General features: G+C 56.4%; 2 protein-coding genes across 2 annotated transcripts; one reads left to right on the top strand and one right to left on the bottom strand.

Moving 5' to 3' along the window:
* Positions 1–18,975: 18,975 nt before the first annotated feature.
* On the top strand, positions 18,976–31,068 carry Bcan (brevican). Its single transcript, XM_027920946.2, has 13 exons — positions 18,976–19,066; positions 19,609–19,983; positions 20,221–20,395; positions 20,625–20,752; positions 21,138–21,431; positions 23,080–23,313; positions 24,094–24,711; positions 27,818–27,925; positions 28,369–28,527; positions 29,226–29,308; positions 29,654–29,798; positions 30,446–30,636; positions 30,946–31,068. Exons 1-13 carry the CDS (start codon positions 18,976–18,978, stop codon positions 31,066–31,068), a joined length of 2,724 nt encoding a protein of 907 aa, XP_027776747.2.
* Positions 31,069–41,823: 10,755 nt separating this feature from the next.
* Positions 41,824–50,769, bottom strand: Nes (nestin). The gene is made up of 4 exons (XM_071618333.1): positions 49,875–50,769; positions 48,828–48,952; positions 46,614–46,687; positions 41,824–46,394 (listed from the first exon to the last, which is right to left on the bottom strand). The coding sequence occupies exons 1-4, from the start codon at positions 50,655–50,657 to the stop codon at positions 42,241–42,243; spliced, it is 5,136 nt and encodes a 1,711-aa protein (XP_071474434.1). The 5' UTR covers positions 50,658–50,769; the 3' UTR covers positions 41,824–42,240.
* Between the last annotated feature and the right edge of the window lie 4,936 nt (positions 50,770–55,705).

Below are 55,705 nucleotides of genomic sequence, written 5' to 3'. Positions count from 1 at the left end.
CCAGAGAACGCAGACACACAGGGCGGAGGGCCGCCCCGAGGAATTAACTGGCCTCTGCGTACAGTAATAAAATAACGTGGGGACCTTCCGTGTCTGATGAGGCTGGGAAGCGTGGGGGTGTGGGTGTGCGGGAGGAAGGACCCAGCGTGCAGACTGAGCGCCTGGGTAGGAGGAGGGGATCCACTGCCTCCAAAGGATGGGTTATCAGAAGACAGCATTGCGACAAAAGGGCTATCACAGGCTGGTAGCGCTGAGCGCAACTACTGGACGGGACCTTGCGGGCCGATGGTGCCATGAGCCACAATTTGGACGCGGCGCGGAGCTTCCTGGAGCAGCTGGAGGAACAGGGCGGCCTGAAGGGGGAGGTTCTGGCCGCGAGTTCAGTGTCCCCGGGGAGCAAAGTCCACGGCCCGCTTGGAGGGTTCATACACACTCGGGACCCAGTGTCCTGGTCGCACTTGGGGAACAATGCCCCTGTTGGGCAGGGCAGGCCACGCAGGTGCAGTAGAAGAGGGCGATGACACACCTGCGCTGGAAGTCCCACACCCAGGCTACACCTGACGACCTGGGTCACCCTGTGATTCCAAGGAACGGGAGGAAGAGGAACAGGGAGGCTCTAAGGCGGAGTGGATGAAGGACAGGACGTGGATGAAGGACGCCGATAGCCAGGGCTTTTCTGACCCCTCTGGTCTCAGCCTCCTTGTTGAAGTGGGGACCAAACTGAGAATTAAAAAGTGTAGGTAAAAGTGCCTAGCATATCTTGGGGGCCCACTTCCTAGGTGCCTTTATCACGACTTAAAAGATTCTAAATATTTCAATAAGGGTAATACAATCAAAGCTTAAGGCTGGAGTAAGAAGCACCCTAGGCATACTACAGGCAATAAAATATTTAAAATGTAACTTACGTGCCAAACATAGAAACATACTGTACAAATACTCAAACCTGATATATGATGGTATGTATCCAATTTAGAAATACGTGATATATAAATGTATAAAAATAAATGTGATTTTTAAAAGGTGGAAAAAAAGGGGGAGGGGGGCTATCACAGACCAAGGGAGAGAGCAGGAAAGTCTCCTGGCCCAGGACCCCAGCGGGAGAACCCAGACTGTTATTGCAACAGGTGCCACGCGGGGGCGCCGCGCACTCACCCAGGGTTCCTTTAGTTCTCCTGTTAGGAGCGGTGCACACCCCGAGGCCTGCGCTCTGGGCCCCAGAGAGCAGATATACTGTGGACCTAAACATATTTCAAAATGTGTTTATATCTTGACAGTCTCCCAGAGCGCTTTCAGGGACAGTCTCCCAGAGAGCTTTCAGGGACTGCTATAAAAGAAGGGAGCCGGGCGCAGTGGCGCACTCTTGTAATCCAAGCGGCTCAGGAGGCTGAGACAGGAGGTTCAAAGCCAGCCTCAGCAAAGGCGAGGTACTAAGCAACTCAGTGAGACCCTGTCTCTAAATAAAATACAAAATAAGGCTGGGGATGTGGCTCAGTGGTCGAGTGCCCCGAGTTCAATCCTTGGTACGTACAAATAAATAAATAAAAATTCAAAAGGAAAGACAGTTGTTAAAATCAATGGGAAATTAATCCTTCCGGAGGAGACAAACACCAAACTCGAGGCCACAGGCAAACCCGGAACTAGAACAATGACCCTCTAAATATATGGCTAAAATTACTAATCAATAGACAAACTCTAATGTCACCAATTTATTTTTCATGTATTTCATGCACGTGTGCGCATACACACAAACACACACACATACACACACACAGTTATGTATAGCTTAACAACAAGGAAATGTTTTAAGAACTCACTTGATTTTCTCCTCGTTCCAACATCACAGGGTGTACTTACATAAACCTGGATGGTAGAGCCTACTGTATACCTAGGCTATAGGGTGGAGTCTTGCTTTTAGGGCACAGCACTGATCAGCATGTTACTGCACATAATATTGTAGACAATTGTAACACAATGGTGTTTGGGGGTTTAAAAATAGAAAAGTTACAGTAAAATTATGATATGAAAGACAACAAGATGGTGAGCTTGTCCAGGGCCCTCACGGTGAGTGGAGTTTGCAGGACTGGAAGCTCCTCTGGGTGAGTCAGTGACTGTGCAGTGAGTGGACCTGATGCCCTACTGTACACTACTGTACACTTTATAAACACTCTACTCTAGGCCACAGCAACTTTATAAAGACATTTCATTGACAAATTAACTCTACTCTAGGCCACAGCAACTTTATAAAGACATTTCATTGACAAATTAACCTTAGCTTACTGTAACTCCCCCCCCCCTTTTTTTTTTTTTTTTTTTTTTGTTGGATTGTTCTATTTTTGGTGATACTGGGGATTGAACCCTGGGCCCCACATCCGCTAGAGGAATTCCCTACCACTGAGCTACACCCCCCTGCACTGTAACTTTTTTACTTCATAAATTTTGAGATCTTTAAAAACTTTTCCACTCTGTTTGCAATAGCACTTAGCTGAAAACAAACATTATAGCAGCCATACAAAAAGATTTCTTACCTTATATCTTTACTCTCTGAGCTTTCATCTATTAATCATTCTTTAATTTTTTTAAGTTGTCAATGGATCTTTTTTATTTACTTATATGTGGTGCTGAGGATCAAACCCAGGGCCTCACACAGGCCAGGGGAGTGCTCTACCACTGAGCCACGCCTCCAGCCCCTACTAATCATTTTTAAAAAACTTTTTTGTTAAAAACTAAGACACACACACACACACACACACACACATTAGCCTACACAAGGCCAGGATAATAATTGCCACAGTCTGCTACCTTCACATGTTGTCCCCCTGGAAGGTATTTAGGGACAGCAGCACACTGGGAGCTGTGGAGCTGCGGTCTCCTCTGACAGAGACGCCTTCTCCGGAATCACCCCTGAAGGACTTCTGAGGCTCTTGAAGAGGTGGCACTCTGCAGAACTGTGTGCATGGTGGTTTGCTTCTTTCTTCATCGTGATTTGCTTACACGTGGATAATACTCTTCTCTATAAATGAGAACCTTTCAGTGTTGGGTCTGTGCTTTCAAACTTTTTTATTTATTTTAGTTGTTGATGGACCTTTATTTTATTTATTTATATGTGGTGCTGAGTCGAACCCAGTGCCCTCACACATGCCAGGCAAGTGCGCTACCACTGAGCCCCAGCCCCATCCACGATTTCACACTTTTGAAGGAGCTTGCTGGGGTTTACAAAGCTTCTGCCAAGCCCTTCACTGTGAATTTTCTTGGGACATCCTTTTCTTCTGAAGTTTCCTTTTCTCTTGCCTCTCTTTAGCTTTGATCTCACTAGGCAATAGGAACGTTTCAGCTCCATTATCATCTTTTGAACATTATTTATTTTTAAATTTGTTCTTTAGGCCTTGGGATACAGCTCAGCTGAGAGAGTGCTGGCCTTGCATGTACAAGGCCCTGGGTTCTAATCCCAGCACCAAAAAAAAAAAAAAAATGGGTGTGTTAACCCAATAACTATATATAACTATAAACTTCTAATTAAAAAATTAAGTTTGTTCTTTGTAGTTATACATGACAATAGAGTATAATTCGACATATTTATACAAACATGGAATACATCTTATACTAATTCTAACCTCAGTCTCGTGATTGTACATGACGTGGAGACTCACTGTGATGGATTTATATAGGTACATAGGAAAGTTAAGTCAGATTCATTTCACTGTCTTTCCTGTTTCCTGTTCACCCACCCTTCCCTTCAGTCCCAGCTGTCTAGTGGTCAATAAGAGGGCTCATCTAGTCCAGTATTCTTCTATTCTTCCCTCCTACCTCCTTATCATCTTATGGGGCCACCATTGGATATGGGGTCCTCAGCTGACTGAAATGGTGTGCAGTACGTGGCTGTATTTACTGGTCAAGCAATCTTACTACACTGCAAAGTCCTGGGTAGAGATAAGTAATGAGTGGGCAAAAGGTATAAATATTCTAAAGGTGCTTGATACATGTTTTAAAGTTATCTTCCAAGGGACAATAACAACTGTTCAATCATTGTTAAAAAGCATTGATTGCACGGGACATCAGCTAAGGATCAGGGAGTGAACAGCATCTTCAATGACCACAATACAGCAAGTAAAACATTTGTGCCAACCCCTAAGCTTCTGTTTTCTCATCTTGATCATAGGATAATAATAACTGTTCCTGGATTTGTTGTAGACATTAATGGAAACATTGCATACACTGGGTTGCATAGCCTGGTCCACACAAGAGGCACTTAAAAGTGGCACCTGTAATGACCATGGTAACGATAACAGAGCAACAGTAATAATTATTGTTCAGGATGTTACCAGGTAGCCTGTAGGATTGGTTGTTGTATGTAAATGTATTATTCAAGGTTAGCTAGACCAAATCTTATGGGCTTAAAACAGCAAAAGTTTGTTTCTCATTCAGTCTAGTGGTCAATAAGAGGGTTCATCTAGCCAGGTGCAGTGATGCACACCTGTAATCCCAACATTTTAGGAGGCTGAGGCAGGAGGATCGTAAGTTCAAAGCCAGCCTCAGCAATTCAGCTTAGGCCCTAAGTAACTCAGCAAGACCCTGTCTCTAAATAAAATATAAAAACTCCTAGGTTTAATCCCTGGTTACCCCCCCACACCCCTCAAAAAGAGGCGTCATCTTATTTTAGACATTCAAGGACCCAGGCTGATAGAGCAGCCACCATCTCAAATGCCTTCAATCATCACTCCAGGAGGAAAAAAAGAAAGAGCCCTAGCAATTAAGGCTCCACGCAGAAGGGACACCTGTCCCTTAAATTCACACCTCATTGGCCAGAACCAATTGCATAGCCCCGCACAACCACAAGGGGGCAGGAGAGAACAATCCTACTTGGGACTAGAAGCACAACTGGGACTATCTGCTGAGGAGACCCAGGACCAGATTCTGGGACTTATTGCGAATCTCCTGTCCACCCACGGGCTCCAGAGTTTTCCATGTTCTAGCCTATGTTGAAATCACAGCCCCAGAAACCAAGACCCTGGGCTCCCGCAGTTCAGACAGCAGGAAAATGGCTTCTCTGCAGTACAGTGCCTTCAGCCTTGGTCCAGAGACCACAGGAGCAATGGCCAGGGGGCTCGGGGTGTAGCCCTGGTAGGCCCAGGGCCAAGTTCAAGGCCTTGGGATACAGCGCGAAAAACAAACAACCGAAATTACCTAAAGCAGCAAAAAAGGCCATGGGAAGAGCCTTTCATCTGCTGCAATGCTCCATTTCTGACACCCATAGAGACGATGCCATTGATTCATACTCTGAATGTCGCTAATAGCGTCAGATCTTTTTTTATTATTTTTTACTGAGAATTTCAAAAATACTCAAATGGAGAGAAGATAGTATGATAAAGAACTCCATTGTCCAATCTGATCATTATCAAAATCGTACTTTAGGGGGCACACGTGGTGACTCATACCTGTAAGACCAGTGGTTCTGGAGGCCGGGGTAGGAAGATCCCCAAGTTTGAGGTCAGTCCCTGCAACTTAGCAAGACCCTTTCTCAAAAAAAAAGGGGGGGGATGTAGCTCAGTGGTAGAGCACACCTGGGTTCAATCCCTAGTACCAATATATACATATATGCATATATACGTACACATTTTATTTGTCACCTCCACTGTTGGTTGAGTCCCCTCTGGGAGCTGGCTCTCAAGCATTTCTGGCTTGTCCTGAGCCCAAAAGTGTTCTCACAACAAGAAAAAAAAAAATCCCTCAGGCAGAGTCACAGATGTCACAAAGATCCCTTCTCCTTGTAGAGGTGAATGCTGGAAAAATTGGGTCACCGCTGCAATCCACTCTGCCTGCTCAGATCCTTTGTGCCTGTGTGAGATTTACTGATTCCCTTTGTCCTGTCATGCTGATGCTTCAAGGTGAAGACTGATTGCTAGTTCTTTTCTTTCATTGCTTTTTCACTGAGCGCCATCCCCAGGCCTATTTTGTATTTATTTAGAGACGGGATCTCCCTGAGTTGTTTAGGGCCTTGCCCAATTGCTGAGGCTGGCTCTGAACTCATGATCCTCCTGCCTCAGCTTCTCATTGCTATTTCTGGTTCCGCTCTGGGAAGTGAACCCAGGGCTTCCAGCATGCTAGGCAAGTGCCCTGCCACTGAACTACATCCCTAGCTCACGATTTCTGTTGCTTTGAAAGAAAGTCTTACAACAGAAGGGTCAGTGGGAACAACTACAGTCACTATAGCTCCGTGAGTCCCAAGCCTGCATCACCCGTAACACTTCCCTCCTCTAGGATTCGTTCTCTGGAGCTCTCCCAGTGGAAAACCCAGACTCTCATCCCTGAAGGTCTCAGTCTTTCAATATCAAACCCCTCACCGACCACCGTGGCTACAACTTCCTGTTTATGGGATAATCAAGATCAAGTATCCTCCGTGCATGGTGGCACAGCTGGTAACCCCAGAGGCTGAGGCAGGAGGATTGCAAGTTCAAGGCCAGCCTGAGCAACTCAGTGAGACCCTGTCTCAAAACATTAAAAGGGCTGGGGCTCTAGCTCAGTGGTAGAGAACCCCTGGGGTCCATTCACAGTATAAAACAAATCAAATGTCTATGCCAATATAATTTCTTTCTTTACCTACTGACCAATTGGCATGAGGTGCCCAAAATGGCCCCGTAGTTGCTGTGGCCTTAGGTTTAGTGGTACCTTTACTGTGACCTCTGGTAATGCGTCCTCTGCCCCAGGAACCAGGGCTTCTGATCTTGCAGAGCCTAACTGTATAGGAAGTGGAAGCACCAGTTCCCCAAATGGGCCACTAGGACTGATGATGAGGGAGGTGGTCGTTTTCAGGCCTTAGTTCCTGTATCCATGATTCCTAGCTACCTAGGATTCAGCACTGCATAAGGACCATTGGCTCCAAAGAATATACTACATTTTGAGAAGCAGCAGCCCAATCCCAGAGGACCTTCTCCCCAAACTGGTTTTAGATATGCTGTAAAGAGACCATGCTGAACCAGGTGCTGCGGCGCACGCCTGCCTGTAATCTCAGTGCCTCGGGAGGCTGAGGCAGGAAGGTTTCGAGTTCGAAGCCAGCTTCAGCAACTTAGTGAGACCCTGCCTCAAAATAAAATATTTTTAAAAAGCTTGGGGGGCTGGGCTGTGGCTCAGTGGTAGAGCACTCACCTAGCATGTGTGAGGGCCTGGATTCGATCCTCAGCACCACATAAAAATAAAATTAAGATATTGTGTCCACCTATAACTAAAACATAAATATTTTTTAAAAATTAAAAAAAAAAAAAAAAGAAAAGAGCTTGGGATGTGGCTCAGTTGCTAAGTGCCCCTGGGTTTAATCCCCAGTATTAAGAGAAAAAAAAAAGCCATGCTGGTCAACTATCGAGTTGGGCACTTACAGTGATGTGGTATATTGTAGGGCCAACGGATCAGGGGTCACGAACCCATTGACACATTTCCTTCACTATAAAGTGGACCTTGTTTTGTTTCACACCACTGGGGAGTGGACCTAGGACATTCTACACTGAGCCACATCCCCAGTCCTTTTTATTTTTTATTTTGAGACAGGGTCTCTCTGAGCTGCTGAGGGCCTTGCTAAGTTGCCCAGACTGGCCTCAAACTTGCAATCCTCCTGCCTCAGCCTCCTGAGCTACTGATATTACAGGCGTGGGCCACTGCGCCCAGCTAAAGTGGATCCTCTCACTTAGATTTGATACCATAAAGGGACTCATTTCCATTGTGCCTTTGGATATCGGTGCTGGCCAAACGCACTTAGTCAGGTAAGGCAAATCCATGTCCAGAATATGCACTAATCCCAGTGAGGACAGATGGCCACTCCTTCCAGATTGAAAAGATACATTGTAACCAACATGCTCAGAGACACTGCCTGGTGTGGGGGCTTACTCCTGGGTGGTGGCTCCTGGGGGATGAGCGCCGGGCTCTGCTGCTGGCAAGTCCTGGCCCAGTCTCCATACCCATTGCAAAGCTCCCTCATTCAGGTCCCCTCATGCAAGCCCGCACATGGAGGACAGAGGCTGCCTGTCATCCCCTGGAGTCCTGTGTCCCCTTGCTGTTCAATGCCTCTTCTGCAGGGGAGGCTCTGTAACGGCATTGACCTAAGACACAGAGCTCTGTGTACCCTGTGCTCCCTGCTGTGAGTCCATCCACAGATCTCTGTTCCTGACTTCTTTGTTTCCCACCCTCCCATCTTGCTCTTTCTGGTTCCTGACCAGCCAGCCAAGCCGTTCCGCTGCTCAGAAGTCCATCTCTACATACTGCCCCCAACTCGCCTCTCCTGCGGCAGAGGAGCCACGCTGGACACCTCCTCCTGGAAGGATTCCCCTCTCGCTCTGGTCTTTCCTGCCCTCCCCAGGTGGCTGGAGTTTGCTGACAGCGCATGTTTGTTCATTTATTTACTTGGGACGAGGTACTGAGCACCGGGGGAGGAGGGGCTTAACCGCGGAGCCACAGTCTCCTGAGCTGCTTAGGGTCTCGCTTTTGCTGAGGCTGGTTTTGAACTCGCAATCCTCCTGCCTCAGCCTCCGGAGCTGCTAGGATTACAGGTGTGCACCACCACACCTGGTTAATTTGTTTGTTTATTTATAATATTTTTAGTTGTAGATGGACACGAGACCTTTACTTTATTTGCTGACTTTTATGTGGTGCCCAGGATTGGACCTAGTGCCTCGAACATGCAAGACAAGCACCCCACCACTGAGCTATAACCCCAGCCCTGGCTTATTTATTTTTAACGTTTTTTAATTTATTGTAGCACTGGGGTTGAATCCAGGAGCACTTAACCACTGAGCTACATCCCAGACCTTTTTGAGACAGGCTCTTGCCAGTTGCAGAGGGTCTCACTAAGTTGCTGAGACCGGTCTCAAACCTGTGACCCTCTTGCTGCTAGGATTATGGGTGTGCCCCCATACTGAGCTCATACCACTGTGCCAGATGGATGGATGGGTCCATAAACCAGGCCTGGAGGTCTCCTCCTCTGAAGTCTGGTCTTAAAGAAAACTGCACAAGGTACAAGGTGAGGCAAGGTAAGAGACGAGGGATAGCAGAGGTAAGTGACATGGGACCTGGCCACCTGCTCATTGGACCCTCTGAACCTGCTAACACCCAACCACAAACACACCATGGGAGTTGCTGCTGTGCCTAGGTGTCCTCATGATGGGGTGACACTGAAAGTTCTCAGATAGTGACAGGCATGTGAACAGGGACGGGGTCCGGGAGAGGTGCACAACTGAACAGCTCATGGCCGTGCTGGGAGACCCTGGGAGACAGACTTCCTTCAGAGTCTTCCCACCCGGGCCGTGAAGGCTGAGGTGTTGATTTTCCAGTATCCCATTTGCCACTGCTGGATCGCCACCAACAGAACCAACCCTCTGGTTTCCTGATTTGCTGTGTCCTCAGGTCAAGCAAAACCCTGCAGACAGAAAAACATCCTCAGGAGCAAGTGGCCCTTGGCTTGGAGGGGTGACCGCTAAGGGGGTGCGGGTGGGAGACTCACTGGATCCACTACACCCTGTGAATTGGCCAAATCGAGAGTTGAGCTGGGTGTGGTGGCACACACCTGTCATTACAGTGGCTTGGGAGGCTGAGGCAGGAGGATGGAGAGTTCAAAGGCAGCCTCAGCAACTTAGAGAGGCTCTAAGCAACTTGGCTGAGACCCTGTCTCAAAATGGAAAACAAAGAGGCCTGGGGAGGTGGCTCAGTGGGACACCACCCCTGGGTCAAATCTGCAATACCAAATAAATAAAATAAAATCCAGTCGGGTGTTCTCTCCATCTTATGCGTGAAGAGACTGAAGCTAAGGGATTAGGGTCCCAACAAAGTGGAGAAGCGAGGGGCCTCCCCGTGGGCAGGGGGGGGGAGAGGGGCTGTAGGGAACCTCCTGGGGGGACAGACTTTGCTCCAGAGTAGATGGGCACAGACTTGGGGTGAGCCCTGCGTTTGGTTTCATGGCTGCAGACCCTGGAGCAGGCTGGGAGTGACCTCTGGACACACGCACTTGTACCCCCTGGTGAGAGTCGGGGACAGGCGGCCAGGCAGATGCAGCAGGGTCTCCCACGCTGTCCTCAAGCGGCAGATCTCTGACACCGGCCCCTGCGGCTGCAGAGCCCTCAGAGAGCTGCCCCAGGCGCCCTCCCCTCCGCCCGCCTGCGCTGGGGTCTTTCAGACGCTGTCAAAGCCCCCATTCTCTGAACACAGCTGGGCCAGCGCCGAGCCGCGCATCCCACGTCCCCAAGGCCGGGGACCCAGGTGTCCCTGTGGTGGGCAAGACCTCAGAGGAACTCAGCTGCCTGGCTCCCGCCTCCTGGTGTGGGAGCGCCTAGAAAACTCTGGAAGGATGGGCTCTCCCAGCGTCCCCTGTGGATGGGAGCCCAGCAAGGACGGCCAGGGCTGACGGCGTGGAGGAGGGATGGGGAGGCTCTCCCCACTTGGGTCCTGGCCTCGGTGGGGTGGGGGTGGGGTGGACGCAGGAGGTGGATTGTTCTTAACCAGAGAGGCTGGAAACCTCCCCGGGCCTGGAGGCTGGGAGGCGGCCAGCTGGGCTGCACGTGGAAGAGGCAGGGAGAGCTGCCACTCTCTCCCCTGCCCACCCTCTCTCCCTCTGGCTCTCTCTCCGGCTCCTTTTCTTTCCCCTGAGAAGACCGTGTTGGCAGGACCTCTGGCCCAGGAGGCAGGAGAGTTGGGCTTTTGCTCTCAGTAAATTCCACACTGTGTGACCCTGAACCTTACTTCACCTTTGGGGGGTCTCAGTGTCCTCGTCCCGAAGATAACTGAGATTTCTACTTGAAGTCTGACTTTCATCCTTCCTGCTTCTGTTGGTCCTGCTTGATCTCCACAAATGCCTGCAGATTTGGAGGGGCCTTTTCTCAGAAAGCAGATAGAAATGGGGGACAGTCCTATGGCTGTGCGTCGAGATGAAGGGCTCTGTAATGGCAAGGACAGTCCCCACTCAGCAGTTACCATCTCAGAGCGCAGGTTAGACGACATGTAGGTTTTCCCAGCTGGCAATGTTGAAAGGATCTTAAAGAGATGCTCATTGCCTCCTTGAGAAAGCTTCAGGAAGACTCCATTCCCAAATGGCGAGCCCCCGTCTCCATTCACACAGAGGGTTGTGAGCTCCTGGCCAGGAGGCCTGGCGCAGATTAGGGCTGCACACGCCGAACACTGTCTGGCAAAGGAAAAGACCCAGGTCTTCAATTCACTATAGGTAAGCTCTGGTCCCTTCTTGTTTTGGGTGCTGGGAATTGAACCCAGGGCCTTGTGCATGCGAGGCGGGCACTTACCAACTGAGCTATATCCCCAGCCTGCCAGGTGCCCTTCAATGGATGAATGGATAAAGAAAATGTTGTATATATACACAATGGAATATGACTCAGCCATAAAGAAGAATGGCGTTGTGGCATTTGCTGGTAAATGGATGGAACTGGACACTATCATGCTAAGTGAAATAAGCCAATCCCCCAAAACCAAAGGCCTAATATAGTCTCTGATATGCGGATGCTAACCCACAACAAGAGGGGGGAAGAATAGAAATTCACTGGATTAGACTAAGGAGAATGAAGGGAAGGGAGGGGGGATGGGGGTAGGAAAGACAGAGGGATGAATCGGACATCACTTTCCCATGTTCACATGGGAACACACGACCAGTGTGACTCACATCACGTTCAACCACAGAACGGGCAGTTACACTCCATGCATGTACAGTGAGCCACAGTACATTCTACCCTCACGTGTAGCCAAAAAGAACAAATAAACAATTTTTTAAAAAATAATGTGGGGCTGGGGCTGGGGCTCAGCGGTAAAGCACTTGCCTAGCACCTGTGAGGCACTGGGTTCCATCCTCAGCACCACATACAAATAAATAAATAACATAAAAGTTAAAAAAAATAATGCTTTATGCCGGGGCTGGTGGCGCACACCTGTAATCCCAGCAGCTGGGGAGGCTGAGGCAGGAGGATCACGAGTTCAAAGCCAGCCTCAGCAACAGTGAGGCGCTAAGCAACTCAGCGAGACCCTGTCTCTAAATAAAATACAAAACAGGGCTGGGGATGTGGCTTGGTGGTTGAGTGCCCCTGAGTTCAATCCCCGGTGCTACTACTACTGTTACTACTAATAATAATACTTTAAAACAAAAGTTTAAAAAAGCACCAATATAAATATGAAAAAAGAAAAAAAATCCAGATCTTCTCAGAGCCCGAGCCGTGGACTGGGTCGCCCCCCTCCCCCAGTGCAGGTGAATGGTGTCCATCAGAGAGTTGTACAGGTGACAAAATGGTGTCAGAGGAGTGACACCCTTTGAGATTTGCCACTGCGGGTGGCAGGTGGAGACTCTGGCTGCAGTGCTGAGACCCCCTCCTGCCCTGGAGGTCGGCAGCGTCCCTCCCTGTCCCTCCCTGTGCCTGCTCCCTCACCAGGAGTCCGCCTCCTGAACACACTGCCCCAGGTGCTGGCCCTGGGTCAAGGTCGGACTCCCCCAGGGCAGCAGCGGTGCACCTGGACTTCTGGTCAGGAGGCGGGTGGCCGGGAAGGTCACTTTCCTGGGCCTTCTGTGGTCCCAGGCAGGTCTCCCCGGGGCAGGAACTGTGGTTACATCCAGCAGCCACTGGGATTGAATGTCAGCCACTTGGTGGCCTGGCTCAGGCTGGCTGGCCTGAAGCCCTGTCTGTGGAGCCCTGGTGGGGGTGAGCCCGAGGCTGTGGGGGCAGGGGGCAGGCCACCATGTCAATACCCCCCTGAGGGCGGGGACTCTCTTCCAGCCCTGAGTCGGGAGGTCAAGGTGAGCAAACAGGCCCTGGAGCCACTAGGCACTGCTCAGACCTGTCCCCTGAGGCCTCTCGGTACCACCTCTCCATCTCTTCAGCTTCTCCAGGACAGGAGGGCGGGGCGCTGTGTTCCTGGAGCCTAAAACAGTGCCTGGCCCACGTTGGTTCCTAGCTGGCATTTAGTTAATGAGAAGAACAAAAGCGAGGCCTCCTCCTTCCCCGGCCTCCGGAGGCACCTGGCCCTGTGCCCTTTAGTCTTGCATCTGTGCGAGCCACCTGCTGAGGGATCTGATCACTGCCATCCCAGATCTTCCTGTCCCTACAGTAGAGGGACCTCTGAGGAGTGGCTGGAATCTTCTTTGACCCTCAGGCCTTTGGGAGGAGCTCTTTGGGAACTCAGCCCGTAGCCCGGGGGTGCAAGCCCAGGCCGTGGGGTTGGGGGTGGGCTTCTGGTAGGGAGCTGTCCAGAACCCCCAGGGGGGACTTGGGGTGCAGTCCGGCGGGAGCCTGTGTCTGCGGTGGGCACCCCACTGTGCTTGCAATATTTTGAGGATGCGGCTGCATTTTATGGGGGTCACAAAGCTACCCTCGTGTCCAGGAGAGGATCCAGGCACCGTCGCCCGCGGTCCGTGCCAGGGGTGTCCCTGAGTCCCAGGAGGGGGAGGGAGAGAGGAGCCGAGGAGAGGGCCTGGGAAAGCGGAGGGAAGCGGGGGCGGCGCCATTGGTATTCTGGCCGCCGCGGAGCCCCTGACAACTGCTGGCGCCTCAGGCCCACCCCTTGGCAGCCGCCTGCACATTGAGCAGCCCCGGCCCTGGCCAGCGGGCTCTGGGCGCCCGGCAACGCGGCGACTGTGCACATTGGTTCGCACGACCAGCGGCACCGCTCAGAGTGCCCCGGGCACCCCCTCGGCTAGAGGTTTCTTGACTCGCTTTGCTTCACCCGTGATTCTGCTGTCTAACCTCCATCCCCCCAGCTGCAAAGTCAGCTCCTCCTCTGGGAGCACCGCGGGAGACAGAGCCCAATCAGAACATCCCCAGGGAGGCGGCCGCGGTCATCTGCACCTCATCCTTGCCTCCAAAAGACAGCTTCCCATTTTTGGGGTGGGAGGCGGGGTATCGCTCTTTCCAGGATCCTTCATCCTTTTCCCTACTAAGTTTGAGTCCCTCCTCTTCCCTCTTTGACCAATGGGAAGTCCCTCCAGTTGTCTAACTTCCATCCCTCCAGCTACAACATCATCTTCTGGCGCTCCCTCCCCGCCCCTTCTGCCCTCCCTTCCTACTCCAAGTCCTCATCCTATCCCCGGAACGATGTCCTACTTCGCTTGTCCTTGCCCTCTCCGCTGCCGCCGGGAACCGACGCAGAGAAGGCAGCGGGTCCCGTGACCACCCCGAGCCCCTCTCGTTCCGGGATAGGGGGCGGGGGTGGCCCCAGGGAAGGGCGGGGCGGGTGGGGGGTGAAGAAAGGGGGTTTTGTGCGGCGCCCGGCGGGCCGGCGCCCTCTTCCGCGCGTCCTGCAGGCCCGGCCTCCCCTCGCGCCCGCGCAGTGCCCGCCGCAGTCGCACCGGCTGCAGGACCGGCCGTGGGTCCCGGAGACCCAGGAGGACGCGGCGAGCTGGACAGTGCCGCCTGCACCCGGCCCCGGGAAGGTGAGTGCCGCCGCAGCCTGGCCGCCCGGCGTGGGAGGGGAGACGAGGGGCGTCCCCCGGCCTCCGGCCTCGCACCCGGAGCCCCCCGCCTCGGAGGCCGCGGCTCACAGACCCGGGCGCCCGGCGGGGTCGGGGGAGCGGTCCTGGCGCCGGCTGCTGCTGCCAACGCAGCCCTGAGCGGTGCCTGGGCGCGCGCACTGCACACCGCGCACACGCGCGCACCTGCATACCCGCGCACACCCGCGCACACGGCTGCTCGCGGTCCGGCTGCAGCCCGGGGTCCAGTCAACGGGAGCGCCCCCCTGTCCTGCCCGCTGCGCGCCCCTCCAGGCGGAGAGGACTTCCACCTGGCCCTGGGCGACGCAGGAGCGGTGGGTCCCCGGGAGGAACCGCGGGCAGCAGCGGCCGCCTTCTGGGAACCTCCCCAGGGTGCGCCGCACAGGGTGGTGGCGGCGCCCACTCTGGAGCGGGACTCCCAGCTCCACCACTTACTTTGCTGTGTGACCTTGGGCAAGTTGGGCGACCTCCTTGAACCTTGGGCTCCTCCTTACTTGAAGGAAGCACAAAGAGGTCATCCACGGAGGCCCTTGGAGGAGGCTGGTTCCTGTGGACCCCGGGAACAGTTGGCTGGGACTGGGATTCCACGTCCTCCCTTCTTAACCCGCCCGGGCTGGAGGCTTCCTGCCCCAGGTATTCCCACACCCTCCTCCAATCCCATTAACGTCAGGATTCTAGCAGGACCAGCAAGGGATGGACGTTGATTTTGTTGGCACCGTGATCTGCATCACACAGATGGCAGATAACACCAGTCGGGTCAAGAAACGGTGTTCCCTAATCCCAGAGGCTCGCGAGGCTGAGGCAGGAGGATGGAGAGTTCAAAGCCAGCCTCAGCAACTCAGAGAGGCTGTAAGCAACTCAGCCAGATCCTGTCTCAAAATAAAACTTAAAAAGGGCTGGGGAGGTGGCTCAGTGGTCATGCATTCCTGGGTTCAATCCCTGTTGAACCGTGTTCCCAATAGGCACACCCACAGGGTCCCAGCGCCTGTGTGGTTACAGCTGACTTTGCCTCTAAGGAGGTGTCCCCCACGTCTCAGACTTCACAGGGTCTGCAACAGCTCCGCTGGGGATGTGGCTCACACTATTATTAGTTGTTCTTGCGATAAATAGGGCCATTTACAGGATCGTGCCCCCGGGGCCTCACTGGTATTGTGTATGTACAAGTTGTTCCTCAGACAGTCGCTAAGGCGTGACCGAGAGCTTCCCTCCTGCTGAGGTGGAGGTCTGGCCTCCGTGCCTCCCTGCTGACCCTGCTGGCTGGGTGCTGGCTGGGGCTCAGGTCCTCTGGAGCAGACCTTGGACTGCCACCCAGTGGGCACTCAGCATGCAGGTGGTGGGTGTCCCGCGTGCCCGCACGCGCAAGTTGGCATGTGTGCAGCGGCTCCTGATTCCCTGTGGACCGGGTCTGGGCGGGAGGTGGACGTCCATGGTCAACAGCAATGACCTGTAACAGGAGGAAAGTTCCTGAACAGCTTGGGACATAAGACAAGGGCAGAGACTCAGGCTGGAGCAGAGAGGGTGGTGTGGGCGGGGGAGGGACCCAGCCCCTGGACACCAGGATCCAAATCTAGGGCTCCCGTGTGACCCTGGGGGGAGGAGAGGTGGCGCTCTCCAAGAACAGGACCCTCTGGTTTGGGACTCCCACTCTTAGAGATGGGGTGGGTTGGCCTCCAGGTCCCCATGTTCCAGCCGGGTCCTCCCTGACCCCAGAGCCTCTTCCCTCATCCTCCGGTCGGGGCAGAGGTGGGAGGGTGGCCCGGGGCCTGGCCCCAGACAGGCTTCGACTGTATGGGTTTCCGGGCGCCTGTCAGAGAGCCCAGGTCTGTGAACAGCTCCGCTCCCACCAGAGAGAGGGGCCCAGCCAGCTCAGATGCATGGCACACGGTCTCCTGGCACCGGTGAGCCCTGCCGCTCACGCCAAAACGTCCCCCTTCCAGCCCAGGGTCCCCAGTCCGGAGCTGGCCTCAGCACCCCCTCCTCTGGCCCCGTCAGCAACCTCCTCCCGTCAGAGGCCCTGAGCCTCCTGCCTCTCCTCCCTGAGTATGACCAGCTCAGAGGTTGAAGTGGAGGAGAGGCAGAGAGCCTAGGAGAGGATCCAGGAGGAGAGGACAATTTCCCATCAGTTCAGGCTCAGGAGGGAGAGGACATGTATGAAGGCAGACCCTGAACGGGCAGGGAAGATGGAGGTTAAACATTCAGTGTACCAGGAGCGGCCGTGAGTAGCCAGTTAAGAATAAGCCTGATCTCTAGGAGTCCTGCCTGCAGTCTAACCTTCATCCCTCCTGCTGCATCATCAGCTTCTTCCACTGCCAATGCGGGTCCCCATATTCTTCTAAGTCTAGCTTGACCCTTAAAGCTGATGTTGGACACTAGCAGCCTTCCCTCCTGAGGGCACGTTGGCCTGTGCCCGACTTGTCTTTGCTGGGGACCTAGGGGCAGCTCTGTCCCTTTCTGGGCATCAGTCTCCATTTCCCAGTGTCCCACTCCACCTCTCTGAAGATTTGAGATATTTAGAAGAGGATTCTGAGTTCCGGAGCGTCTGACCGCCAGGGGTAGGAAGGGGTGCTCGCTCCCTTTTATTCTCACTCCCCCTTAGCCTACCCCCAGCCTGGGGCCTTCACAAAAGGTGGGGTGGGGGAGGAGAGGCTGGATGGGGTCCAGACTGGCAGAGACGGGGGCTTTGTCCCAGCTGGTTTGTGGGCCGGGAGATCCGGTGGGAAAGCCCGCGCCAGGCAGAAAGGAATGGCTGGGAGGAAGAGGGAGGGCCGAGGGGAAGGGGGGTCCGAGGGTGACGGGCCTGCAGAGCAGAGGGAGGGGACAGGGGGCTGGCTGGACACGGTGGCCCACGCCTGGAATCCCAGGAGCCCAGGAGGCTGAGGCAGGAGGATCGAAACTTTGAGGCCAGCCTGGACAACTTAGCAAGACCCTCAACCACTTAGCGAGACCCTTATGCACAGGTCACTAGATAGACCTGAGGATGTAGCTCCATGGTGGGGTGCCCTGGATTCAATCCCCTGCACAAAAACCTAAAGGAAAACCCCCACACAGAGGAAGAGGAGGGGCTGGGCTGGGGAGAATTTGTGCATTGCCCAGGTTCAGTCTAGGAGGCCTTCCTGGAGGAGGCCAGGTGGGTATGGTACAAGGGAGGAAGGATTGGGCAGGAGAAGTTGGAGGGGGTCCTATGGGAAGAGGAGGCTCTGGTTCAAGGAAGGCACGTGGCACTGGGAGGGCAGGTGGAGTGCTAAGTACTATTGCCAGAATGGGGGGGGGCATTGGTCTGGGAGCCCCTGCCCCCCCATGAATACCAAACTCTGCAGAGGCTCAGGTCCCTTATATAAAGTGGCCTACTATGTGCATATGACCTGTGTACAACCTCTTGTGGTTCTAAGTCATCTCCGGACTTCTTACACTTCCCAGTTCAACAGAAACCGTGGTCACACTGCGCTGCTCAGGAGATAATGACAAGAAGATCTGTACGTGTTCAGTGCAGGCAGGTTTTCCTGAATATTTTGATCTGCAGTTGGTTGAATGCACAGATACGGAACCCATGGATAGGGAAGGCCAACTGTATACTAGCATTCACCATTCATGTTATAAGCATTTACTAAGCTCCTACTATGTGCCTCATGCTGTGCATTGATACAGGGGTTCTTTTACGTTCTTGGAACTGGGGATTGAACCCAGGGGCACTTAACCACTGAGCCACATCCTCAGCCCTTTTTATATTTTTTATTTAGAGACAATGTCTCACTGAGTTGCTTAGGGCCTCCCTCAGTTGCTGAGGCTGGCTTTGAAGTCCTGATCCTCCTGCCTCAGCCTCCTGCGTGGCTGGGATTACAAGCATGTGCCACCTGTTTTTGTTGGGGGTGGGGCAGATACCAGGAATTGAACCCAGGGGTGCTTAACCACTGAGCCACATTCCCAGCCCCCTTTTTTTAAATATATTTTTTGTTGTTGATGGACCTTTATTTTATTCGTATATTTATATGTGGTGCTGAGAATGGAACCCTGTGCCTCACACATGCCAGGCAAGCGCTCCACCACTGAGCCACGACCCCGCCCCCCCGGCCCCCCAGCCCTTTTTATTTATTATTTTGAGACAAGGCCTCTCTAAATTGCTGAAGCTGGCTTTGAACTTGTGGTCTTCCAGCCCCGGCTTCCCAAGTGGCTGGGATTCTAGGCCTGCACCACCGTGACCGACACAGCTGGTTGTTTAATATGAAGCTCTCACAAAGCCCAAGGCTCAGTGCAGCTAATGAAGTGGGAGTTAATAATGCTGTTTTCACAGTAAGAAAAAAAGCCCAGAGAGAGCAAGGAACTTGGCTCAGGTCACACAGTGTTGACTAGGAGGAAGACCTTGGCTCTGAGGAGGAATCCCTTGGCAAGGGGACAGGGACCAGACACAGAGTTGATGGTGCTGCAGACGCGGTCTACCTCCAGAGCTGGGTGTGGCAGTCAGACAGGGGAAGTCCATCCTGAAGTCTAACTCCATCTTTCCTCCTCTAGTATCTTCACCAGCCTGCAGCATGGCCTCACTCCTGGCAGGCCTGCTGACGGCCCTGGCCCTGACCCAGGTCCCTGCAGCCCTCGCTGATGTCCTGGAAGGGGACAGCTCAGGTGAGCATCCCTGCTTGGGGTTGCTTTCCCTCTGTCCCCTGCGGTAGAGGCTGGTTTCTTTTCAACCCTAACAATTGCCTCCAGCCTTGGGGGGCGTGGGGAGGAGGTCAAATAGGGGGCCTGCAGAGAGGGTGCGGGTAGACCTGGTAGGCAGGGGGGTCTTGGTTGGTGGCAGGGCTGGGAAGCAGCATGAGGGCGAGGCTGAGGGCCTCTGAGTGGAGGACAGAGGGGGAGGCTGGGGCAGGATGAGTGGATCTGGAGGCAGAAAGGAGCGGAATTGGAGTTAACCTTGAAGGGGAGAGGCCGGGTAGTCTGGGAAGCTGAAGGCCTCGGGCGTCCTGGTTGGAGGACCTTGGGGTGCAGCGTGAGGACCCTGGGGTGGCATCGGGGGACCCTAAGGGACGGTCCTAGAGGACCTAGAGTCAGGGCAGCAGGACCCGGTCCAGCCAGCTGGGGTGCTGGGATGGAGGGGGGACTGCAGGTGGCGGAGTGGGGACTGCGCCCGAGGGTCCAGTCCAGCACCGCGTCCCTCCCGCCCACAGAGGACCGCGCCTTCCGCGTGCGCATCGCTGGCACCGCGCCGCTGCGGGGGGTGCTGGGCGGCGACCTCACCATCCCGTGCCACGTCCACTACCTGCGGCCGCCGCCGAGCCGCAGGGCGGCGCCGGGGTCCCCGCGGGTCAAGTGGACCTTCCTGTCCGGGGGCCGCGAGGCCGAGGTGCTGGTGGCGCGGGGGCTGCGCGTCAAGGTGAGCGAGGCCTACCGGTTCCGCGTGGCGCTGCCCGCCTACCCCGCGTCGCTCACCGACGTGTCCCTGGTGCTGAGCGAGCTGCGGCCCAACGACTCGGGCATCTACCGCTGCGAGGTCCAGCAGGGCATCGACGACAGCAGCGACGCCGTGGAGGTCAAGGTCAAAGGTAAGAGTGCGCCGCCCAGAGGATCTGGGAGGGAGGGAGGCAAAGACTCCTGCTCTGGGGAGCCCGCAGTCTGAGTTGGAAAAGGGGCCAGGTGAAGGAAATCTGCCCAGTCTAACTTAAGTCTCTCATGCTGTAGAGTGAGAGCAATTTGGGTTTTACCCCTGGTGCACAAGGAGGCTGGGGGATGGGGGTCAGCGTACTGGGTGATCACCTGGCTCAGGTCCTCTCTGCCCTCAGGGGTCGTCTTCCTCTACCGGGAGGGCTCTGCCCGCTATGCTTTCTCCTTTGCCGTGGCCCAGGAAGCCTGTGCCCGAATTGGAGCCCGCATCGCCACCCCGGAGCAGCTCTACGCCGCCTACCTGGGGGGCTATGAGCAGTGTGACGCTGGCTGGCTGTCGGACCAGACGGTGAGGTGCGCGGGGGCTGTGACCCAGGCCGTGGCCTCCGGTTCTGCAGCAGCTGGAGGCACCAGGCTCCTGGCCTCTGGGGAAGGAGGCTGGTCCGAGGAGGGCGGGAGAGGACCTGCTTCCCTGCAGAGCTGGGCTGGCAGCCCTGCGCCGAGAGGGCCATGGTTGAGCAGGGCGCATGGAGGCTGGCTCCAGGGCAGAGGCACCTGCTCACCCTCTGCCCTTCCGTCCCAGGTACCCCATCCAGACCCCCCGCGAGGCCTGCTATGGAGACATGGACGGCTTCCCGGGGGTCCGGAACTACGGAGTGGTGGACCCAGAGGACCTCTACGACGTCTACTGTTACGCTGAAGACCTGAACGGTGATTGGAACTGAGGGCTCCCCGGGGACAAGTCCCTTCTCCAGCATCGCCCATAGGTCCTCCTGCGCCTGCACAGGGCCTTATTGTCCCTCATGTATTTCCCAAGGCAGGGAGGCAGGCGGGGTAAGGAGACATCAGTGTCCCTCTCTGTAAACTGTCATCATAGACCCCGCGCATGACTGTCTGCAGAAGGAGGAAGTGGGGCCAGGTTCCCCTGAGCCCTAATCTCCGTCCTGAGGATCTTCCAGACTTTGATCCTCTAAGGTGGGGTGGCTGACCACACACCAGGGGACGGAAGCCCCGAGAAGCTTGCTCAGGGTCCCGTGGGCGTCCAGGGTAGAAGTGTCCACTGACCGCCGGTGACCCTGCCTCCTCTTGTCCCCAGGAGAACTCTTCCTCGGTGCCCCTCCAGACAAGCTGACGCTGGAGGAGGCGCGGGCCTACTGCCGGGAGCGGGGCGCCGAGATCGCCACCACGGGCCAGCTCTACGCGGCCTGGGATGGTGGCCTGGACCGCTGCAGCCCGGGCTGGCTGGCCGACGGCAGTGTGCGCTACCCCATCGTCACACCCAGCCAGCGCTGTGGCGGGGGCCTGCCCGGCGTCAAGACCCTCTTCCTCTTCCCCAACCAGACCGGCTTCCCCAACCAGCACAGCCGCTTCAACGTCTACTGCTTCCGAGGTGAGCCCCTGCCCACCGAGTGGGGCGCCCTCAGGGACCAGGGCGAGCCTGGAAGTCCTGCCCCAGCCTCAGCCAAAGCTCTTCTCCTGGGTCTTTGGCCTGGTCCCCAGCTTCTCAGCCAGGACTCCTGGGCTCCCCTGGTGTGGTCTCCCTCCACTACGTGGCCCCAGGGAGTGGCCACCCTTAGCCGTTGCCTTCCCAACACGAGTCCCCGCCTGTCTCCTCCAGTTTCACATTGGCCTCTCCGCGTTAGGCTGCGGCATACTTTCTCGTTTCCTGTCTGCTTATTGGCAGAGCAGAGATGACTGACAGCCTCTGCATCCAATGAAAACCATCTGCTCCTCTTCTTGCTGCTAACCCAAGGCCTCCAGAAGGGTTCTAGAACCGCAGCTTAGAGGAGTCAGATCTTCAGCCACCAGATAGTGATGGACGGAGGATCCCCTCCCCCACAGGAAGCAGCGCCTCAAGGACAGTTGGGCGCAGTTATGAGCCAGAACCTCTCTCCAGGAAGAAGCAGGAGGCGGAGATGGAGGAGGAGGAGCAGGGAGGAAGGGGAGGAAGGCTCCAGTGGGAGCCGGTGGAGCACAGGCCCCAGAGACCAGGTTTTCTGGTCCCGTGGAGCGAGGCTCACTGGGGCAGGTGACGAGGACAGGGACGCACTGGCCTTTTTCCACCTGGCTGGACACAGACCAGCCCTCAGGACTTTTCTTGGCCCTTTGCTTCCTTGGTTTTCTGCTCTCAGTCCCCTTCCCCAGAGGATGAGGTGATCCGTCCCAAACCTCTGGATACTTGAAAACAGCAGGTGCCCCAGAGACATGGCCCTTCCTTTGCCCTCTTGTCTCAATGCTCAGATCCTCGGGTAGTGACTGTCAAATGTTCCTCCTGTACCAGGGGGTTGGAGCCTGTCCCGTTCCATTTCAAATATCTCACCAGGTGTGGTGGGTCATGCCTGTAATCCCAGCAGCTCCAGAGGCTGAGACGGGAGGATCTCAAGTTTAAGGCCAGACTTTGAAATTTAGCAAGGCCCTAAGCAACTTAGTGATACTCTGTCTCAAAATTTAAAAAAAAAAAAAAAAAGAAAGGGCTGGGGATGTGGCTCAGTGGCAAAGCTCCAGAGATTAAATCCTCAGTACAAAAAAAAAAAAAAAATAGGATGACTGGCACCTTAATCCAAGACCAGGGTCTCAAGGTGCTGAGACCCTCCCATCCATTCTTCCACCTCCATCCCCTCACTCAAGGGTTCAGCTCTCACCCGGGTCTTTCCGGCACAGAACTTCCCATCATTGTCTTCTAGTCCCGCTCAATTGTCCTTTATATGGCATTGTTATAATTGTGCATATCTGTTTCTCATCTGTATCTAGAGTGTAAATCCCCTCGAGGGCAGAAAGCTTGCCATTTGACTCTGCACTGTGTCCTCCATGCCCAGGAGAAGGCTTAGCGTGACACCCAGTAGGCACTTGATGAACACTTGGGGAATTGGTGACAATGTTGTGGGTGCTGCCCCTTGGACCCTCCATGGAGAATTTTTGAGAGAACTGAGAAAATCCCGGGGTGTCGGACAGGCTAACCCAGAGCCCTTGCCTGCAGACCGCGACCCTGGGGAGCCCAGGGTCTGTTCAGCCACCCATTGGACTTTTCCTCCTGCCAGACGCTGCCCAGCCCTCTGCCACACCCGAGGTCTCCCACCCAGCCTCTGACCCAGGCTCTGATGGACTAGAGGCCATCGTCACAGTGACAGAGACCCTGGAGGAACTGCAGCTGCCTCCGGAGGCTGTGGAGAGTGAGTCCCGTGGCGCCATCTACTCCATTCCCATCATGGAGGATGGAGGAGGCGGAAGCTCCACTCCAGAGGACCCGGCCGAGGCCCCCAGGACCCTCCTAGGTAACTCAAACGTCCCCTAACCCTGGGGAGATGTTGCCACCTCAGAGAGGCTGAGGGCAGAGGGGCACAGCCCAGGTAGATGCTGGGGTCACAGCTGCCATGAGTTGGTCCTGTCCTTTCTGGGCTTAGTGGTACGTGGCCTCTCCCCTGTCCCTGCCCTGTCCCTCTCCTGAATGTTGCTTTTCTGCTCAACTCCACCCTGGACTCTCTGGGGCTAGAGATGTAAGGGGCTGCCCCTGGGAAAGAGAGTTGTCCCTCTGTTGGTCCCTCCTTGCCTTTCCTACCCAAAACAGAGGATTGACAGACTAGAAGAGGGGGACACAACCGCCCTGTTTTCCTGAGCTCATGACAGCTCGCAGCCCTTCTTAAATATGGCTTCAACAGCCGGGTACTCGGTGCGCACCTGTGATCCCAGCGACTCAGGAGGCTGAGGCAGGAGGATGGCGAGTTCAAAGCCAGCCTCAGCAACTCAGTGAGAGGCCCTAAGCAACTCAATGAGACCCTGTCACTGAATGAAATGGAAAACAGGGCTGGGAGGTGGCCCAGGGGTTAAACGTCCCAGGGTTCAATCCCAGGGACCAAAAACCAAACAAACAAAAATGCCCCAATAGTGGAGCTCAGGTTGAAGTCCCCCTGTGTGGAACACACACCAGCCCTCCCCAGGCCAGGCTCTCCCCCACCCGCTTTCCCCAGCCCCCCCCCCCTTTCTTCCCTACCTGTCCTTCCTCCCACAAGGCTGTGGGGCGCTGTCCCTGGTTCTGAACTCTGTTCTTGGCCCAGAATTTGAAACCCAATCCGTTGTACCGCCCACCGGGTCCTCTGACGAGGAAGACCAGATGTTGGAGGAAGAAGAGAGATACGAGGACGAAGAAGAGGCAGAGGAGGAGGAGGAAGAGGAGGCGGTGGAGGACGAGGACCTATGGGCCTGGCCCAGCGAGTTCAGCAGCCCTGTCCCCACTGAGCCGGAAGCGGAGGACTCGCTGTCCCAGGCCTCCCCGCCAGCAAGGGCAGTCCTGCAGCCCGGAGCATCTCCACCTCCCGAGGGACAGTCAGAAACTCCCAGGCCTCCAAGGGCCCGTGGACCGCCTACCGAGACTCTGCCCACTCCCAGGGAGGGGACCCTGGCGTCCCCACCACCTTCCACTCTGGTTGGGGAGGAAATCGAGGATCCTGAGCTACCTGAGGTCCCTCGAGGAGAGAGCGAAGAGACAGGGAGCTCCGAGGATGCCACCTCCCTGCCTCCAGCCACACAGGCCCCCGAGGCCACCGGGGAGCTGGAAGCCCCCTCTGAAGAGGACTCTGGGAGAACCATCCCCGCAGGGACCTCGGTGCAGGCCCAGCCGGTGCTGCCCACTGATGGCGCCAGCCGAGGCGGAGTGGCCGTGGCCCCCTCATCAGGTAACTCTGCCCAGGGCTCGAGCTTCCTAGTGATTCTCCCTTTCCCCCTCCTGCAGCTCGGGATCACCCGACCCGGGGTCCTTTAATCCCCCTCGTCCCTGACTCTCCTGTCCTGACTCTCCTCGTTCTCTTCCCTGTTGGTCTCCCATCTCGGATACCCCACCTGGTGACTTCCATCCCAGCTCTCTGAGTCCTCACCCTGTGACCCCAGCCCCACTACTGACCACCCGTGACCCTTCTGTCCTTGTGACTCACATCTCACTGACCCGCAGTACCTCCTCATGCCTCTTCAGGATGCTCTGGTCACCCATGGCATTCTTTGGGGTCAGGCCTGCTTCCTCTGCTCCCTCCCGACCCCTTTCCCGTGCTGACCCCTTTAGTCACCTCCCACTGATCTCAGGGAAGCCTGGGAGTCCAGCCCTGCCCTTCGCCCTCTGGGGTCCAGGAGAGCCCCTCCCCCTACAGAGCCTTAAGCGACTACTTCTGTGAAGTATTTTTTTTTTCGACTGTTTCATGGAAAACAAGCCTTGGAAATAAATCTCTATTAAACTGCTTTGTAACCAAACTTCGGCCCCCTGTCTCCCTCTGAAGCTGCCCACCCTTCTTACCCCATGCTTCTGTGTCGGGAGCTTCTCTTTGGCTCCGGGTCGCGGCCTCTCTGTGTCTCCTGGTCTCTTCTTCCGGCTCCAGGCTTTCCTGTCCTCATGGTCTAACCGCCCCTTGCTGCCCCCCTCAGCTCCTCCTCACACCTGTCTACACTCCCCCTCTTGACCGCTGACATCCCAGATTTGACTGTACGCATTGCCCCAGAGAAGCGGTCAGCTGTCCATCTGCAGGGGTACTGAGAGCTGTGGTCCCTCACTCCTGATGGGGAGAGACCCCACAGCCTGGGGCAGTGCGATGAGCATTTCTATTCATTTTTGGTCCACTTGGGTGGCTCCTGTCGAGAGTATTGATCGAGAAACCATAGGGCCAGCTCCTTGGCCTTCAGGTGCCCTGGCCTCTCATCCCCACCCCCACATCTCAGCAGGAGACACTGTCTAACTCCAGCTGCTGCCCGCACCTCCCCTCCACTAACCCCTGCACTAATAACCACCCCTGCCCCCAGGAAGAATGGTTTCCCCTCCCCGAACCCAGAGGATCTCAGAGTCTCCCACCCTGGAGAAGATGCTAGAGGAGGAATGTGGAGGGAGAAGGAGCGGGAAGTTAGGTTCGGGGATCTGGGAGAAGCCCACCTGTCACAGAAGGTTCAGATCCCCAGTGCAGGCTCGTGGAGAAGGCTGGGCCAGAACCGGGCCCCCCTCCTAGAAGGTCCAGGGTGGGCTCAGGACCCCAGCATCAAGCCGGGCTCACCCATTTCAGCTGTGGGCTTTCTGCTCAGCTGGCCCTGGAGTTGGGCCCTCTGCAGGGTAAGGAAAGGGTTTGGTGGGAAAAGACCACGAGGGGGGGGTCTCTTCAGTTTCTTAAGTTACCCCAGCTGGAGGGGGAGCAAGCGGTCCCCAGACCTGCTATTGCAACAAGAGGAAAGGCCAAGCTTTCAGGGGTATACTGTAGCTGGCCTCAGAGAGGGGGAGGCGGAAGGAGAGAAAGCCCCAAGACACGTCCTTTCACCCTAGTCTGTACCCTGGGCTCAGGTCCTGCAGTCACAGCCAGGGCTAGGAGATGTGGCCTGTGGGGCAGGACCAGAGATGGTCCTGTTCCCCTGCTTGGAAGGCTGGACGGGAAGCCTAGGGGAGAGCAGGCGCAGTGGGAGAGCGTGAGGCACAGGAGGTGGCCAGGAAGCCTCTCTGTTGGGTCTGGCACTTAAGGGATGAAATGAAACACCTGTGGGGGAGGGGCGGCGTGACCGGCTGGGCAGCAACTACTGGCAGGAGGGGAGACAGGGAGGGAGAGGCGCTAGAAAAGCTGATTCATTTTTACCCCAAACGGCAAGGTCATCCCAGTATAATTCTTTGAATCAACTCCAGCTTCTCCCCAGTCCCTGCTCCAAACCCCACCAGGCAGTGGACACCGCAGGCCGGTCAGTGTGAAGCACTGTGGGCCTGGGCTTCAATGTGGTTACCTCCTGTCATGGCTGCAAGCACTGGTGGTCTGTGGAACCATCGTCCCCTGGGTCCTGTGGGTCAGAAAGGAGTAGAAACTGACAGTAGCCAGCACCCGGGCTGGACCTACGAGCAGCCACCTTGCACCCCAGGATCTAGAGAGTTAGAGAAGGCAGGTGACTTGGCCAAGTGCAGCCAGATCCCCAAACCAAACCGGAAGCCTTCAGGGCAGCATGTTAGCCTAAGAGGACTGCCTGGAAGAGGGGGAGCCGAAAAGGGGGCCAGATGGGTCAGGCTAGAGACTCTACAGAAGACCAGAAGTGGAGGCTGGTAAGGGGGGAAAGTCTGGGTGAGACAAGAAGGGGGGCAAAGAGGTTGCCTAGTCCCGCCCCTTTCAGTGGGCAGCCTTAGCCCCTCTGGGTTTTGGGATCCTCTGGCCCAAGATGCCTGCGATGGTGCGGGGGGGGGGGGAGGGCAGAGAATGGGCTGGATCTCCACTGGCCACTTCTGGGCTGGAAGGTTCTGCCCAGTGGACATCAGGGAGAATGGTTAGCAGTCACCTGGACCACACCCATATCAGGTGCCAGGGACAGTCCAGGGAGGCCACACCCACTGCTGCTGGTGGTCTCTGCAGTCCCACCCAGTGGCCCACCTAGACTATACAGAAGTCTGCTGGGGCCTGGCACAAAGATAAGGGGCCTAGAGAGAGGAAATGACCCGCCCAGTGTTGCACAACTGACAGCCCAGGATCTTCCTCATAGTGACTCTGGAGCCTTCCTGGCTGCTTCCCCTCGGGCCCTGGTGGACTGGGCCCACATAGGTGGACATGACAGTGGCCCGCACAGGCTGAGTCAGTGATGAGCTCAGGGAAGGGCAGGAGGAAAGGGGAGGAAGAGCCCCAGGATTCAGAGCTGGGCTGTGACCAGAAGCTGGCTCCAGGGACCACGTTCAACTCCCAAGACAGGAAGGTCAAGATTGGGGGACCCCCTGGACCTCCCCCCGAGGGCTCAGACTGCATGGGTGTGCTCCCCTGCTCCCCCACCTCACTTCTTTCCCCCTCTCAGGTGACTGTGTCCCCAGCCCCTGCCACAATGGTGGGACATGCTTGGAGGAGGAGGAGGGGGTCCGCTGCCTGTGTCTGCCTGGCTATGGGGGGGACCTGTGCGATGTTGGTGAGTGTGTTGAGGGAGGCGGGGGGCATACCTGAAGCCTGGACCCTGCCCCAATATGCTAGTGCTGAAGGGCAGAGGGAGGGCATGAGTTTGGGCCATGAGTCCCTGCTTTAGGCCTGGGGACACAACTTTTCTGAGCCCTGTTCTCCATTTGTCGCTCTTGGAGGCACACTGCCACCTGCCCTCCTCCATGGAAGGGAGGACAGCCGAATTCTCTAGGATGGAGCATTGCAGACACTCATGGTCTCTTGGAGAAGACACCACCGATACCCCTGCCTAGGACCCCCTCATTCCCAGCTAGCTTCTTGGCACCGCCCTCCGGTCCCTCGGTCCCGCCCCTTGCGGTCTGCGGCGCAGGGAGAAGGCGCGTCCCTCGCCTGCAGATCTGACCTCGCTGCGTTCCAGGTCCTCCGGCCTAAGATGTCTGTCCCTCTGTGCCCCAGGCCTCCGCTTCTGCAGCCCGGGCTGGGACGCCTTCCAGGGCGCCTGCTACAGGCACTTCTCCACGCGAAGGAGCTGGGAGGAGGCGGAGACCCAGTGCCGGATGTACGGCGCACACCTGGCCAGCATCAGCACGCCCGAGGAGCAGGACTTCATCAACAGTGGGCTGGGGCCGGGCGGGAGGGGACCTTCGCCATCGCCTCGCACACACTCGTGATTGACACACTCATCACTTGGCTGCCCTCATTCAGCCATTGTTCATTCACGGTTTCCTTCTCTCTCCTTCCCGCCCTACGCGTAGGCCGGGGGGCTTCAGGAAGGGGAAGGCTGGGGTTCCACAGGAACTTACACCTGTATCAGCCCCCACCCCGCTCTCTGCCCTCACTCCGGCACTTGTGCCGGGGTTGGAGGGATCAAAAAAGAAAACAACGATAGGCCAGGCTCGGTGGCGCACGCCTGTAATCCTAGCTACTTAGGAGGCTGAGGCAGGAGGATCGCTGATTCGAGGTCAGCCTCAGCAATTTACCGACACCTTGTCCCAAAATGAAAAATTAAAAGAGCTGGTGTTGTTCACAGGTACATGATAGAGTGCCCTGGGGTTCAGTTCCCACGAAAGAGACAAAAAAGAAAATAGCGAGGGCCTGGGGATGCAACTCGGTGGTAGAGAGGTTGCGCAGGACGCGAGTCCCTAGGTTCCGTTCCTTAGCGCCGGGTACAAAACAAAAAGCCAAGCCGGGGGCGGGCGTGGGTTTGGGATTTCTGCAAGGACTCCCCGCAGGCCACCCGGTAACAGGGAATCTGCGCCATCTGCTGGCAGTGCCGCTCACCGCACGCCCCGTCTCCGGCGGCTCTTCCCCAGATCGATACCGGGAGTACCAGTGGATCGGGCTCAATGACAGGACCATTGAAGGCGACTTCCTGTGGTCGGACGGCGTCCCTCTGGTGAGAGGCCTCGGCTGGCCCTCACGCCCTCTGGTTCATTCCTCGAAGCACGCCTGGCCTCCGCCAGCAGTCACCCACCTCCGCCCCTTCCTTGTCTGATGGCCTTTCCCTTCCCAGGCCCCCTCCCTCTTCTCCCGGGCCGCCTCCCCTCCTTAGGTCCCTCTCTCCTCTCCCTGGCTCCCATTCTCCCTCCCCCAAAGCCCCTGATTCCCTCTCCGGGTGTCTCCAACCCCCAGACCCTTAGCCTTCCCTCCCCTGGGGTCCCTCCCAACCCTCCCCAGTCCTCTACCCCTCCCCCACCCCGTGCTCACGGTGCGGTGGCTCTTCACACCTCCGTCCGCCCAGCTCTACGAGAACTGGAACCCTGGACAGCCTGACAGCTACTTCCTGTCTGGAGAAAACTGCGTGGTCATGGTGTGGCACGATGAGGGACAATGGAGTGATGTGCCCTGCAACTATCACCTGTCTTACACCTGCAAGATGGGCCTGGGTGAGGGTGGGCAAGGGGGGGGTCCAAGCCCTCCAGGAGGGGTGGCCCTTCTTTTCGGGGGGGGGGGGGGGCAGGATTGCTTACAGAAGGAGGGTACAAAGCTACCTAGAGGAGGCTGACCATGGGGTGGATAATGAATTACAGAAGTCCACTCGGAATCCCCAGGGGAGCTGGGTGCGGTGGCACATGCCTGTAATCCCAGCGCTGGGGAGGCTGAGGCAGGAGGATCTCGAGTTCAAAGCCAGCCTCAGCAATTTAGCGAGGTGCTGAGCAACTCAGCGAGACCCTGTCTCTCTCTCTCTTTTTTTTATTAATATTTATTTTTTAGTGGACACAACATCTTTGTTTGTATGTGGTGCTGAGGAGCGAACCCGGGCCGCACGCATGTCAGGCGAGCACGCTACCGCTTGAGCCACAACCCCAGCCCGAGACCCTGTCTCTTGATAAAATATTTTTTTGAAAGGGCTGGGGATGTGGCTCAGTGGTTAAGCCCCCTGGGTTCAATCCTGGGTACCAAAAAAAAAAAAAAATCATCCCTGGTGGTTTTTGTAATGCTGTGGCCACTCATTTCCTCTCCCTATCAGGATTCTGGGAACCCTCCTCCACAGAGCAAGTTTCCTAACGCCTAACTGTGCCCCCCCATGCAGTGTCCTGTGGGCCCCCTCCGGAGCTGCCTCTGGCTCAAGTGTTTGGCCGCCCACGGCTGCGCTACGAAGTGGACACGGTGCTGCGCTATCGGTGCCGCGAGGGGCTGGCTCAGCGCAACCTCCCACTGATTCGCTGCCAGGAGAATGGTCGCTGGGAGCCCCCTCAGATCTCCTGCGTGCCCCGCAGGCCTGTGAGTGCCAGGAGGAGTCTGGTGGGGGACATGGCCAACAGAAGCCCTGGGCTCCAATCCCAGCTCTGCGTGGCGGTCAGCTGGCTGTGTAAATTGGAGTGACCCCTCGGTGATCAGTGGTAGAGGGAAGTGGCTGAATGCCCTGGAGGGGTCGTGCCTGAGCTGCTCAACCCTCTGTGCTCCTAAGGGTTGAATGGGGCAAGTATTGGTGAGGTCAGGGCCCAGGAGCAGGAACACCACACCGTGGGTGGGCTGAGGAGGAAGAGGAGCCCAGGTGGAGGGTGAGTGTGTGTGTGTGTGTGTCCCCAGGCCCGGGCTCTGCATGCCGTCAAGATCCCAGAAGGACATCCAGGGAGCCTGCCAGGGCGCTGGAAGGCACTGTGGACCCTCCCTTCCGGCCCTCCTCCCGGTCCCCAAGTGGGAAAGCCTTGAATGCTGCTGTCCCCAGCACTGCCCTCGGGCCTCCAAGGTCCCTCATGCCCTGAGCTCTTCCCGCCACAGGAAGTAAAAACATGAGAGGGTGGAGCTGGAGCCCAGGTGACAGCCTGGAGGGCTTCTGGGAAATACCTGGGGGCCTCCAGCCCAGCCCAGGCCCAGCCCAGGCCCAGTCCAGCCCAGGCCCTCTTCCCCCTGCAAGATGGGCCTGGGCTTCAGGTTTCCCCCTCAGGGCAACGGGTCAGTCCCTAAGTGCCTCAACTGCCCTCTCCCTGCCAGCTACCCTGGCCCCTCCATTTTTCTAAAGGGCACTGTGCCCGCTCATTCCTGATTTTCCAAGGAAATGATTTGCAGGATGGAATACCTGTCAAGCCAGCAGGAAATAAAGACGTTTCATCCCCAAGAAGTGTTGATGCTGCTTTGTGGGGGGCAGGGGAGGCAGGACTCATAAAATAAAGCCATCCTGGATATTCACTTCTAGAGGTTGGAGAGGTCCCCGCCATGTCAAGGGCAGAGCAGTGCCCGGCACAGACCAGATGCCCAGCAAACATTCACGCAATGAAAGAAGCCAAAGGGGTGGGGACAGCAGGAGTGGCTCAGAATGACGATGTTTGGTTCACTCGGGGGAGGAGGACGAGCTGAGGTCCGGAGAGGAAGGCAGCTTCTGGGGCTACTCTGGGGTGGGGGGCGGTCTGAGTGAGGTGAAGTGGAGGTTAAATGGCAGGAAGGCTTGCTCCAGCCGGGAAGACACAGATGCAGGAACTAGGAGACCAAGGTAAGGGCGGCGAAGAGCCCCCAGTCCTCTTGTGGGCAGGACTCTGCGTAATAACCTGTGTGGACTGCAGAGGGCGCTGCGAATGCTCCGAGAGAGCCGTGTGCGCATGCGTGAGTGGACAAAGGCAGGAGATGTGTGAAGAGTCCCAGGAGGCCGCCAGGGGGCGCTGCGGGCTTTCTTTCCGATTCTTCCGGGGCGGGGAAGGCGGGTAGTTGGCGGCGGAGGGTTAGGCTTCCGGCCAGGGCTGGGGACTGTGAGTCAGCTGAGATTGAGATGATGAGGTCATTCTGAGAACTGGAGAATGACTCTGTGTGTGTGTGTGTGTGTCTGTGTGTGTGCAAGCTCTTCCGTGGTCCTCATCACAGAACACAGAATTGTGCCTTTGGTCAAGTGTGTGTCAGGATGTGGTCAGTCTTGATGAGGATGAGTCATTTCTGCAGATCCTGGCACCGAGCCACACTCAGGCACAAATGCACACACATGTGGACACTCATATGACTTCACGCTCCTCGGTGCCCTCTCACACCCCATGCACCAACGTGTGCAATTCTTATTAATTTTCCTAAGTGTCAGTAAGATCTAGCAAAACTGAGAGATGTGGAGATGCCCAGAGACAGCAAGGCCAGACAGACAGACAGGGACAGTTCAGGACAGGTGTGTGCTGGGGGAACTAAGGGCCCCTCCGGACCATTCTCAACTAACTCCTGAGCCTTCCCCACCCTATATTAAACCTCAAACAGTTGGTCTCTGAGATTCCAGCACTGACCTCCTAGACCCAGCTACCCCCACATTCCTTCCTCACAGGGCTCACCTTCTGCCCTTCCCGGCACAACCCCACCCAGCATGCCTGGGGAATAAGGCTGTTTTCTTAAGGAGCTACAAGAAAGAGGGTGAGGCTGGGGCCACAGTAGACCCCTTGCTGTATCTTGTATTAGCTTGTGATTGTCTTTAGGGATGAAAGGTATGTAGCTGGGATAATGAGTGAAGGCCCTGGGGAGTCTTTGAAGGAGGCCAGAAGAGGAAAAGGCAGGGGAGAGGGGGCAGGATGTGTCCTTTTTTTCTTTCTTTTGTGGTTCTAGGGATAAACCCAGGCTCCCTCTACTCCACCACTGAACTTTACTTATTTTGAGACAGGATCTCACCAAGTTACCCAGGCTGGGCTCAAATTTGTGACCCTCTTGCCTTAGCCTCCAGAGTGGATGGGATTATAAGCAAGTCACTGAGCCTGACTGTCCTTAGGGTCTTATGGGAGGTACTCCCTCTGGGAGCATAGAGGCTTTGGGACCTCGTCCCATCTAGGCAGGGTCCCGGTCTTCCCTGACCCTCTGGTCAGGAGAGCTCAGAGATAGATGGAGGGTTGCAGCTAGGATTCTACCCCCCCACCTTCCCCACACCTGCTCTGGCCTGGCCGGAAACGGAAGCCTTGGGCTGGCTTTGTTGGGCTTCCTGGGGAAAGGGGAGCTGGCCTGGGGATGACTCAGCAGAGCTGCCTGTGCAGAATCCCAGCCGGGCCCAGGGAGTGTGTCTCCTGTCCCTGAGGAAAGGTCCTGGCCCCTCACGGAGTGTCAGTTCCATTTCTCTGGGGTGTTGGAGCAAGGGCCACACCTGGTGTTGCCTCTGCACAGCACAGATCTGCCCTTGTCCCCCCCGCCCAAGGCCCTAGATAGTGGTTCCGTTGTAGGGACAGATGAGGCAAGGCACCGAAGACAGCAGGAGACAGTTTCGTTTGGCTGCAGCCAGGTTCAGAGGGCACAGCTTTTGCTGTAATCAATCAATCCCCTGAACCCCGAGTTCAGGGAGTTTCAGAGTTTTATACCCAGTGTGTAAGGGGAGGGGCTCAGAAGCTCACAGTCTGCAGAAGTTCACATAAAAAGCAGCTTTTTCTTCACTGTTCTGGGCAAGTTAACCCTTCAAGGACCACACCTGAGAAGGGGAGAGCTTCTTCTCCCCTTTCTTTCCTCCCCTGCCAGCTGTTACCATGGAGCCCAGTTGTAACTTATCTTAAAAATGCAGACATCTCTGTGAAGCCCAGCTCAAGGCCAGAGGCCTTGTGTGCACATTTCTTCAAAGTACTACACTGGATATGTTTGTGAAAAGCTAGTAAGGGGGTGTCCAGCACCTGGAGTGCTGTATCTTCCCAGCCAGTGGCCAAGTAAAACAGGGCGACACGAAAATAGGAAGTTTATCTACATTGAACTCTTTCTCAGAGACTCTTTGGCTGACAGTCCTAACTCTTTTAATGACAGTCCATTGGCTGATCAGCCATGGTGAAGCCGGCTTTTTGGTGGAGAAAGGGGGTGCCACTTTAGTTCATTTTTACTCCCCTCCCACTGTCTAAGATGGGGCCCACCCTGTTCCTCGGGGATGAGGAGGGTCAGGGTGTCTGAGTGTACGTGGAAAGACTCAGATTGGGTGGAAGTACTGCCCCAGGCCTGAGCCGGGAGAGGGCCCTCCAGAGATCCCCATCCACCGTCCCGCTTCCCCAGGCGGCTCTGACCCACACCCACCTCCCCATTCCTCCCTCACACCGCGGCCCTGACCTCACTGGGGCCTTTGTCCCAGTGCTGAGACCCCTGTCTGTGGGCTTGTCTCCTGCACAGTAAATGAAAGGACCCCATTGTCCTGGCTGCCCGCTGTGACACAGCAACTCCCGAAGACTTCCAGAAATGCTCAGCCGTCAGACCCCGGTGGGCGGGAGGACTTTCCTGGGGTGGGGGTTGCCCTTCGATCCCTGCCCAGGGTGAGGTCCCAGGTGCCTTTTCTCCCAGCAGTGCAGAGTTCCTTCCTTCCCCAGATTGAAGGTTCTTCCTGAGGTCTCACTTCTATTCCGCCTGCTGCAAAGCTGCCTACATGCTTCCGGGAAGAGAGAACTGAAAGATGGGTGGACAGAGCATTAAGAAAAGATTGAGCCAGGCGGGGTGACACAAGCCTGTAATCCCAGCATCTCGGGAGGCTGAGGCAGGAGGATCAAGAGTTCAAAGCCAGCCTCAGCAAAAGCTATGCACTATGCAACTCAGTGAGACCGTGTCTCTCAATAAAGTACAAAATAGGGTTCAATCCCAAATGCAAACAAATAAATAAACGGGAAGAGGAGGAGGAGAAACAAGCCGTGTTGAGAGGGAAGGAGGATGCAACGTAAAACTGTCCCTGCTAGAAGACTCTGGACTCAGTTCGTTGTCCGGTGGGTGGACCTGTGGCTTCTTGTGTTTATAGCCAGTGCATCCTCCTTGCTGTTTAGATGAACTGTGGACAGAGGGAGAGCTGTTGACCACACACACATAGGGGACTGAACTCGGGGCCCTTGACCATTGGGCCACACTCCCTGCCCTGTTTTGTATTTTATTTAGAGACAGGGTCTCACTGAGCTGCTTAGCACCTCACTGTTGCCGAGGCTGGCTCTGAACTCGCAATCCTCCTGTCTCAGCCTCCCAAGCCACTGGGATTACAGGCGTGTGCCACCAAGCCGGGTACTTTGCACTCATATTTAAGGGGGGCCACGCACCGTGCCTTGCCCGTGTTCTATAGATCCTAAGCAGCACCTCGGGACTCCTGTATCATCGGCAAGGGACATCTTGCTGTGCCTCAGTTTCCCCAGCAAAGTGAGCTGAAGTTCACTCTGACATAATTTCCTGGCGAAGGAGGCCACTGGAACCACAGGGGAATCTTGAAGAGCCCAAGGGCTCAGGAGAGGGGAGGGGGAGAGTGAGTGCCAGGTGCCTTGGAGCACACCTATGAGCCCAGCCGCTCAGGAGGCTGAGGCAGGAGGATCGCGAGTTCAAGGCCAGCCTCAGCAATTTAGCGAGGTGCTGAGCAACTCAGTGAAACCCTATTTCTAAATAAAATACAAAATAGAGCTGGGGATGAGGCTCGGTGGTTAAGTGCCCCTGGGTTCCAAATTATGTCAGAGTGAACTTCAGCTCAGTTTGCTGGGGAAACTGAGGCACAGTGAGATGTCCCTTGCCGAGATGCTGCGTAGGGTCTATAGAACATGGACAGGGGACTGCGGGGTGCCCCCTTTTAGAAAAGACAGAAGGTGGGTGAGAACAGGTGGAGAGCTGGATTCCCCAGAGTCCTGTGAGACTGACATCTGGGGGTGTCTGTCTTTAGTGGGGAGGGTGAGTCCTGGAGGTCGCAGAGGGGCCCAGAGCCAAACAAAGTGTCCCAGCCACCCTTCCAGGGGCCCAGGGGCCGACTGTCAGCAGCTGAGCTACAGCTGCTGGGAGGGGGTTCCTCGACAGAGGCCCCTGGCACCTGCCTCCGTCTATTTCTGGAGCCACAGCTGAGTCAGGGGGAGGGGAGTCTGGCTGGAAGAGGAAGAGGCTGGGGAGGAGGAAAAGGCTTCAAGACTTGGGATTTAGGGCCTGGGGTCATCCCTCGGAGCAGATCGTCAAGAAATGGGGTCAGATACAGCAGGACATCTACACTGGAGAACCCGGGGTGGCGGGGCTGGGGAAGGGGTCTGGCCGCAGGAGACAGATGTGCTGCTCCTGAAAGGTTGCAGAAGAGGATGTTGGGTTAGAAAGGAGGTGAGCCAGGCTCAGCGGCACTCCCCTGTAATCCAGTGACGGAGGAGGCTGAGGCAGGAGGATTGCAAGTTCAAGGCCAGCCTCAGCCCCTTAGCAAGGGCCTGTCTCAAAATGAAAAGGGCTAGAACATAGCTTGGTAGTGGAGAGCAGATGTGTCCGGTCCCTAGTACTGCCCAGAGAGGACAGGAGAGACAGGGAAAAGGACAGGGAGAGGGAAAGGCCCTGAGAAAAAAAGGGGATCACCTTTGTCTCTGCTTCCAAAAGCGGATTCTGAGGCCCCTCACCTGAGGGCATTCTGCCTCTCTCTGTCCCCTGCCCTGAGCCACGCAGCCCCTCCCCAGGGTCCTCTGCTCAGGACTCCCTCCTTTCCTTCCTAAGGTAGGTCTGTGGACTTGGCAAGGGGATGCTTGGGGCCTTGATCCCCTCATACTGCCTTCTGGAGAAACTTTCTCTTTTCTGCCTCCCAGGAAGACCCTCCAGTCTAACTTCCATCCAGCCTGTTGCAGGACCCATCCTGGCGCTTGGCCCTGCCCCCGTCAGGTGGGGTGGGGGTCCACCAGGAACCCAGAGGCCTCTTCCCAGGCCTACAGGAGGCTAGGTGAGCCTGCTTTCTGTCCCCTCCCTCTCCTACGGGCAGCCAGAGAGGGCACATTCCAGATGAAATTAAATCACATTCCTCCATCCCTCCCCAGGAGGATGGCATCACTGACAGCAGCTGTGACACCAGAGGGTCAGGCCCACGGCAGCTGGTCCCCCTGGGTGGGGGCCGGGGCTGCAGGGAGTGGAGGGGCCAGGACTTTCCTTTGGAGGCCATGGCTGAGCTGAGATTTGTGTGTGTGGTACTTGACCACGGAGCCGCATCCCCGCCCTTGTTATTCTGAGGTAGGGTCTCTCACTAAGTTGCCGAGGTTGGCCTCAAATTTATGTGGGTCCTGCCTCCTGTGATTCTTTTTTTGGGGGGGTGGAGGTCCTGGGGATTGAACCCAGGGGCGCTTAACCATCGAGCCACACCCTCAGCCCTTTTTTATATTTTATTTAGAGGCAGGGTCTCTCTAAGTTGCTGAGAGCCTCCCTGAGTTGCTGAGGCTGGCTTTGAACTTGCGATCCTCCTGCCTCAGCCTCCCCAGCCACTGGGATTCCAGGCCTGGGCCACTGTGCTGGCTCAACTGTGGTTCTTTGGCCCCAGAGGCCAGAGCCAACGTGGTAGCCATGGCAACAGGAGGGGCAAGGGTTAGACCAAGGGGCGCCCACTCTGTATGGAGCCTCGGGGAGTGATCCGGTTGGACCAGATGGGAGAACCAAGGCCCCACGGGAGCCGTCCTTGTAACCTCTGGGCTGAGCTCCCACAGACAGGCCAGCAGAGGGGCCCTTTAAGAGCCACACTTTGAGCAACCTTGGCCCCATCCCAAAGCCTGGGCTTTGATTTCCTTTGAGACTCTGGCAACAGCCCTCCGTGGCAGCGAGGGGACAGCGCGAGGCTGGGCTGAATGGAGAGCTCAGCCCCTGACCTCACCCTCAGAGGCGCCTCAGCCTGCGCTGCCTTATAAGGAAATGCCCCAAACAAACCGAGGAAGCCACCTCCGGCCCCCCACCCTGTCCCCGCCCCACTCAGAAGCTATATTTACCCAGAGGAGGCCCCAGAATAGCCTCCCACTTGTCCTCCTGCTGTGTGCGTGGGGCGGGGGTGCTGTCCCTCTTCAGTCCCTCCTCAGATCCTCCCTGGGGACTCCACCCCGGCAGTGTGTCCGTTTCCTGGTCATTCACTGTGTTTATGGCGCATCATCCAGTGGGCTCCGGGGCAGCGATCTGGCCTCGGGGTGAAGAGCAGGACAAAGTCCTGGCTTCTGCAAGCTCTCCACAATGACAGGGACTCGACTGTCACAGTCCCGTTTTCCTCCTGTCCTTTTTTGTGTGGGGGGTGGGTGGAGCGGGGACAGACACTGGGAAGTGAACTTCATCCTGAGCTATAGCCCCAGTCCTTTTATTTTTTAAATACAAGGGCCTCGCTCAGTTGCCAGGACTGGCCTTGAACTTGAGATCTTCCTGCTGCACTGCTCCGGCTTCCCAGAGCCTCCCAGGAGACCCTCCGACGGGCTCCTCCAGGCCTTGGCATGCCTCTGCTCTCTACTGCGCGTCCCCGAGGGGCTCTGTCTGGCCTCTCCTCCTCCTACGTGCTCTTTCCTGGGAGCCCCAACTCCTACCTCCAGCTTGACCTGAGCTCCAGATCCATATAGGTCCCCTCGCCCACAGCACCTCGTCTTGGAGGTCGCAACTCCCCGCCAGATTCTCCGTCTCAGCCACGAGGACCCCCTTCTCCCAGGTGCCCAGGATAACACCCTGGGAAGCTCTGCTGCCCTGTGTCCCTCCACCTCCCCCGAGGGTGCACCCAGGAGCAGACCCTACTCCCCATCCGCATCTCCTCTCCATCGCCTGGACCACTGGGTGGCCTCCTTGAAGCACTGCTGCCGGCTCTAACAGATTCTCCTGCAGCAACCAGGCTTTACTTACAATGACAACCTGAGCAGGGCCCATGCCCCCCCCCCTCCGTAATCCCAGCTGTTCAGGAGGCTGAGGCAGGAGGATTTCAAGTTAAAGGCCAGCCTCAGCAAAAGCAAGGTGCTACGCAACTCAGGGAGGGTAGACCCCATCTCTAAATAAAATACAGAATAGGGCTGGGGATGTGGCTCAGTGGTGGAGCACCCCCAGTTCAATCCCCAGGACAGAAAGGAAGGAAGGGAGGAAGGGAGGGAGGGAGAGAGGGAGGGAAGGAGGGAGGGAGGGAGGGAGGGAGGAAAAAAAGCAACATTCCCCAAATGCGAACCTGGCCCTCTGGCCATGCGGCCCCTACTTAGGCTTCCCGTTTCTCTTGGGAGGAAGCCCCTGGCTCTCCTCAGTCCCCTAGGACCGCTCCCTCATGCCCCACCGACCAGCCATGCCCTTTTCTCCCTGGCCCTCAGGGGCCCCATCACTCTCGGGCCCCAGGACTTTACACATGCTGCTCCCACTGACTAGGCCCCTCGCGCCTCCTTCCTTTCCACCCACTGGCCACTTCCTCTCATCCTCCAGGCCCTCGGGGCGGCCTTCCCTGACCGCTCCCCCTCGAAATACCCCAGGCCTGGTCAGGTGAGGTTACCTGCTCTATGGTCCCCAAACCTAGGGGACTTCTCTCTTTTCAAATGTGATTTCCATGCCGGGCACACACCTGGAATCCCACCGGTTCAGAAGCCTGAGGCAGGAGGATTTCGAGTCTGAAGCCAGACTCAGCAAATTAGGGAGGTCTTCAGCAACTCAGAGAGACCCTGTCTCTAAATAAAACGTTTTTTAAAAGGGCTGGGGATGTGGCTCAGTGGTTGAGCACCCCTGGGTTCAATCCCTGGTACCAAAGAAAAAAGAAAAGATTTCCTCATGGAAGACTTTGTTCAATTAGTAGGTGAGGGCCTTCAGAGCGAGGAAGCAGGTTGTTGTTTGTCCCCGGATTCCCAAGGCCTGCACGGTGCTTGGTGCATAGTAGTTGCTCAGTAAGTAGCTGCTGGAAATTACAGTCATGGGCTGGGAATATAGCTTAGTTGGTAGAATGCCTGCCTCACATGCACAGGGCCCTGGGTTCAATCCCCAGCACCATAAATAAACAAGTAAAAACCTTAAAAATGGCAATCACTCCCATGATCACAACCTATGTCCCTGAAACTGTCCAAGCCTCATTTCTCTTGCTGCATTGACACATTCTGACTTCCAACGTGACCTTACAGATCCCCTTTAGAAAAGTCCTTCCTCTGTCTAACTTACATCCCTAACCTCTGTTTGGGATTATTAGCAGCAATGGAAAGTTTGGGTAACTCTGCAGGGGACCCTGGTACTTAAGGAGCGGGGCGGGATGGGCTCCCAGGCACAGGGAAGGGCCGCTTGGCTGGGCCTTTGTCCTCGGCACTCGCCCAAGCAGGGGTGCCCACGGGCCTGGCAAGATCAAGCACAGGGTGCGCCTGTCCCATTAGAGGGGCAGGGATGGGCCTCGTTGCCTCCTGCCAATGTCTGGCTGCCTGGTGGGATCCGATAGGGCCTTGTTAGCAGGGCACAGGAAGGAGCCAGGAGGCCTGGGTTGCCAGGAGGGGGGGGGCAATCCTGGGCCTCCAGGGCAGGAGAGTGGGAAGTGGGCCTGGTGCCCTAGTCGGTCTGCGTGACACAGAGGCAGACCAGCCAGTCTGCCAGGGACCTCCCGCCCGCCCCTCCTGGGCCAGAGGACCAGCTGGGCGCTGACTCCCTGCTCTTTCCCCAGCCCTCAGCCCGAGGAGCGGAACAGCCCACTCCCAGGCTTGGGATCATCTCCAAGTGAGGAACCTTGGTTGGCAGCCTCTGCCACCCGACCCGGGGTATTCAGAGGGGTCGCCGGGTCCTCCTTCCCCCAAGCACTGAGCACAGAGCTGGTCTATTTAGGTATCCTGACTTCAAGGCCTCGGGCTCCGCCTAATCCAGGAACTCCCGGGCCCTCCCTGGCCTGTACCAGGACCCAAAGAACTGGGAAGTGGGGGGCCGGGGGCCAAGCAGAGGCTTGGTTGTGGCTGTCGCCCACCGATAACAAAGCCCAACTATCGCACTCCCTGGCTCTGACCCTGATGGCTTTGGTCGACTCCCCCTCCTCCCCACTTTCCCTTCTCCTGCTTAGCCTGTGAGGAAAGTCCTACTGAAGATCTATGCTGAAGATCTAAAGCTGGCTCCAGTGGCTCAGGCCTGTGATCCCAGCCACTCGGGAGGCTGAGGCAGGAGGATTGTGAGTTCAGAGCCAGCCTCAGCCACTTAGCAAAGCCCTCAGCAATTCAGCAAGACCCGGTCTCAAAGGAGGTGTGGCTCAGTGGTTAAGCACCCCTGGGTTCAACTCCCAGGCCCCGTCCCCTCCAAAAAATCTAAGAGGCTTCCCCAGCCTCTCTCCTGTTCTCCCTGCCCCAGGAGGCCACCAAAGTCATGGAGTCCCCCCTGCACGGCTGAATCTGAGGTGCAGAAAGCCCTGAGCCGAGGCCACACAGCCAGGCTAACGCAGACCAGACGTCCCCCCCCCCTCGCCCCATTCCGACTCAGCCGGTTATCACAGGCCAGACGACTGTTTGGGTTTGGGGACAAGGGAGCTTATTATGCTGGCGGCACTGAGGGGCTGATGGGGAGGACACGCAGGGGTGGGGTGGCCCGAGACCTAATCATTGTAATCAGTGCTGCAGGCAGAGATGACAAGGGCCGGCTTCTGCAGACACTGAGGTCACCCTGAGTGGCCTTCTGCAGGGCTGCTGCCCGCTGCCCCAGTCTGTGGGTCTGTTGGCCTAGCGTCCCCCCGAGGCCTCCCGGGAGGCAGCCGAGCCCCCACGCTGGCTTCTCTTGCTTCCTTCCCCAAATCTCCCCACTATTTCTGCTCTTGTGCCCGCCCTGAGGACCCCCTGAGTGTGGGAAGGAGGAGCACAGACTCTGTAGGTGGAGGCATGATTTTATTCAGGCAGGGGTGAGCCGGGCAGGGTGACAGTACGCCCGGATGAGGGGTCAGGACACGGGCACACTCTTCACGCCCATGAGCCACAGGGCAGACCTCCCAGGAGGGCGAGGTTGCTGCAGCGGGTGGCGCAGGGCTGGGGAGCCCTGGTGGAGGCCACCACTGTCCCCTCCCTTGGGAGATAGCGCTGGAGGTCCCACCGGCAGGGTCTGAAGTGTTTACTCCCCAAGGCTTTGCTTTGGGGACAGGCTCCTGACACACCCCATTTCACCTTAGCCAGCCGGGCATCTCGACCCTCAGAAACCACAGACCTAGGATTGTCCATTAAGGGTGCTGCCTCTCAGCTGGGAGGGGACTTGGGGCCAATCGCCCACCACCAAGTCCCGAGTGCCACACTTCTAGTCTTCCCCCGAGGACCAGGAATCCCCCTCCCCTTCCCTTGGGGCGAACTTCAGGAACTGGCCAGGGCCCAGGTGGACAGGAGCCCCTGCCCGAGGGCTCTTCAGGGCACCCCCCTCCTCTTCCTGTAAGGGGATCTCTCTGTCCCCATCAGGGGCCTCAGGCGTCCCCTGCCCTGTGCCCTGGGACTGCTGCAGCCCATTCATCACCCTTCCATTCCCGTCTTCTGGCTCCTCCTCCAAGCTGTGGTCCTGACCGTTGACCCTGAGGGCGTCCCCTGCCCCGGGGCTCGGGTCTTCCTCCCCTCCGGGAGTCTGTAAAGGCCCTGAGACTGGGTCCTCCCTCTCCAAAGGAGCGGAGTCAGACTCCTCCTCGGAGCCCGAGGGCTCAGCACTGTCCTGGGACTCAGTCTCCGGGGCAGTCACAGAGGCCTTCAAGCCATCATCCCAGGGGACAGTGACACCCACGGTCTCAGGCTCCAGGAGGCCCCCTCTCTGAGAGCTACTCAGAGTCTGGAGGCTGCTAACAGAGGCCTCTGGCCCCCACCGACGAGCCCCCGGCCCCCTCCCCTCCTCTTCCTCCTCCTCTTCCTCTTCTCCCTCCTCCCCACCCTCCTCCTCATCTGCAAACCCATCGGACTCCCCATCCCCATCCCAGACCTCAGGCTTCAGCATCTGGGGCACCTGGCCCAGAGGTTCTGCCAGCTCCCGGGGGTCTCCAGGAAGAAGGGAAGCCTCTGTCACCAGATCCTCAAACTCCTCTGACAGGTCAGAGTCCTGGCCCTGCCCTTCCTCCTCCTCCTCCTCCTCCTCCTCCTCCTCCTCCTCCTCCTCCTCCTCTGAGGGTTGGGCCCCCGGGCCCTTGGAGACCAGGGCAGTGGGATCCCAGCCCTCCTTCCTGGCTTCCCCTAGTGGGGAGGGCCTCTGTTCTCCTGCCATGTCCCATCTGGGGGAGGCAGGGGATTGGAAGTAGAGGCCCAGGGGAGTGGAGTCCGGAAGGGTTTCCCCTAACTCATCCGCCTCGCTCTCTTCTCTGCTTTCCTCTCCCTCCTCCTGGGGGTCTTCAGAGATGTCTCCAGGACCTAACTCCTCCTGCTCACCCTCCACCTTTCTCAGGGCTTCAGCCCCCCCTTCCAGCCCCCAGTCAGCCCCCAGGTTCCCCTTATCCTGGGGCTGAGGCCCAGGGGCATCTTCCAGGACTGGGGTGGGCAACCAGGGTTCAGGGGGCCTGGGGCTGGGGGCCCCCAGCACTGGTGGAACATCCTCCGTTTCCTCTGAGCCCTGGGGCTGAAAGGTCCCACTTCCTGAGGTCTCAACGGGGGACACCTCCTCTGCTCCCCAGGGGACCTCCGACTCTGACCCCTCTGAGTCCTTGGAAGGCTCTAGGGGGTCTCTGCTTGTCCCAGGCAGTTTGGAGAGAGCTGCCCCCAGGACATCTGCCTCCTCTAGGTCCTTTCCAGGTGCTTCTAAGAGTTGAGCTCTCTCTGCCCCCGAACCTTCTTCCCCCAGGGGTGGCCACATCACCTCCTGTCCAGCCTGGTGCCCTGGGTCCTCCAATCCCATCACCTCCTGCTCGGGTCCCAGCTTGGCTCCTACAGCAGCCTCACCTCTGGCTGTCTCTGATCCCAAGGCGACCTCCAGGTCACCCTCTGAGGCCTCACCCTCATCTGCCCTGGGGGACTCTGTCCCCTCTGGCTTTCCTGGGGAAGCTCCCAGGCCTGGGGCTCCCACCTGCTCTGGTGGCCCGGCAGCGTCCTGGAGGTCCTCTGTGTCTCCCTTCCCATGGGCTCCCTCAGCTGGGACACTCTCCTCCCCGGGCCCAGGGCTCCCTGGGCTCCCTGTGTCTCCTGTGACATTGGGCTGTGGCGCTCCTTGCTGCGCCACCTCCTCCTTCCCATCCTGCTCCCTCAGGTCCGGCTCTGCCTCGTCCTCACTTCCCACTCCAAGCCTCCCAGGGGGGGCTTCCTGGCTCAGTGCTTGGTCCCCCACAGCCCTGTCCTCCCACCTCTGCTGATTTGTGGACCAAGGCAGCTCCTGCCCTCCCTCTCCCAGCGACTTCAGTGACTCTTGAGTCTCTCCCTTCTCCAGTCTCTCTTCCTCTTCCCGATCCCTTGGACTTTCCTTCTCTGCCTCTTTTGGGAATCCCGAATTCTCTAGGTCCCACTCACCCAGAGATCTTAGTGGTTCTTGAGTCTCCTTTTCTAGGGGTCTCGGTGTCTCTTGGTTCTCTTCCACAGATGCCAGTGGTTCTTGAATTTCCTTTTCTACAGGTTTCATTGTCTCCTTATTCGTTTCTTCTAAAGACCAGAGTGGCTCCTGAGTTTCTTGACATTTCAATATTTCCAGGTTCTCTTCTTCTGCAAACTCGAATGGTTCTAGATTTTTTGTTTCCAAGGACCCCACTGCCTCTCCACTTTCTTCTTTCGGTGACTTGGATAACTCTTGGTTCTCTTTTTCAAGAGACCTAACTATCTCTTGGTCTTTTCCAAGAGACTTCAGTGCCTCTGGATCCACCTTTTCTAGAGATCTCCATGTCGTCTGTTCTTCTTCCCCTAGAGCTGTCGGTGGCTGTGGAGTCTCTTTCTCTAAGTGTCTCAATGTCTCTTGGTCCTCTTCCTGAGAGGAACACTCCTGATTCTCTTTTTCTGGAGGCATTATACTCCCCTGGTCCTTTTCTAGAGAACTTTGGGGCTGTTGAGTTTCTTTTTCAAGAGGTATCACAACCTTCTGGTCCTCTTCCTCTAGAGACCACAGTGGCTCCTGAATCTCTTTTTCTAGAGGCCTCACAGTCTTCCCATCTTCTTCTTCTAGATACCTCAGTGGCTCCTGGATCTCTTTTTCTAGAGGCCTCACAGTCTTCCCATCTTCTTCTTCTAGATACCTCAGTGGCTCCTGGTTCTCTTTTTCTACAGGCATCACAATCTTCTGATCCTCTTCCTCTAGAGCCTTTGGTGGTTCCTGGTTCTCTTTTCCTGGAGGTCTAAATGTCTCCTGGTTCTCATTTTCAAGAGCCCCCAGGAACTCCTGATTCTCTTTTGGTAGAGATGCCCATGATCCCTGGTCCTCTGGTTCTTCAGATCCCAGAGGCTGTTGGTTCTCCTCTTTGAGAGCTCCCAATGATTCTGATTTTTCCTCTTCTGGAGACTTCACTGATTCTTGATATTCTTTTCCTGCAAATAAAACTGTCTCTAGATTACCTTCAAGAGACATCATTAGTTCTTGGTTCTCCTTTTCTAAGGATTGCAATGTTTGTGAGTCCTCTTTTCCTATAAGTCTGGGTAGTTCAGGAGCCTCCTTTTCTAAAGGTCTCTCCAACTGCATGTCTTTGTCTTCTAAAGATTTCAGTAGCTCTGGATTTTTGTTTTCTAGATCTTTTCGTGTTTCTAAGTTCTCTTCCTCTAAAGACCTCAGAGATTCTTGATCTTCCTTCTCTAGTGCCTCATGACTCTGGTTTTCCAAGGACATTTGTGGCTCTGGAATCTCAATTCCCCCAGTCTTCAGGGTTTCTTTTTCCAAAGGATCCTGATCCTGAATTTCTTTCATGTCCAAGTCTCCTTCTTCTGGCCATGTTTTCTGCTGCAAGTTTCTCACTACGTGGACCTCTATGGCTGCTTCTTTCTCTACTAGCCCCCATATTGGCCCTTCACTTTCTTCCTGGAATCTGCTGGATGCTATAGATCCACTGGCTTCTCCATCTTTAGCCTCTAAACTGGGATGATCAAGGCCAAGGGGTGGGGCCAAAGAGGACTGATTCTCAGGTGACTGGCTTGTACTGGCCTCTGGCTGCTTGCCCCCTGGCTCCTGTGGTCCTGGGCCGATGCTGGCAGGGACAGCCCCCTTGGCTTCAGCCCACACAAGCTCTGGAGCTTGTGGGCTCTCACCCTGCGGCTGGACCAAGGAGACAGGAGCATCTTGGGCTCTGGCCGCGACATTTGTAGCAGGACAGGAAGCCTGAGGTGTGGGTGGGATGGGGGTGCTGGCCAAGGCGGGGGTACGGGCCTGGAGGAACTCCTGGCTCTTTAAAAAGGCTGGTACAGGTGTCTCAAGGGCATTAGGCAAGGGAGATGGGAGGGCAGCTGGGCTAAGAACAGGAAGCAGAGGTCCCAGACGCCGGCCCTCTGGGGTCCCAGGGAAATGCAGCTCTGGCTTGGGGTCTGGAAAGGTAGAGGAGGAAGAACAGTGTCAGTATGTACTGGTCCTCGGGGGAGCCACCAGGCAGCCACCAGTCTGGCAACAGTGCAGGGGACGACAGGCTAGGCTGAGAGTATGTCCAGCGCTTTGGGGGCCAAGGAGTTTAAGGTTTAGAAAAATCTGCCTGGGTAAGAAAAGCCAAGAAGTTAGGGTCTCAGGGGGAACCTGGCCCCTTCTCTTACCGGGGAAGCTGAGGGAAGCTTTGGAACTGCCACCAGGTGTCTGTAGCCGGGAGTTCTCAGCCTCCAGGAGGGTCCTGGGGAGAGGGAGGAGAAGCTGGGTCAGCCTTCGGTCCTCAGGAGGCAGGCGGCTGGCCTTCCGAGAGGCTCGGGGCTGAGCTTTGAGCTGAGGGCTCCGGCCACTGCAGGCTCTCCCTTAGCTTTAACCACTGTCACACAAAAGCCACACACAGGGTGAAACCACAGTCGCAGACATCACACACTTGGTCACACAGAGTCACACACATATTTGGGGCACTCTGGGGACCTCAAAGATGCACAAGTAGATTCCCACACAGTCAGAGGCAGGGCCACCAGAACATCACTGGTGGCTTAACCGTCTCCCCCTCCCTCCTCCTCCCTCGGGCTCCCCCTCCCACCCAGCCCATGACCTCATCCCCGGGGTGGGGGGCCAATTCTCATGCTAATTCCTGCCTTTGTCCACACGGCCATCTGGAGGGTCTGAGAAGGGGGGCTTCTCAGGGGAAGTGGGAATTCTCAGTCTGTTCCCATGGGATGGGCTCTCTCCTCCTCCCCTGGGGGTCCCCCAGAGCTGGCGACAGACAAAAGCAAATGAATTCAGCTCCTTCTCTGCAAATCCTTTTCATGCCTCAAAAACCAGCGGTTGCATTCCTCCAGGAGCCCAGACCCTTCCCCTCAGTGGTATGGGGGTCAAGGCCCTCTTCTTGGGATCTCTAAGGGCTCTGGATCCCAAGCCCCTTCAGGAATGGAGGACATTCTGCCCAGGCCTCTGCCTCAGTGCGGCATTGGGCTGACTGGGGAAGGGAGGACCAATCAATCATATAAATTATTATTATTACTTTTTTGTACCAGGGATTGAACCCAGGGACACTAAACCACTGAGCCACGCCCCAAGCCCCCTTTTTATATTTTGTTTAGAGACAGGGCCTCACTGAGTTGCTTAGGGCCTGGCTAAGTTGCTGAGGCTGGCTTTGAACTCCTGATCCTCCAGCCTCAGCCTCCAGAGCCACTGAGATTACAGGCGTGGGCCACGCGCTGGCTCAAACAAGTTATTCTGAGCATTCGCTCTCTCCTCTTCTCCACGGATCCACTGTGGTCTCACCTCTGTTCTTCCCGAGGCAGCATGGGCTCTCTATGCTCTGTGGACGTGGGGTCCCTCTCTTCCCCACCCTTCCTATTCTGGGCCCTGGCTCCCTTCCCTTCCTGGGCCCATCTCAGAGACACTTGCCCTTTCTGCCAGTGGACTCTTGGGGAGGTGAGCTCTATCCTAAAAGCTCATCCAGCCCTGAACTCCCACACTGTGGATGTCACTGGATCCTCAGGCAGCAGAGAGCTTGCAGAAGAGATGTGGGCTCTGCCCCAGGCAGAGTAGCCTTGCTCAGCCTCTCTGGGCAACAGAGGGGCGATGCCCTTGGGCTACAGACAGTCAGACCCCTGATCTTCAGGCTAAAAGGTTCCTCAGACAGATGTCACCCAGTTCAGCTCTTACCTATAGTCAAGGCTGTGATCCTGGTCAGGTGACAAGTCACTATGACAACCCACACAGGCAAAAGAGTCCTTTCTTTTTTCTTTTGGTACCAAGATTGAACCCAGGGGTGCTTAACCACTGAGCCACATCCCCAGCCCTGTTTTGTATTTTATTAGTGACAGGGTCCCACTGAGTTACTTAGGGCCTCACTTAGTTGCTGAGGCTGGCTTTGAACTTGCGATCCTCCTGCCTCAGCCTCCCTAGGATTACAGGCACACACCACTTTGTTGGGCTGCAAGGTCTCCTCTCTGAGGCTGCCTGAGGACATTTCCCCCTGGTGCGACCACACACACACACACACACACACACATACACACACACACACACACAAACACTCTCAGATGATGGGTTTCAGCCCCTTGGGGGAAGGGCCAGGATGCAGATGGCCCACAAGTGTCCAGCCCCTCTGCTGAGGCTGTCCCACTTGGCCCTTCACCTCTCCTTCTAGGACTTCCTGGGCACAGGAAACTTCTCTGGTCCTGAGCCCAAGGGAGCGCAGGGGGCTCAGATGGGAGATGTCCTGGTGTGGAGATGACCAGTTCAGGGTCACAAAACCCAGTAAGAGCAGAGCGGCCACCACCTACCCCTGGGCCCTTCCAGCCACAGAGTGACTGCCCTGGATGGGTGTGTATGTCTGTGTGCCTGGGCGGGGTGGGGACAATCCTTACCTGTATGTGGCCACCTCCAGGCTGAGGGACATCTTGAGGTGTGCCAGCTGCTGTCGACCCTCCAGGACCTGGGCGATCTGGCTCTGCAGACCCTGCTTCTCCTGCTCCAGGGCCTCCACAGCCAGCTGCAGAGCAAGGGGGGGGGCAGTCAGTGGGGCGGCCGGGTCCCCCCTGCTAACTACCCAGATCTCCTACTCCCTGATTCCTCCTAGAGCAGAGCCTCCCCCCTTTCTCCCACCCCTCCTGCCAGGGAATCCCCACTGGGCCCCCCAAACAAGCCCAGGGCCCCTCTCAGCCTCTGCCATGCCTGGCTCCTCAGGAGGATGCTGATTAACTGGGAGCACATGTTGTTGAGAATTCAGCTCCCACAGGAAGGGGGAGGTGAGGGGGGAGAGGAGATGGGTTACAGAGGAGGAAAGGGGGGAAAGTGGAAGCAGAAGGAAAAACGATTAATCAAGAGCCTGGAGCCTGCAGCCTGGGAGCCCAACAGCCCGGTCCCATCACGTCTGGCTCCTCACCCCAGGCCCCGCCCCTCCACTTCCTACACGTTCTGGAATCTTTCAGAGGAGGAGTGGGGAGGTGGCCGTGGTCAGACCTCGGTCTGGCCCAGACAAGAGGCTGTTTTCTCAGCTGTTGGTCCCATCTGTGCTGTTCCAGGGGAAGCAGCTGTCCCAGGCCTCTGGAATGTGCTCCAAGGAGCTGAGAAGCCATGACATGGGAGAGGGTCTGGGGCCCTGGCTCCTCCTGCCAGGTAGAGGCTCTGAGAGGCCAGGCTAGAGACCTGGAGCTGGGGGATAAAGCGCCCAGCATCTTCTGAGTGACAAGCCTAGGGAGGGCTGCGGGGCGTCCTGGGCCTGCCTGCCTGCCTTTCAGAGGCATGCGCTCTGGAGGCCTCTACATCCCCATCCTTCCCACCCACCCCAGACGGGCTGTGAAGGTCGAGGGCCCCGGCACCCGATGCGGGTTTTCTGAGTGGTGTCTCCTGCCTGCATCGAAGGCCACCCCTGCCTGTTGCCTTCCCCAGAAGGGACCAGGCCACAACCTCACCTGGAACTTTTCAGTGGCCCGCAGCCGCTCCTGCCAGCGGCCCTCCAGCCTCTGTTCCAGCGCCTCCCTGCGCTCCTGGAGGCCACTGCGCTCGGTCTGGAGCTGCTGCAGCTCCAGGCGACCCTCCCGAGCGCCCTGCACGGCTCTGCCCAGCCGCTCGCGGGCCTGGCCCAGGGACGTCTCCATGTGCGCCACGCGCTCTTGGTAGCCGCGCACTGCCCCGCGCCACGCGTCGCCCAGCCGCCGGGCCAGCTCCTCCACCTCCGGGGCCGGCGCTGGGGGACCGCGGGGCCGAGCGGGGACCCGGGGGGCACAGGCAGCCTGAGCGTTCAGGCTGGCGCGTTCCTCGTCGTGCGCGGCGCGCAGGGCGTCCAGCTCGCGCTCCAGCTCCGCCGCCTGTGCGCTCAGCCAGCCCCGGGCGCACTGCTCGGCCTCGACCGCTCGCCGGCTGCGGGCTGCCTCCTCGGAGGCCCGCTCCCGTGCCAGCCGCAGCTGCTGGCATCGGCTCGCCACGCCTTCCAGCTCTTCGGCCAGGTTGTCGCGCTCCACCTCGGCCGCGTGCTTCTCCCGCCAGCGCTGGTCCACGAGGGCCCGCAGGGCCGCCAGCTCGTCGTCGGCTCGGGCCCGCCAAGATGTGTCCCCGGACTGTGCCCGGAGACCCCCGAGCTCTGCGCTGAGCAGCTCGTTCTGCTCCTCCAGCGCCTTGACCCGGGCCAGGTAGGCCTCCAGGCGTCGGTTGAGCTCCCACATCTGGAAAGATTCCTCCCCCAGGCAGCCCTCCATCCTGCTCGTCGGAACCACTCTTAGGACGTGGGGCACCAGGGAGAAGGGAGCGGCTCTCGGAGCTTTTAGGAAGAAAGAGACTTGAGGGGACAATGACAAGGCGGGGCGGGGCGGGGCGGGAGCAGCGAGAGCGACTGGGAGTCCGGGAGAGGGAGCGAGGCTATTCATACTCCCGCCAGCCGGGCGGGAAAGGGGCGGGACCCGGACTTAACCCTTTAGGGCTCAGCCCAAGATCGCCCCTGCTCCTGGGTGTCCCGGGGGGCTGGGGAGTGGAGCCATGCCCTGGGAACCCCATCCGGTGGCTTTCTTCGGGAGGAGGCTGTGCGCAAAGGTCAGAACCCCCTTCATGGCACACGATGCACAGAATTGAGGCTGCGGCAGGGGCGCCGTCTGTCACCCAGCACACCCATCACTTAGGCCCCCAAGACTCAGTTTCCCATGATCACGGGCTGCGGAAAAGACGGAGGGGGCCGTGTGTGTTTTGTAAATGGCACCTTCTGCAGGAGGCCACAGCTGGAGAGCACCGTCGGGAAAAGAGAATCAGTGTTGGATACCGGAGGAGCGCGCCCGTGGGGTGCGCACACCAGGACCCTGGCCTCGCTCTAACGAGACCAAGGAAAGGGACGTCCTAGGCTCCAGACCACTGACCCGTTTCACTTCCATCCTTCCTGCAACTCTCGTAGACAACCGCTGACATTCATCGACAAGGTTAGGGAGTTCTGCAGCTCTCAGGGGACGGCGCCTGTCGAGTGTCACAACTTGGGGACAGAGGGCGCCCCCTGGTGGTTTAAAAAGTCGGATCCAGAAGAGAAGCCGAGGGAGAAACCGCCTGTTTTTCCTCTGGGTGAGCAGCCCGGGCTGATCGGGCCTTGGGGATGCTCCGAACCCTGTTCTAACATTTTGGTTCCATTATCTGACTTGGTCTTTGAAGCATCCTTTTGAAGATCCTACAGTTCAGGAAGCAGAGAACTCACTAAGAATTGCCGGGAAGGCCTTCTGGAGGCGGAGGGCAGTCCCTGAGTTGGGTGGTGAGGGACTCAAAGGATTGGGGGTATTTATTTTGCTTTAGTGGCTATTGAACCCCGGGGCTTCCTACCACTGAGCCTCATTCCCAGCCCTTTTTGGTTTTTGAGACAGGGTCTTGCTAAGTAACCCAAGCTGACCTCAAATTTGTGATTCTCCTGCCTCCCGTGTTGCTGGGATTACAGGCTGTGCGGCTGCTCCAAGCCTGGGGTATGAAAGCGCTGGAGGAGGAATCTCGGGGATCATGGGACACAGGGGGATCTTTGGAGGAGGAATTTCTGCTCGTGTTGATGCTGTTTAGTTCTACCAGTTTTCATTGAGCATCTACTATGTGTCAGCACCGAAGAGATTGCAGAACTCTGCAGCAGCCCTGGAAACACACAGCGGGGCGATATGAGGAGGGGAGTTTGTTTCTGTGTCACATCCAAAGAGCAGTGGCTGTGACTTTTGCACTTTCTAGCTGAATAGCTCTGGACAGGTCATACAACTTCTCTAAGTGAGCCTGGTTACCTATTTGGTAAAAGAGATTAGAACCGCTTCACCCCCATAAGTTTGTTCTGTGAATCAAATGAGACCAGGTCTGGGGAGCTCTTTGTACCTACCCAAAGGGGACGGTTCTGCTTTGATGAAGATGAAAGCCATTCGCAGCAGCCTAGGAGTCTGGGGCAGGAGGATTGTAAGTTGGAGCCCAGTGAGACCCTGCCTCAAAATACAAATTAAAAAGGGCTGGGGATGTAGCTCAGAGGTAGAGCACTCCTGGGTTCCACTCCAGTACCGCAAAGCAAAGTTCCTTTCTTTTTTGTTTCTTTCTCTGTACCCACCTTTTGCCTCCTAATGCAGGGCTGGGGCCAGGGCCGGGGCCAGGAAATCACTTGGTTCTCGTCCTTGACTTTGCCCTCCTTTATCTCTTCTCCCTTCCTCTCCACTCCCCAGCTGGATGGACGGGGCTGGACATGTGTGGCAAAGGAATAAGGTCAGCTTAAGTCTTTTTTTTGATACCAGGGATTGAACCCAGGGGTGCTCAACCACTGAGCCACATCCCCAGCCTTTTTTAATATTTATTTTTTAGTTTTAAGTGGTCACAATATCTTTATTTTTTTATTTTTACGTGGTGCTGAAGATCAAACCCAGTGCCTCATGCACGCTAGGTGAGCGCTCTACCACTGAGCCCCAGCCTCAGCCCCACCCCATTTTTAATATTATTTAGAGACAGGGTCTCACTAAATTGCTCAGGGCCTCACTCAGTTGCTGAGGCTGGCTTTGTACTTGAGATCCTCCTGCCTCAGCCTCTGGAGCTGCTGGGATCACAGGTGTGCGCCCCCTCACCCAGCTAGTCACTATCTTTTCACAAGAAGAGAAGATATGGGTAGAAGTGAGGGAACAGGGTGGAGATCAGGGGCTAGGGACAGCCCCAACTTCCAGAGGCCCTGTACTTGTAATCCTGGGGAGTGGGAGAGGCTGAGCCCTCTTCTGACTTCCACAGAGAGGCTGAGCCCTCCCACCCTTCGCTCCTCCAGGTGCCCAGGTGGGCTTGGAGAGGGTGCCAAGACACAGAAATGTCCTTCTCCTCCATTTTCCCCTTTCCCAACTGGAGGGATGAGGGGACTGGTTTTCCTGTCTACACAGGAAGAATGTCCTCCCCTTCTCCCTCCTGGGGGCAGAGGTGGAGGGACACCATATTGGGTGGGAGAAGCATTGAACAAAGAGACCTGTCTCACTGTGGGATCTTGGACTAATCAATTCATACCTCTGAGTCCTATTCCTTCAAATAATATTTATTGGGCACCTATTAGCTTGCAGGTACCCTGTAAGCACCCAATAAACGTTGGAAAGTCATCAAAGATGACTAATGTGGCGCCCCATCTCTAAGGAGCTGTAAAGTATTGTCCAAGTAGAGAGGCAACCAAGGAGGCTCAGCCATGGTTAAGGGAAGATCCTGGCCTTTGTCCTTAAGGAAGGAGACCGGGAAGGGTTTGAACCTGAATCGCAGGATAACCTGGTCAGAATGGCATCATAGAAAGATCTCTGGGAGAGAGTGGTGGCGCATGTCTGTAATCCCAGCGGCTCAGGAGGCTGAGGCAAGAGGATTGAAAGTTTGAGGCCAGCCTCAGCAACTTAGTGAGGCTGTAAGGAACCTAGTGAAACCCTGTCTCAAAATCAAAATAAAAAGGGCTGGGGGTGTGGCTCAGTGTGGAGTAGGTTGCTGAGAGGCTAAAGAAAGTGCCCAGAGACAGCATGGGACACAAATGATATATTGGGGGAAGATTCCTAGAGATCAGTGACTGCCCCAAGAGGAGTTCAGTGGTGACAGGCTGACGGCATCTCCATCCCTCTAGGTGCTTCACCAAGCAGCGCCTCTGTCCTGCGCAGTGTCTTGTTGAGTGATGGCAAGCTGGACAAGTGACATGAATCCCTTCCCCAGTGGGATTTCCTGTGTCTGGCTGCAAAGACATCATCAGCATAAGCTCGCTTAGTTTTTTTAATGTGACAGCATTCTCAGGCAGAGCTGTGCCGGGGTTCAAGCAGGAAAGTCTTTTTGCAGATAACATTAACTGGCTTAAGAGAAGCAGAGAGCTTCAGGATAAGATGTACCTGGACCTCACAGATCTTTATTCTATTTATTTATATGTGGTGCTGAGGCTCGAACCCAGTGCCTCACGCATGCGAGGCAAGTGCTCTGCCACTGAGCCACAACCCCAGCCCTTGTGTCTGGACTTTTGCTGAGCGTGGTGGTGGCACACGCCTGTAATCCCAGTGACTTGGGAGGCTGGGGCAGGAGGATCTTGAGTTTAAAGCCAGCCTTAGAAATTTAGTGAAACCCTAAGCAAGTCACTGAGACCCCGTCTCAAAACATTAAAATGGTTGGGGATGAGGCTCGGTGGTAAAGCCCGTGCCTGGCCTGCCTGAGTCCTTGGGTTCAATTCCCAGCACCTAAATAAGTAAATAAATTTCATTAATCAGGGAGTTTTTAAAAGGGATGAGGGCTGGGGATGTGGCTTGGAGGTTAAGTGCTCCTGGGTTCCATCCCTGGTACCAAAAGAAAAAAAAAGAGAGAGAGAGAGAATACATATTGGACTTTCCAGCCCGAGGTTGGGGTCATTGTTCCCTTAACTTGGTGGGTTTTGGGTACCAGAAAAGGGGCATTTAGGAATATGGCCTTTTCCTGTCCCCCTCTTCTTTAGGGACAGTACACTGGGAAAAGAGGGTAGGAACGTGAGCATGGTTCCGGATGCGGGAGGGGACAGTGGCTGAGGAAGACGCGCAGCCCTACCAGATGTGTGGGGCTGGGGCTCAGGCTGGGTTTGGAGTCCCAAGGATGAAGCACAGTTAGAGTGGATAAAATTAGAGTCAGGCGCAGTGGCGCTCGCCTGTAATCCCTGCGGCTCGGGAGGCTGAGGAAGGAGGATCTCAAGTTCAAAGCCAGCCTCCCCTACTTAGTGAAGCACTAAGCAACTCAGCGAGAACCTCTCTTTAAGTAAAATATCTAAAAGGGGCTGGGGAGGTGGCTCTGTGGATCAGCGCCCCTGGGGGGTTCAATCCCCAGTACCAAAAAATAAAAAAATAAAAATAAAAAGATTCGAGTGGATAAGGGCGACCTTGGACATGCACAAGGTGACACAGACAGAGCTTCTGGCCTGTGGTTTTGATAGGCAACCTGGAGAGAAGCAATCTGCCCCCATTCCTCGCCCAGCTCCGTTCCATCCTGCAGAGGTTGGCCATAGGGCATGGCCACCAGAGGTCGCTATTACCCCCCCAAAAAAAGGTTACAGCTGGGCGTGGTGTCACCTCTGTAACCCAAAGGCTGAGACAAGAGAGTTTGCGATTTAGGTAGACCTTGTCTCAAAATAAAAAACAAAGCTGAGCATGGTGCTGCCCGCCTGTAATCCCAGTGACTTGGGAGGCCGAGGCAAGAGGATCACAAGTTCAAGGCCAGCCTCAGCAACTAAGGGAGGCTCTAAGCAATTTAGTGAGGCTCTGTCTTAATCAATCAACCCATAGGGTTGGAATGTGGCTTGGTGGTTAAG

The sequence above is a fragment of the Marmota flaviventris genome, chromosome 10 (genome assembly GCF_047511675.1).
Source record: "Marmota flaviventris isolate mMarFla1 chromosome 10, mMarFla1.hap1, whole genome shotgun sequence".
Taxonomy (NCBI): domain Eukaryota; kingdom Metazoa; phylum Chordata; class Mammalia; order Rodentia; family Sciuridae; genus Marmota; species Marmota flaviventris.
The sequence above is the reverse complement of the archived record's forward strand: the minus strand, read 5'-3'. Positions and strand labels throughout refer to the sequence as shown.

Bases quoted from the DNA above. Each gene is read 5' to 3' on its own strand.
- Bcan (XM_027920946.2), top strand. From the start codon at position 18,976: ATGGCCTCACTCCTGGCAGGCCTGCTGACGGCCCTGGCCCTGACCCAG. The intron at 21,432-23,079 runs GTGAGCCCCTGC...TCCTCCTGCCAG, and splicing joins CAACGTCTACTGCTTCCGAG to ACGCTGCCCAGCCCTCTGCC. The intron at 27,926-28,368 runs GTGAGTGTGTTG...TCTGTGCCCCAG, and splicing joins GGGGGACCTGTGCGATGTTG to GCCTCCGCTTCTGCAGCCCG.
- Nes (XM_071618333.1), bottom strand. From the start codon at position 50,657: ATGGAGGGCTGCCTGGGGGAGGAATCTTTCCAGATGTGGGAGCTCAAC. The intron at 48,953-49,874 runs GTGAGGTTGTGG...CTTGCTCTGCAG, and splicing joins GGGCCACTGAAAAGTTCCAG to CTGGCTGTGGAGGCCCTGGA. The intron at 46,688-48,827 runs GTAAGGATTGTC...CCCTCTCCCCAG, and splicing joins CTGGAGGTGGCCACATACAG to GACCCTCCTGGAGGCTGAGA.